Source organism: Anabrus simplex, chromosome 1 (genome assembly GCF_040414725.1).
Source record: "Anabrus simplex isolate iqAnaSimp1 chromosome 1, ASM4041472v1, whole genome shotgun sequence".
Lineage (NCBI taxonomy): Eukaryota > Metazoa > Arthropoda > Insecta > Orthoptera > Tettigoniidae > Anabrus > Anabrus simplex.
The window spans coordinates 119,977,799-120,049,887 of record NC_090265.1 but is presented as its reverse complement, the minus strand read 5'-3'; positions in this window follow the sequence as shown (position 1 = coordinate 120,049,887).

The window sequence follows — 72,089 nt, the reverse complement described above, 5'->3', positions numbered from 1 at the left end:
AAACTTGTGCGATGTGCCACAAGTTTGTGAGTGGAAACAGTGGAAAATTGACTTTCCTACCCTACCTCAAAAGTGCCTGAAATAATGCTTTAAATAAGAAGCTGGATACTTGTCTATCAACTCCAGTTTTTGTAAAAAAACACCACATATTGAATTTCGTTTTTAGCCCATTTTCTCAGATTTCGCGAATATCAAAACTTCATGTGTGAAACACATTAAAACTTTTAATATGATGTCGATTTGAAAAGAAACTTTTGTCTACATTATCCTAGAAAACATTCCTGTGTAACCTTCATGTGCTTTTCTAATTTCCGAGAAAAATGTTAGATTTTTGTAATGATATGTCAATAATAAATTTATATCTTATATATTATAACCTTCCAATGTATGTCAGGATGAGATTGGTGAACACATTGGAAGTTTATATTGAGAAATAATGTCAATGAAATCTTATGTTCGGTTATCACACCTCCAGGTGAATTTGAGTTCAGTTGACTTGTCAAATTATATGAACGGCATCGCTGAATTGAAGATATCGGCGGATTGATAACAAGCTCTAAACCCCGTGGTGCCTTGGAAATATTGGTAGACAATTAAACATCGTGGAACATAAGGCAGGATTAAATGAATAATACACATTCCTCAAGTAAAGTTACTGAAATGCGCACGAACGGCAGAATATCAATGACAGAATGTTACTGAGGGCCATGAAATGTGCGAATAATAAGTTTATATGAGAGGGCCATACCTTGTACATCTAGTCTCGCACGATTCGACGATCGGAATGAAGAATGAAACTGTCGATTACTAACCTAAATACGAGGCGGCAATTATTAAATAAGTTCCTTTGCCAATACAGCTGATTTATACGAGATCGTTACGCATTATGTGTCAAATGTTTCCAATTGTCAAGAACATATGAGAGCTAGAAGCATAGAAGAATTCTAAAAAGCAAACCGTCTGCGATTATTATGTTGTTGTAGAATTTGTTTTTTTTCTCTGAGGAAGTTGACTCTCAATCTGTATCTTAGAAGGATCGGAAGCGAAAATTCGTGGGGAAAAGATTGTGTTGAAGAGATATATTAGCGTGATATTGGCATATTATAAACACTTATTATATTGTAAAACAAGATATCTTGTTATCGAAAGTGCAAAGGCAAGTGTGTCAATTGAACTGTAAAATTGTATCAAGGTGTATGACCCTGTCCTAATTGATATCTCTGAGTTTCAGGTAACATGGAACCGTCAGTTATTGGTTATACATATGAGATGACTGCACGTATTAACATGAACAACTAAAATAGAGGGACCTCGAAGGATCTGGCCAGGAATGTGATGGACACTAATGGATAATATTTATGGTTGAGAGCTGAACACGGAAGGTGACACCGTCGTGGAGCAACAACCCAGGATGAGTACTTGAATATCGTCTATATATTCCGCCACGTAGTTGCTTATTTTAGATGTAGAGTAGTATTTATTTTTAATGTCGATTTGACATGTATATTTTCAACTTGAAGGCGACCGTTATTTGTTAATCATTGCGTTGTATTAATTATGATCGTTGCGTCTAGTGCGGTGAGTCAATCTACGTTGTGATAATATGCGATGGGTCGTGTAAGATTTCTTTTAATGTTTGCTAGCAAGGTTTTACGGAATGATTTTCGGCATCGATGTTATTGGTACCGTAATGGTGTTATTGTGATGAACGTTAACCTAACTCATGGCTCAAATACCTCGGAGGAGCTTAGTATTTGCGACGTGCGATTCTATGGTCTTCAAATATTATGTGCTTGTGCAGAAATACGGTGTTTGATAATGGAAGTGTGATATTATTGTGGTGATATGGTGTTAATGCGGCAACGTATTTAGTAGTTTTTGACGTAATTGCCTGAATAGATTGTTCCTAGGTATTGTGAATTCGCTGTGCATGACGATTTGTGCGACGTGATAAGGTGTTTGATACGGTAGGATCTTTGAAAATATGTACGTGGATAGTGAGATGTGGATGGTTATAGACGTGTCATTAGGATTGCGTATTTTATGATGATGTAATGTGAAGGTCCTGATGATGGCATTGGCGTTAGGAATTGTGTTGGTCATGCGTGAATTTTGATGTTGTTGTGACGAATGATTTATTTAGGCACGAGGCCGTATTTTAGAATAATGTTATAGGATTTGGCACTCACGAACACTGATAGATGGTCGTCACATTTATCCTATTTAAATACAAGATTGACCAGAGCGCACGGTATTAAAGGGATGTTTAGGATCTTCGCAAAATAATCGGTAACGTAAAGATATTGGGTCATGTCGTAAAGGAAATATGATATCCTATGGTAAGTAAATCATTTCTTTGCTAGTTGGATATTTTGTAGATCATTTGAGTTGACGCCTAGTGCTGATGTAGTTATTTCAGGCCAAACGTCGCAGTGGAATCCGGAGGCGCAGAATCAACGTAGTTAGAGAGGGTTATTGTAGATGCTGCAATGTCTATTGATGTTTTTATCTAGGTGCAGTCTTCGATGAAAGTTCGAAAGGATCGAGTCTGTCTTTAAATGCATGATGTTGATGGATGACATATTATACAATGATCCTGTTTCTTTCAAACATTTCTCTTGCATTTATGATGATTTTATGAATTTAGAATAACGGTGTTTTCAAGTTGCTAGGTAGACAGTTTACCGATAAATAATGCGATGATTCAAATTAGAATGACGGAATATTATGAGATATTTGAGTAGGAATAGTATTCTGAAGTGGACGATTCAATAATTCCCAGTTATTTATTTCGAAATGCGTGATGGATAATAGATCTTTCACTGTAAGCCTTCAGCAGAGGGACACTTTGTCTCTTTTGTTTTTTTTGAAGTTAGGTGTTTATTTCAATTTTAACGTAACATTTTTTTTCCTTTCTATATCCGTTTGTGTTGCTAATAATTTGCTCATTATGTAATTGACATTCGAAGTTATTTTGAGTCATTAAACGGAAAATCCTTCCATAAATGAAATATTTTACAGAATTCACATTTGATGTAGCGTAGGAATACTAGGATAGTTATTTAATTTAGGATAAAATGAAATGATGGTCAATGTATCTTGATGAATATGCCAATATCCTAGATCTCTTGACATTCTGTTGCGGAATATTCACGTAATTTTTAGGCAGGAAATGATTATTACTTTCTACGTATAAACCACACTGATAACAGTCCACTATATAAACCTGTGACCCGACTCGTCGGACTTGCACGTCCCTAGAGTGGAGGCTTCATGGATCTCCGACTGTTTTGCTTTGCCGCGGCGTAACCCAACACTGAGATTCAGAATTGAGATGTGCAAAATGGTCAGAGGGATTGTTGTCAGGGCTCATATAGGGTATAATTTTATTTGTCACCCAACTGTGGGGCTAGAGTTGAATTATTTTATTACCCAACGGCTAGAGTCGAATTATTTATCGCCTGGTAGTGGATTTGAGCTGTATACATCATCGTTTAATGGCTATTGGTGGAATTCAAGATGAAGAGAAGAGAGTAGAGATTATTTCATATTAAAAAAAAGAAAACTCGAGACGACATTGGTAATCAGAGAGAACATTGAATTTATAACGCCGTTGGTGAAGGATGTTTGAAATATTTATTTAATCGTATATTTTATGAATAATATTGGAAGGATTTGGCCGTTAAATAGTACTACGATTTTACTTTATTTTATTTTATGACATTATGGAAGGATATTCCGTAAAACTTCAGCTCTTGTTAATCGGGATAGTGAGTCATTTAACTTGGATAGCACGATATGTTGTTCCGCGTCACTTATTGTTGGATGTCCGTCATATTTCGGGTCAGATCCGGAGAGACCCATACGTTCAATTTATTGAATTTTATTTGTGAGGTTGTTAGGCAAGTATAGGTGTTGTATGAACACTGGCTAAGGACTGTATAGAGAGATTGAGAGTTATATATTCTTAATAAGGAACGATATAGGAAATTAGGATGGCGTCTCTTGCACAAGTAAAGTTATTATTGGAGGAGCTCGCTGGGGAAATGAATAAAATGCAAGAATCGCAAGAAAGTACAGAAAAGAGAATTCAGGAAGCACAAGAAAGTACAGAAAAGAGAATTCAGGAGGCACGAGAAAATACGGAGAAGAAAATCCAAGAATCACAGGATACTACCGAAAAGAGAATTCGAGAATCACAGGAGAATACGGAGAAGAAAATCCAGGAATCACAGGATACTACTAGAGCAGAAATCCACGAATCACAGGGGAAAATGCAAGGAACTTTTGACAGAATCACTGATATGGTGCAAGAAAACATGAAGGTAATGCAAGAAGAGATTGTACCGTTAGGATCGAAAGTCGCTGAAGTACAAGGAGAAGTATTAAATTTAAAAGAAGAAGTGAATGCGGCAATGAATGAGAATAAGAGAAATTTTCAAGAAAAATTCGAAGAATTGATGGTTGATAAGTCGAGCATCCAAGAGTTGCAAGTCCAAGTTGACCATGACCTTAAAGAGCTCAAAGAAGAAGTAGATGTGATGCAGGAGAAGATGAAAGAGTCTGATAATAATTGGGACGGAAAACTCAAGAAAGTAACGGATGAAGTCAATATCACCAATGAGAATATACGGAAGGAGATAGCCCAAGCAAGAGAACAAATCAATGACAGATTCAATTTGATAACGGAAGAATCCGACGAGAATAAAGCTTTGATGAATCAGCAAATAAAAGGATTAAAAGACGATTTGAACGCTATTCAAAAGGACGTACATAACTTGAGGATTGAAAGTGAAACAAATAGAAATTTGGTATCATCTTTGACCGACCGACAGACATAATTGAGGATGGAAGGAAAACCGAAGTAAACAGTCAATTTGAGATACCGCAGCTTAGCGTTGATATTAACGACAACGGGACAGTTCATACAGGAAGCGGAACCCAGATTGTTAACATTATACGTACTTATGAGGATAGGCCTAAGAAATTTAATGGAAACATAGGATCCAGTATGACTCCTCGTGGTTTCCTAAGAGAGATAGAAGAGTACTTTAGGGAAGCGAAGGTATCCACGGAGCGACAGTTAAAGACAGTGGAGAAACACCTAGAAGGTGCACCACTCATTTGGTTTAAGGTTTCCGCTACGTTTTTGAAGATTATGCAGGCTTCAAACAAGCTTTCTTGGACAAATTCTGGGGAGTCGACGTTCAACAAGGAATCAGACTCGAACTGTACTCAAAGAAATATTCTCTATCGGGACCGAGTAGATTTGCAGAGTACTTCACGATGCAATTTCATCGGTTGAAAGAGCTTGATTCTCCACCTACAGAGACAGAAATGGTACGGGCAATAGTCAAACAATTCCCTGCGGATATACAGAGGTTACTGACGGCGGCGAACATTCAATCAGCCGTGCAAGCGGAGTCAATACTTCGACAAATTGACAGCACGACAACGCATACTAATAGCCGCATAGTAGGACACATCGATCCGACGGTAAATGTTGTAACACCAGCAGGAGATGAAGGTGTAGAAAGGAACGAGAGATACAACAGTCATGGTCAAGGAGATAGACCTGTGGCGAATGAAGGCTACAGAAGAATGGAACATAGGGATGAGAAGAGTGATAAGACGCGCCAGAAGTGGACACCGTTTCGAAACGAAGAACGAAGATATCCTAGGTACTACAGAAATACAAGGTGGAATCGGAACAGAGACAAATGGCCGTATCGCAGAAACAGGTATCGAGAAAATTCGAGACAGTCAGATATTCGACAGGACGAGGAGATAAACAAAGAAAGAGAAAGGTACCTTAGCGAATTAAGAAAACAGCAGGAAGGCAAACAATGGGAACGAGCAATATTAAATCAAGATATGAACGCTGATTGCGTGGGCGCGACTAGTCTGTTGTATCAGCAGGAGCAAAGAAAAGGAAGCGCCGAAAAAACGTTAAATCCCACAGCCACACCATTCGACAAGAATAATCAAGGCAATGACGGGGTGAAAAAAAACTTCATTTTGGAATCAGTAATAGATGATAGAATTAGTAAATTAAATCCAAATTATAAGCAACACGAATGGGTTATAGCTGGAATCGAATCGTGGGAATTTGAACCCGAGGAATTGCTGCACGAAGACGGTCAACCTGAAGGAACGAAATTAAAGAGAGGACTACCCGTTATTTATGCCACGATACTGGGTATTCGAGTGTTGTCATTATTGGACACTGGAGCGAGTATTAGTATCATCTCCAAGCTATTATTCTCAGAGTTACAAGACAAAACACACTTACCTGTAATTCCGATAGCCAATATGAAAATCAAGGGCATAATCCCAGACAAGGTTACGAAATGCAAGATACAAACTTATTTGCCAATAGAGATTGGAGGAAATTTAATGGAACACCCATTTGTAGTCATGGATAAAATCCAATACAACTTAATTATTGGATCCGACTTCATCAGGGAAAACAACATAATAATTGATTTAAATAGAGAAGAAATAAGGATCAGATGTGACGGTGAAGGAGAACAGGATATTACAGCTAGAATAGAGAAAAAGGAAACGAGTGAGCTACAGAAAACCATGAACATTTCAATAAATGAAGCTACACATGTTGCCGAGAGAATAATGGGGAGAATAATATAAACTATTTGGCCTTCGTTAGTAGAAAATTGAGGAACCATGAGCTTAAGTACACGACTACTGAACTTGAGATGTCGGCCATTGTTTACGCATTACAACAGTGGAGGAAAATAGTGTATGGGTATCCGGTAGTCATTAGAACGGACCATAAGGCACTAACGTTTGTGTTAAAAACCATATTATCCAGCGAGAGAGTATCACGATGGGCACTTTATGCGCAGCAGTTTAACTTAAGAGTTGAGTTCTGCCCGGGTAAAAATAATGTGTTGGCAGACAGTCTAAGCCGAAATCCAACAGAAGAGCCTCTGGAAGTCAATATGATCGAAGTAACTCAAGAGGATGAGGAAAGTTTGGAGAGCCTAAAACGATTGCCGGAGTTGCAAATTGAGGATTCATCTCTGAAAGAGATTATTGAGTATTGTCAGAGAGGATCAGCTAACGATGGGCCCGAAGATCAAATAAATGATTATGTGCTGGCGAATAACATCTTGTATAAATACATAGATAAAGATCGGAAGAAATTAAGAGTTGTGGTACCACGCAAATTAAGATGTAAGCTCATATGGTACATCCATAGGATGATTGGTCATGGTGGATTAGATAAATTAGCGGCTACAATAGGAGAGACGTTCACATGGACTGGGTTCCGGAGAACCATAGGTAGAATAGTAAAAACCTGTGATATATGTCAGAGGGTGAAGTACAACTCCGTATTATTGTATCAACCACCGATAGCTGTAATACCAGACCGTCCTAGGGAAGTATACGCCATGGACTTGTATGGGAGTTTACCCGTAGGTAAACGTGGAAACCGTTTTGTATTGGTAGTCCTCGATGTGATGTCAAAATTCGTATCACTTCAGCCCATTAGGAAGGCCAACTCTAAGTCCATTATTAGGAGTTTAGAAAGAATAACGATACCAAAAATGGGTAAACCGAAATGCATAATAACGGACCATGGAACGCAGTTTACGTCAAACGAATTTGCGGAAGCTTTAAGGAGGATGAACATCCAACACCGGTTTAGTTCCATAAGACACCCTGAATCTAATGCGGCTGAGAGGGTCATGAAAGAAATTGCGAAATATTGTAGAATTTTCTGCCATGAACGTCATTGGACATGGACTTCATGTTTACCGACAATAGCAGATTGTATAAATTTTACATGGCACGAATCTATCGGCAATATTCCAAGCATTCTTCATATGAATGAACAACCAAGACGCCCATGGAACGAGATCATTGCTAGACCAGTCGAAGAAAGTCCTAGCATCGAAGAGAACATAAGGCAAGCTCAGGCGTGTATGAAAAGGCAGGCCGAAAAACGTCTCAAGAAGCTAAGGCATAAGAAATTTCGAGAACCTTTGGAAGTTGGAACCTATGTTCTCGTAAGAAAACCAGCCGTATCCTGTCCTACGGAAAAATTCTATTCCAAATTTGCACATTTGTACATCGGGCCATTCAAGGTTATTGAAGCGTTGGGCAATAACGCATATAAAATACAGAGTTTGGATTCCAACAACATTTCTATTTTCAATGCTTCGAGTCTTAAGCAGTACAGTTTCCCTGTCGTTAATGAGGAGGAAGTTAATGTCATTGTGGAAGACGAAGGAAACGGAGATGCTTGGGATGTTTTTTTGCTGACCGACGGATCAGATGACGAGTGATGAAGTTCAAACAAGACTGGAAGGCAGGATATTGTATAACAGTATATCAAGACCAGAGTTATTTTCGATCATTTCAGACGTGATAAAAGACGATTTCATTGAAGAAGAGAATTATGATTAGATCTTGCATAAACATGAAATTTCTCCTTTCATACAAAATTTCATTTTTGAGTAAAGGGGGAATATAACCTTCCAATGTATGTCAGGATGAGACTTGTGAACACGTTGGAAGTTTATGTTGAGAAATAATGTCAATGAAATCTTATGTTCGGTTATCACACCTCCAGGTGAATTTGAGTTCAGTTGACTTGTCAAATTATATGAACGGCATCGCTGAATTGAAGATATCGGCGGATTGATAACAAGCTCTAAACCCCGTGGTGCCTTGGAAATATTGGTAGACAATTAAACATCGTGGAACATAAGGCAGGATTAAATGAATAATACACATTCCTCAAGTAAAGTTACTGAAATGCGCACGAACGGCAGAATATCAATGACAGAATGTTACTGAGGGCCATGAAATGTGCGAATAATAAGTTTATATGAGAGGGCCATACCTTGTACATCTAGTCTCGCACGATTCGACGATCGGAATGAAGAATGAAACTGTCGATTACTAACCTAAATACGAGGCGGCAATTATTAAATAAGTTCCTTTGCCAATACAGCTGATTTATACGAGATCGTTACGCATTATGTGTCAAATGTTTCCAATTGTCAAGAACATATGAGAGCTAGAAGCATAGAAGAATTCTAAAAAGCAAACCGTCTGCGATTATTATGTTGTTGTAGAATTTGTTTTTTTTCTCTGAGGAAGTTGACTCTCAATCTGTATCTTAGAAGGATCGGAAGCGAAAATTCGTGGGGAAAAGATTGTGTTGAAGAGATATATTAGCGTGATATTGGCATATTATAAACACTTATTATATTGTAAAACAAGATATCTTGTTATCGAAAGTGCAAAGGCAAGTGTGTCAATTGAACTGTAAAATTGTATCAAGGTGTATGACCCTGTCCTAATTGATATCTCTGAGTTTCAGGTAACATGGAACCGTCAGTTATTGGTTATACATATGAGATGACTGCACGTATTAACATGAACAACTAAAATAGAGGGACCTCGAAGGATCTGGCCAGGAATGTGATGGACACTAATGGATAATATTTATGGTTGAGAGCTGAACACGGAAGGTGACACCGTCGTGGAGCAACAACCCAGGATGAGTACTTGAATATCGTCTATATATTCCGCCACGTAGTTGCTTATTTTAGATGTAGAGTAGTATTTATTTTTAATGTCGATTTGACATGTATATTTTCAACTTGAAGGCGACCGTTATTTGTTAATCATTGCGTTGTATTAATTATGATCGTTGCGCCTAGTGCGGTGAGTCAATCTACGTTGTGATAATATGCGATGGGTCGTGTAAGATTTCTTTTAATGTTTGCTAGCAAGGTTTTACGGAATGATTTTCGGCATCGATGTTATTGGTACCGTAATGGTGTTATTGTGATGAACGTTAACCTAACTCATGGCTCAAATACCTCGGAGGAGCTTAGTATTTGCGACGTGCGATTCTATGGTCTTCAAATATTATGTGCTTGTGCAGAAATACGGTGTTTGATAATGGAAGTGTGATATTATTGTGGTGATATGGTGTTAATGCGGCAACGTATTTAGTAGTTTTTGACGTAATTGCCTGAATAGATTGTTCCTAGGTATTGTGAATTCGCTGTGCATGACGATTTGTGCGACGTGATAAGGTGTTTGATACGGTAGGATCTTTGAAAATATGTACGTGGATAGTGAGATGTGGATGGTTATAGACGTGTCATTAGGATTGCGTATTTTATGATGATGTAATGTGAAGGTCCTGATGATGGCATTGGCGTTAGGAATTGTGTTGGTCATGCGTGAATTTTGATGTTGTTGTGACGAATGATTTATTTAGGCACGAGGCCGTATTTTAGAATAATGTTATAGGATTTGGCACTCACGAACACTGATAGATGGTCGTCACATTTATCCTATTTAAATACAAGATTGACCAGAGCGCACGGTATTAAAGGGATGTTTAGGATCTTCGCAAAATAATCGGTAACGTAAAGATATTGGGTCATGTCGTAAAGGAAATATGATCTCCTATGGTAAGTAAATCATTTCTTTGCTAGTTGGATATTTTGTAGATCATTTGAGTTGACGCCTAGTGCTGATGTAGTTATTTCAGGCCAAACGTCGCAGTGGAATCCGGAGGCGCAGAATCAACGTAGTTAGAGAGGGTTATTGTAGATGCTGCAATGTCTATTGATGTTTTTATCTAGGTGCAGTCTTCGATGAAAGTTCGAAAGGATCGAGTCTGTCTTTAAATGCATGATGTTGATGGATGACATATTATACAATGATCCTGTTTCTTTCAAACATTTCTCTTGCATTTATGATGATTTTATGAATTTAGAATAACGGTGTTTTCAAGTTGCTAGGTAGACAGTTTACCGATAAATAATGCGATGATTCAAATTAGAATGACGGAATATTATGAGATATTTGAGTAGGAATAGTATTCTGAAGTGGACGATTCAATAATTCCCAGTTATTTATTTCGAAATGCGTGATGGATAATAGATCTTTCACTGTAAGCCTTCAGCAGAGGGACACTTTGTCTCTTTTGTTTTTTTTTTGAAGTTAGGTGTTTATTTCAATTTTAACGTAACATTTTTTTTTCCTTTCTATATCCGTTTGTGTTGCTAATAATTTGCTCATTATGTAATTGACATTCGAAGTTATTTTGAGTCATTAAACGGAAAATCCTTCCATAAATGAAATATTTTACAGAATTCACATTTGATGTAGCGTAGGAATACTAGGATAGTTATTTAATTTAGGATAAAATGAAATGATGGTCAATGTATCTTGATGAATATGCCAATATCCTAGATCTCTTGACATTCTGTTGCGGAATATTCACGTAATTTTTAGGCAGGAAATGATTATTACTTTCTACGTATAAACCACACTGATAACAGTCCACTATATAAACCTGTGACCCGACTCGTCGGACTTGCACGTCCCTAGAGTGGAGGCTTCATGGATCTCCGACTGTTTTGCTTTGCCGCGGCGTAACCCAACACTGAGATTCAGAATTGAGATGTGCAAAATAGTCACAGGGATTGCTGTCAGGGCTCAATATGTATTATAAATATATGGACATTTTCATATTATAAAAAAGTTAATAGATAAGCTAAAAGATTGTTTTATAAAATAGATGTTAGATAAAGCAAAGCAAATAATAATTTGTGGGTCATAGTGACTCACCGCAACCACATTAAGATGCACCAAAAGTGCGACCTTTGCCGGGTTAAAAGAATTGCGAATGGTGCATATACTGTGACTACTCCTACCACTACTCTAACACCCTTATCTCCTTCACACAATATACATTACATTTGTTTGAGCGCCAGTTGCTTATAGAAAACAACAAAATTCGGAGAGCATGCCTCTTATCTCAATTATCTCACGGCGTGAGGTGATAAACTCACACATCTAGCAATATACAGGAATATGGATCAGGACAATGGTACATTACGATTGCATTTCCGCAATTGAGGATTGTACTTGGAAATAGAATCACTTATTTTAATTAAAATAAAACTGAGTTTATGACTATAATTTATGTCACAATGAACAAGCATTGCCGTATTTTAATTTGACACAAAAGTATACTTTGTGAGATTTGCTGTTACAGAAGCAGAAAATTAAATCTAAATAAAAAAAGCTATTGGCATGAACTTGAAGTGAAATGTGATATCGCCGCTGATTACATTCTTCTTCATGTTATTAAAGAATAACATGTCGGATTCTGTAATTACCTGATGGCTGCACACACCACTGTTGAACCTGAAATTCCTGGAAAAACCACTGAGTTGAAGTCAGAAGTAGTCTGCTGTAATTTTATCTTCTTATGTAACCTGGAGTTGACCTACATTTCATTCCCGAGTGTAGTGAGCTCCAGTGAAACACATTGTGAAGTCCATCCTCACAAGTGAATGATGTTTCACTATCAGCATAGTACCAGACTCTACTCAGATCCAACCACCACTCGTAGACCTCTTCGATGATTCTAAGACCTCCTGAAAAACACCTCTTAGCACTGCTTCCTTCACTTCTTAGTTCTCACTACCACTCTTAAATCACTCACCATCACTCTTCCTTTCTTTCACCACTGTAGCATCGACTTTTATAACCTCGTGATGACCACTCATCTCCCTACTCTCTGGTCATCCCTTCCACCTCAACATACGGTAGCTGGCGAATACAGACACTCGGTCGAAATCACGTGCCCACGCACTGATGTCATCAGTCATGTGTCGTATTAGCTTGCCCACGCGGACTACCGATGACTACCCTGCATGTGTCAGCGGAAAATCTACTTGCTCAACAGTCTCGGTTAAACATAGCCACGATTGCAAAATAATACGCCAGCTCATCTGGCCAGAGTTACAAGCCACAGCATGACTGTTTGAAACCAACAAATCTCACTTATTAATATACAGAATAATTACAAACAAAATTCACTTAACCCATGATTAAATAAAATAATATGCGTGATACCTAATTATTACAGTCTAAATGATGAAAAACAGAATATAAAATGTAATGAATCGGGTTAATAATAATAATAATAATAATAATAATAATAATAATAATAATAATAATAATAATAATAATAATAATAATAATAATAATAATAATAATAATAATAATAATAATACTTAATGGAATCTGTAACCCTGTTGTACGGTTACAGTACATGTTGGATTTAGTTCTTCCATGTCATATCCAGTATAATTTACATCTCTCTTTCCTTCTTTCTTTCTTTCTTTCTTTCTTTTTTAATCCGCTTACCCTCCGGGGTTGGTTTTTCTCTTGGACTTAGCGACGAATCCTACCTCCACATCCTCAAGGACAGTGTGTTGGAGCTTGAGATTTAGGATTGGGGGTACAACTGGGGACGAGAACCAGTACCTAGCCCAGGCGGCCTTACCTGCTATGCTGAACAGGGGCTTTGTCCAGGGATGGAAATATTGGAAGGGATAGATAATGAAGAGAGATGCTGTGGCCTTAAGTTAGGTACTGCACCGTATCCTGTCTTAAATTTCGGCCTAGCTCAGGGTAGAATCGCGTAGTACGTCCGGATGTGGGCAATAAACTCTAATTACTAAAATATACCACAGTATATGGACCAGTATACGTACATATAAATCTAGTGAATGAGAACGTAGGTAATCGGGTAAAATGGATTTATTAAACTAAAAACATGAACTAAATCATACTAAATAATAATATATGTAGAACAAAGCGAATAACCAACCATTTGTTAATCAAAGAAAAGTGACACGCACATTTACACGAATTAACATTATTAACAACACGTTTAAAACAAAAGCGGCTAACGAACCCGAGGAAATAGAAAAGCATTTTTACATGGAACATGTCTGAATTAAATTATTTGTTATGTTTCTTGCCTCGTTAAGTCATTAGTTCTTTGCCCGAAGGGTCGATGTATAACCGTTCATGAGATGCGATAGTAATATCTGATACAAAAATGCTGTTTTCTTCAATTTTCAGGATTTATTGATTATGTATTTAGATACATATAATTTGATTTTGTCTGCTTAATAGCTGTTTAACATATGTATTGTGTATAACATGATCTGGTATTTTAAATATTAGTACTCTAGTATTAAGGATTGTACATATCATACTTTTATCTTCCCATTTCTGTTCATGTCTATTTTACTGTTTATGTATTGGATTTTATCAGACAAATTGTATATTTTGTATAAAATACAACCCTAACATACCTTATGGAAAATAGGATTCACAGCACTTTGGAGATTAATTAATAAATAATAATATCCGACACACTAGTAATAATTGGCCTAATTTACATATGTGCATTCCGATCACTCGGACACAGATATATAAAACAATTGTTCAGGACTGCGTCTAAATTACCCATCCAATTTGAACATAGATTCTAATCATATTGGTCCGTACCCATGAACATGGATAAGGTCAGAACCTTTCTTCCCAAAAATGAGCCATCGGGCTAAGTGTCCCCGTTAATCAACAAAAGACAACATCACAACACAGAAATAAATACACTGGACACAACAATAAAACACAAGATAATTATTTCAACTACAACTGCAAAATTAAACACACACACAAGGTACACACTGACGTTGATAGACGTATCGGGTCTAGATCCCCACATATCCAGGCTCGGAATATTGCATGCCTCACACATCGACACAGCATATCATCATAATTTGACACGACATGGAAGATCAGCTGGTTAGCAACGTAACATCAAAATAACTTGGCTTTGTGGTCTGGCATATCACGCAGGTAACGGGATCACTAGTAATTCACTTTCACTTCTCTGTATGTCCTCAGCCTACAGCTGACTCAAGGATATTTACTAACTGGGTAAGGACAGTTAACACATCGGGGCCTGGCTGACATTCTCAGTGCTTCAGAATGGCCCGCAATTCTCACTGACAAATATAGCTCACAGCCTTATATACTATCGCATAAAACAATCTGGCTTATCAACTTATCAATGTAAATTATAGCTCCAAATGTAACACCATTGCTTCCATCACCTCTCTCTTGGCATCTCAGGGCCGTAAATATCTATCGGTAATTTTCTAGCTTCACATACGAAGGATCCTCGGTTCGGTGACCGCTACATTCATGAATTTGCCTGCCACCACATTCAAAAACCATGCTCTAGTTGGAGGAAATATAACTGAAGACTTTGCAGTAGTACATGGTCTAAGGCAAGGGGACGTAATGTCAACACTATTGTTCAACATAGCCCTGGAAAATGTCAAGATTCAAGCAGTAATTAGTAACCCAGGAGGAACCCTGCTCAACCGTTTGAGCCAGAATCTAGCCTATGCAGCCTATCTGATGGCACGACGATTATAAGAATTAGAGGAAGGCCTGGGAAGGTTGGAAAGAGCAGCTATAGAAATAGATCTTCAGGTGAATCAGGAGAAGACAAAGTATATGTTCCTATCTCGGTCTACGGAAATGGCAGGAGAAACCACAATACACCTGAATGTGAAAAACTATGGAAAATATAGGAGTTTCAGGTATGTGGGATCACTAGTTACTTGAGACAATGATATAAGAGAGGAGATAAAAGCAAGAATAGCAGCAGACAACCGAAGCTACTTTTCATTAGTCAAAGTTTTTAGAACAAGAACACTTAGTAGGAATTTGAAGATTAAAGTGTGTAGAACCGTAGTTAAACCAGTGGTGACTTATGGATCAGAGATATGGACTCTTACTGGCACAGATGAAGAACTCCTCCGGAGATGGGAACGAAAGATATTAAGGAAAATATGTGGACCCGTATATGATAATGGGGTATGGAGGATAAGGGGGAATGAGGAAATAAAGATATTATATGGGGAACCAGATATTGTGACGGACATCAAGGGGAGTAGACTGCGATGGCTAGGATATGTGGAACGGATGCCTGAAGAGAGAGCTGTTAAGAAAGTATATCAGGGTAAACCAGGCGGGAGACGACTGAAAGGAAGACCAAGAAAGAGATGGCTGGATGATATGGAGGAAGACCTCAGGAAGATGGGTGTAGGAAGATGGAGAAGCAAGGCAACCGACCGAGAGGAGTGGGCTACGATAGTTCGAGAGAACAAGGCCCTCCACGGGCTGTAGCGTCCAGGAGTAAGTAAGTAAGTAACTTCGACGTTGTAAGGTCTCCCGTTGCGTCTCCTTACAGCTGAAGAAACATTCTAACATATGCTGTCTCTAGTCTAATCCGCTCTAATATTACGACGCTGATGGTGTACAGCCAATTAGGTATTTATGAATAATCTGCCCAAACAACTCTATCTAAAATGAGCACACAAAATATTAAAATACTAATGACTATAACATACACCTATATCTAACCTATTCTCACCCTTATTCCCATCTAATTTATATACAACTCTCAGCTCGGGAACTAGGCATGCATACAGACCTGAACCTATATAACTTTACTTAAAATGAGCAGAACAAATCCCACTCTGGCTTATATTTAAATATTAATTTACTTGTTTAAGTCTAACTATTGCATATAGATATCACTTCACATCCTTATAGAGCAAAATACTTAACTTGGCACCAACTTGGCCTTCAGCGACGAATCACATAACCGCTATGTCATGCCTGCCTAGCCCATAACGACGGTACACAGCACAGTGATGAAGATCCTCTCCTCGACTCGGGGATACCTCATGGTTTCTGACTCCTTGATGTCGGTCTTACTGGAACTGTTGAGTTACGTCTGAAACATCTACTTCAGCACTAAGCGTGCTCGTACACAAGATTACAATCTTAGTATTGGCTATTATTTGTCTATACCTCCATGCAGGTATGAGTACAATCTGTGCGGCACTAAATTAGGGAAACTGGCCGGTTGCAATCAGTCTTTGACAGCGGTTATATTTTCGACGACTCGCACACGTTAATAACACAATTCGCGTACGCGTTAAATAATACTTATAGTTTTTGATCGTCACTAGCTCTTGCGAGCTAAATCACGGCGTTGTACTTTAGTTTAACAGAAAATTCACAAAGAAATATGTCTTGTTGGTTCGCGAAATACGACACGTCGCATTTGGTGTTCCAAAGCAGAAGTTTCCTTTCTTACCGCAGAATGTATAGCCTCTAAAGGACGCTAGCTTCGGGGTCCCTTCTCCTTTTTAAGAGCCAGCCAGGTGTCAACGGCCACTCCCGTCAATACGCATATATTTCAGTTTAGCACAAGTATCCGCTTCTGCTACTCGATAATTCTAATCTTAATTATGTGTGGTGTCAGATCTGTGGAATTCAGCTTAATGGCAGATTAATGGATTGAAATTAAGATGATTCCAGCACAAGAGAAGATAAATTTGTCAACCTGTTACAATTGTTCTGTATACCCCCTCGTTTAAATCGCACCCCCTCCAGGTTAGCTGCGCTTGGGTACGCCGATAAATCACGGCGCATGTCCAACTAGAGGACTCCGGTCCTTCCGGAGCGATACGGGGTTCTCACAGCCTATGGCACGGCCATCCAGGGTTCCTTCTTTCACTCCCCGCGACTATATGGCGCATTAAATAAAATCATGCCACAGTGTTATAATAAATAAACTGAAGCATATTACTACTATATGGTTTAGTACCATCCCGGTATTTGCCTCAAGAAGAAGTGACTAACCATGGAAGACCACTTCGAGGATGGCTGAGGTGGGAAACGAACCCCATCCTCCTCTTCTCAGTTGACCTTCCGAGGCTGAATGGACCACGTTCCAGCCCTCGTACCATTTTCCAAATTTCTTGGCGGAGCCTGGAATCGAACCCGAGTCTTCGGGGATGTCAGCTAATCACAATAACCACTACACCATATGATATCTTCCTACTGAATGTTTTCAAGCTGATACGCCCGTTAATCTCATTATTGCCATTTTTGTGAATAATGAATGAGGTTAAATTTTACTCTTTATTTGTTTGCGATAACAGTCGAGTAGACCGACAACTATTCGGGCTGTTGTGTGACGGCTGTAGGGCCTATTACAAAATCCATCTCCTATTCGAAAGTTACTACATTTTAATTGCATACGAACTAACTGGTTGAACAGATGTAATAAAATATTACCACGTCCCTTTTGAAGCTAGTTTTCTTTCTCTTAGAAAGCATCTCTAATATTGTTAAAGAATAAAGGGCGCACAAAAATATTTGAAGCAAAATTGTCTTATTGATGAGACAGTTCCCTCAGAAAAAGATCCCTTGTTGAATTCTGTACTTAGTCTATCGCAAAAACGTCTATGTTTTACTTTTATATAGGGCGGTAAGAGGCCTTCAAGTTGTGGATGTTGACTGATATAATATAAAGCTGTTTATAATGCTCAAGGTATCTTGGTTTTACCTGTTAAGGCACAAAAATGTACACTATTGCGTTCCTCCAATACAATAATTTATGACTGTCCGACTCTTTAGCTGAATGGTTAGCGTTGAAGTCTTCGTTCCAGAGTTCGATTCCAGTCCGGGTCGGTGACTTGAATTGCGTCTCATTAATTCTCCAGGCTCGGGGACGGGATTTTGTTCTTTTCCCAACACTCCCTCTTTATATTCAGACAACTCACCGCGCTGCCAGTCACCAGAGTAATACACGATAGTGATTACATCCATCTACGTAGGGTTGTCGTCGGGAAGAGTATCCGGTCGTACAACCGGGACAAATATTCGTGTGCGACACAGTCAGCACTCACGACACACAGGTATAGGAAAAGGGATGGAGGAATAATTTATAATTAAGTCTTCAATATCACTCATGTATGGAATGTCATAATAATAATTACTGCTCAATATTTAGTCAGAGGAGAAAATGTAAGAAGTCCTAAATCTCGAAGTTCATGAATGGAAATTTAATTTTGAAGTCCATCACGTATTGACAAACCGAAATTCCCTTTTCTCAATATCATTCTAACGTTATTTTTTGAGACCCAGGACTTCTTCACTTGTTTCTTGACAGAACTAGAAGAGTAGAGGCGGGCCAAGACATGAATATGAAAAACAGATTGGAGATTTAAATCAGGAAGAATGATTTTATGTCATTTTATCACCCACAGAGTCAGACATTTAGAATTTAGCACGACTCTTTGATGAAAGTTGGTTTTCGCGAAATAATAATTCAACACCCTCATAGTTTGTCACACTTGCTAGTGGCTGATTACTTGCGATTAGCCTCAAATTGTGGAATCAAAAATATTCTATATCACTAGGATGAAAATGAAATGTCGTATGGCTTTTAGTGCCGGGATATCCCAGGACGGGTTCGGCTCGCCAGGAGCAGGTCTTTCTATTTGACGCCAGTAGGTGACCTGCGCGTCGTGATGAGGATGAAATGATGATGAACACAACACATACAACCAGCCCCGTGGCACTGGAATTAACCAATTAAGGTTAAAATCTTCGACCCGGCCGGGAATCGAACCCGGGACCCTCTGAACCGAAGGCCAGTATGCTGACCGTTCAGCCAACAAGTCGGACATCACTAGGATAATACCCATCCTCATCGAAGGGTCTGCCTTAAACGGGCTGCACCAGGCTATTAATAGCCACACAAAATTATTTACTAGAAGATTGCTCCTTCACGTAAAGAATCCTCTGGGATGGGCTTTTTCAAACTTCATTTCACAAAATTATATCTCAAATTGTCTGAGAACTACTTCAAAAAGGAGCTTTCACTGTATTAGCACAAATCCACTTCAGGCAAGCAACTCAATGTTGAAAACATCCTAGGGATATGAGCTAAGAATTTTTGGTAAATAAAATATAATGAAGGATGAGAATATATTCTTTACTGTTCCTAAAAATTACAATCTATTTCTTAATTGCCTTTATCCGGTCGATTAGATTAGCAGTTTGCCTTTTTTCTACCACTACGAGCACTAATGTGAAGCCCTTATAACTACATTCGGTGCGAACACTTTTCAAATAATCAAAACTGCCTGAGTGTATTGCTAGTTGCTTTACGTCGCACCGACACAGATAGGTCTTATGGCGACGATGGGATGGGAAAGGCCTAGGAGTTGGGAGGAAGCGGCCGTGGCCTTAATTAAGGTACAACCCCAGCATTTGCCTGGTGTGAAAATGGGAAACCACGGAAAACCATCTTCAGGGCTGCCGACATTGGGGCTCGAACCCACGATCTCCCGGATGCAAGCTTACAGCCGCGCGCCTCTACGCGCACGGCCAACTCGCCCGGTCTGAGTGTATTGAACCAAGGAACATATTACAGAAAGAATTATGTAAATAAGTTAATTCGGCTGGGATTTGAATAAAAAAGAAAACGAGTAAGAAACAAGCTATTTTAGGCTGTTTTTCTGGAACTGCATTTAGACCGGAGCCGGCCCCGTGGTGTAGGGGTAGCGTGCCTGCCTCTTACCCGCAGGCCCCGGGTTCGATTCCCGGCCAGGGCAGGGACTTTTACCTGGACCTGAGGGCTGGTTCGAGGTCCACTCAGCCTACGTGATTAGAATTGAGGAGCTATCTGACGGTGAGATAGCGGCCCCGGTCTCGAAGGCCAAGAATAACGGCCGAGAGGATTCGTCGTGCTGACCACACGACACCTCGTAATCGGCAGGCATTCGGGCTGAGCAGCGGTCGCGTGGTAGGCCAAGGCCCTTCAAGGGCTGTAGTGCCATGGGGGGGGGTTAGGCCGGAAGTGAATATCGATTTTTATTAAAAAAAATTGATAGAGCTATCCAGGTCTCGCAATTTAAAACCTTCCCGGGCCCTTTAACCCTTCAACTTTCGGCACAATTGAGGAAAATGATTAATATTAAGTTTTTCGTAGCATCGGGACTTCTACTTTGTCTACTAAGAAATGATATAGATGTTGATTCCCATAGGAAACCTGAAATATTTGTCCCGAATGAGTAATAAGATAATGGTAATGATACAAAGTCTCTCATAGTGCATTGGCACAGCCGGTGGCTCCAATTCGCCTACGGCCGGGCTGAGTGGCTCAGACGGTTAAGGCGCTGACCTTCTAGCCCAAACTTGGCAGGTTCGATCCTGGCTCAGTCCGGTGGTTTTTGAAGGTGCTCAAATACGACAGCCTCGTGTCGGTAGATTTACTGGCACGTAAAAGAACTCCTGCAGGACTAAATTCCGGCACCTCGGCGTCTCCGAAGACCGTAAAAGTAGTTAGTGGGACGTAAAGCAAATAACATTATTATTATTAATTAGCCTACGCAGTGGCCTCCACGGTATGCACTAACCATGCGTCTTGGTGGATGTGCTATTTACCAACTGATGAGCCCAACTTAGCACACTGGGGCGAAACGCTGGCAACCAGGAATGAGTTAGCTAGAAAATTTATAAGGTTCAATAACGGACCATTTATATTGGTATGCTAAGAAATAGTTTCAACATTCAGCGTGTTATTCATAGCCTGGCATTCCTCGTTCACTTGTATTCCATCACTCAGCTGATAAAGATGCATTCAGAATAGTAGGAGATGAATGACGTGGAGTATAAAATTTCACCTAATGATACCGAGTCTCCTTAACACAATTTCGTATGACGAGGCTTTTTCCAATTGGTGCCTGAAATTACTAGCATAAAAGTACAAAGAGTAATCACGTCTATGAGATTTGGTCAGACCGTAAATAGATTTGTCATAATACTCATTGTGTAAATGATATCCAGCTGTAAGTTAAATGGATTTCAGAGAATTGAACTTCATTAACTGTAGATTGTCGATATTGAGTGTGAGTAATTAAATGATAATATCCCTAAAACGATTCATTAAGTGAGCATCCACGAGTTTCCCTGAATGTCATCTATGTGATTCAGACAGTATTATGTTGGTTCCTACGTTCGAAGGCAGATACAGTCCATCATCAAATGGTGTTGAAAGTCTTGACGTTACTGGTGATCAGTGGCGGCTTGTGATTATTCTAGTTATAGTGCCGGAACATTCAAAATACGCAAACAAATCTTTCAAAGTTGCAAATACAGGCAATGCATAGCCTGTTTACTTATGTTATAAGTTACATGTCACACATGATTTAACTCTGCTACTGTACCGTTCTTTTAATGAAGAAGCAATTGAAACGAATTTATAGATTAAGAAACTAATGTAAGGTCACGTGCATTTTTCTTAACATTCCCGTTTTAAGACATTTACTGAACAAATTAGCAACCTCTCTGGGAAAAATACCAAAACAAATGTAGGACCCTCACCAAAAGTGTGCGTTCCAAAGCCTCGAACGACTCCTTCAAAAGAACTAATAAGGGCGGTGTGGAAAGTAACACGTGCTTATCTCACATACGGAAAATACAGTCATAGCTATCGATAACATATGTGCGCACACAAGCACTTGATCACAGTCTCAGTAGCCGCAAACTAAAATATAAAAAATGCCTCACCTTCAACTTCACACATTAATACATAAAATTGTAACGGATGTCTGTTGCACCCTTTATGATTACATACAAAAATAATTTAACATTTCTATTCATACACAAATGAAATAAACCATGGTAAAGTGAGCATTTTTGATAGTTTGTGACTGCGTTCTGATAGGTAAAAGAAACTGGACACAAAATTACGTTAATGAACCAGATAAAAAGTCATTGCCGAAATTCCAGGTTGTTGCATAAGAGATAGATTTATTTCTGTCGTTTACACAAGTTTAGAAAAAGTCGCTAGGTGTCTATATTTTTATTTTATTTTTAAAATTTGCTTTACGCAGCACCGGCACAGATAGGTGTTATGACGACAATGAGATAGGAAAGGGTTAGAAGTAGGACGGAAGTGACCGTGGCCTTAATTAAGGTACAGCCCCAGCATTTGCCTGGTGTGAAAATAGGAAACCACCGAAAACCATCTTCAGGGCTGCCGACAGTGGGGTTTGAACTGGTGTCTACATTAACACGAGAGACCGAAGAATACTAGTCGTCAGATACGGTGACAAAATTGCTTTGTTGGTAACGCTGGGTGTTGTGCTTGCGATGTGCTTTACTGTGGCGTTCCTACTGGTTGAAGTATAAAGTAGATTTGACATGTGCCTGTACATGCTGTGCTCTGCCAGATGAAATTGAAGCGTTGTGTCACGTGGCCACTGGCACACACTCAGTCCTTAACAACGCAAGCAAAATCAAAGCCAAATTGAGTCAAAGTCTTTTGTACAGTGTAGTATGTTCGGAAGCGGTGCCCGTGAGACCTGGCGCACGTAGTCCGACAAGCGCCACTAGAGCGCATGTCGGCTTGTGCGTTCGTTCAAATGAAGGCAGAATAAGATATGCGTTGATGTTCTGGAAATGTACGATTTTGAAATTTCAGTTTAAACTGTATTTAGGTAGGAAGAGAAACTCATATTCGTTATTACATTAGTGGCAACAGCATTACCTCACGAGCCACCCCTACTGTTGGTAAATACTGGGCATATGAAGAATAAGGTGATTTCCGGCGGTTGCGGAGGGAGCTTCGGCTAGTACGACAGATCCGCATTCGGATCGACCAACCGAGCAGACGAGGGGTGGAAGCTGCTACACCGTGGCTCTACGCCTCTACATTGGAAAGGCGGAGAGGGGCCAGTCCCCACCGTCGGCTGTCGTGAGAATGGTTTTCCGTGGTTTTCCATTCCCCTGTACTAAGGGGAATGCCGGGACAGTTTCTAGTATAGGCCACAGCCGGCAACCTTCTCACCATCTCCATATATCTCCTTCACCGCAACAAATCTCCTGGCCTGAGATACGGCGTCGCCGTCTAAGAGGCCCACCTCCCCCTTCAGGGGAGAATGAAGATATTTTAGCAGTAGTAGTAGCAGTTGATTTCCTCAGAAAACCAGCGTCAAAGTGATCCCAGAACAAAGCAAGGTAATCGACGTAAGGAGTGGCTGCCTTATTCCGTTTAAAGTCCATATTCATTAACAATTTGATTTTTATTCCCTGACGAACAAAACAGAAAATATAAAATACATCGCCATGAGCTTCAATGACGAAACATTTTTCGATGATAAACTGGTCATTTCCAACGTCCTAAAGAACATCTCCACTTTATGTAGCCCAGTTCAACAGCAACTTGAGCGAAAGTTGTTCATAAAAGAATTAATGTATATGGGTAACTTTAGCCTGCCCTCGCTAGTGTACACATCTTCCCGAATTCAAAAACAAATTTCTCGACGATTTAGATAACATAAAAAAATCGTTGATCTGTCTCAAGGGTATTTTATATACTCCAAATAAATTTTGAGGTCTTGGAGTAATGGCCGACTGGGAGGCATACATTCAGCACACTTCGAGGTATGCAACTTTGAAGGTGGTAAATAATTGGAAATACCCACTATATTATAACAGAGAAAACTAGAGGTTAAGAAAGAGGTGCAGGTTAGAAAGAAATTGAGTTAGGAATGGTTGTGGAAGTAAGGAGAGGTTAAAAGAAATTAATAGAAAATTCCTAAAAGGATTACAATTGCGAATATAATAGAAGATCATATGAAAATTGAGTAAAAATTAGGTACTTTAAAGCAGAAGCAGGTCGTAGGAAGGATATTCCAGCGATCGTTCATGAACAAGGGCAGTGTACGATGTATATGAGGACTTAGAGAAGGAAGAAGTACCCGGTCAGCAGTACGTAATGAGAGCTGGATATAAGGATAATGTACCGAGGAGTAGTCGCGTGGTTCGGGGCACGAAGCTGTCAGCTTGAATTCGGGAAACAAAGTACTGCGGATACCATCGATGCTGTGTACAAGATAATGAGTGATTCTTGTATTAAAATATCCACTCCTTTTGAATAAGATCTGGTTTGGGATGGAAGTGTGTCAATTATTGGAATCAGTAATTTGAAGAGTGAATGCATGATGGATTACAGTAGCAGTTATTCCTGTCCGAACGATGCGCAGTACAGTTTTATTTTCTCTACGCAGTATGCGACACACCATCCTCCAAAGTAAAGATCTTTCCGTACCTCCTATACTGTCGGTAAAAGAATGTCGTGAACTCGACTTTACTGGTTGTAAAATTTAATCTGCAATTATTTGTTGTTCTATAACGAGCATGTTGAAGGCCTATGTTCTTCTCTGATTTCCTTCGATGATGCTGTCATTGACTTCAGTTGGAATGCATTCACATGTTGGCGTTGGTAAACAAAATATTTCATATCTGTAAACATGTTGTTTAAAATGGATTTGATTTATTAAAGATGTATTTATCCTGGCAAGATAAAGGCCAGGTGGCCTTCTCTTACATCTAACCAGTTTAATGCACTGTTCACAAAATTGGTCTAGACTATACAGTTATATACAGTACATATCTACATTAAAATTACGTATTGACTGAAATTATTAAGAGAACATTTATATAAAATATAAATGGATATAAATATTGTGTCTTACCTGATAAAATTATAATATTAATAATATCAAATTAATCATTTAATAAGTACTTAATAACCACCTTCACTAACTTGTTTACACCTAACTAAACTGAAAATTTAGAAAAAAGAAGAAAAGAATAAAAAGAAAGTTATGAGAGTTACGATTTTAACAGTATGAAATAGTAGTTATACAAATATACATACACGATTGTACAATAGAAATGATGACAATTAATAAGCTATACAAAATAATAAATAAGTTGTGGAGGTCAAATGGACTGTATCGCGATTGATCTGTCTAAAGCATTTGATAGGGTGGATCATGGGAGACTACCGGCAAATATGAGTGCAATTGGACTAAACAAAAGAGTTACTGAATGGGTTGCTATATTTCTAGAAAATAGATCTCAGAGAATTAGGGTAGGCGAAGCTTTATCCGACCCTGTAATAATTAAGAGGGGAATTCCTCAAGACACTATTATTGGACCTTTATGTTTCCTTATATATATATAAATGATTTGAGTAAAGGAGTGGAATCAGAGGTAAGGCTTTTTGCGGATGATGTTATTCTCTATAGAGTAATAAATAAGTTACAAGATTGTGAGCAACTGCAAAATGACCTCGATAATGTTGTGAGATGGACAGTAGGCAATGGTAATAGGTAAACGGGGTTAAAAGTCAGGTTGTGAGTTTCACAAATAGGAACAGTCCTCTCCGTTTTAATTACTGCGTTGATGGGGTGAAAGTTCCTTTTGGGGATCATTGTAAGTATCTGGGTGTTAATATAAGGAATGATCTTCATTGGGGTAATCACATAAGTGGGATTGTAAATAAAGGATACAGACCTCTGCACATGGTTATGAGGGTGTTTAGGGTTTTTTGTAAGGATGTAAAGGAGAGGGCTTATAATTCTCTGATAAGACCCCAACTAGAGTATGGTTCCAGTGTATGGGACCCTCACCAGGATTACTTGATTCAAGAACTGGAAAAACCAAAGAAAAGCAGCTCGATTTCTTCTGGGTGATTTCCGACAAAAGAGTAGCGTTACAATAATGTTGCAAAATTCGGGCTGGGAAGAACTGGGAGAAAGGAGACGACTGCTCGACTGAATGGTGTGTTCCGAGCTGTCAGCGGAGAAATGGCGTGGAATGACATTATTAGACGAATAAGTTTGAGTGGCGTTCATAAAAGTAGGAAAGATCACAATATGAAGATAACGTTCGAATACAAGACGAAAAATTGAGGAAAATATTCATTTTGTAGGAAGGGGAATTAGGGATTGGAATAACTTACCAAGGGAGACGTTCAATAAATTTCCAATTTCATTGAAATCGTTTAAGAATAGGCTAGGAAAACAATAGATAGGGAATCTGCCACCTGGACGACTGCCCTAAATGCAGATCAGTAGTGATTGATTGATTGATTGATTGATTGATTGATTGATTGATTGATTGATTGATTGATTGATTGATTGATTGATTGATTGATTGATTGATTGATTGATTGATTGATTGATTGATTAAAACTAATCAAACTAAAATTAACAAAAAATAACAAAATAAAATACACCTATTTTAATCAAAATTGTACATGAATTTAACAAGAGTCAGCGCGGTGCATTAGGAGGGTATAAAAGCGATATACTTTGATTAGTACGGTTAGTGTTTATAAATACTTTAATTACTACGGTTAGTGATTAGAAATACTCCAATTAGTACGGTTAGTGATTAGAAATTCATTTACACAAGAACCTACAAACAGCTGCTTTGAAATCATTTCCATATTTAATAGCCCTGATATTTTCAGGAATGTTGTTCCATTCACGAGATGCGAAAACAGTGAAGGAGTTGGTAAACATAGTAGTTATGTGAATCGGCATTGTAAGAAGGGTGGTGTTATGTGCTCGGGTATTTTTGTCGTGGTGTGAGGAGAGATAATTGAAGGAATTTCTCAAGTAGGTGAGTTGTGAAGAGATTAGTATTTTATGAAGAATGCCAAAGGAGTGTAAGTACTTCGTACACTTAAGCGTAACCAAGATAAGCTACAAGGCGATACATGGTCGAAATACCTTGGATTGCATACGTAGCGTACACATGCGTTCTGTCCTCGTAGTAGTCGGTTTTGTTGGATCACACCTGTATCCCTATACGCAACATCGCAGTAATCGAACTGAAGCAAAACAAGTGTTTCGCCCATTGCTATTTTTATTTCATCTGGAAATATATTAACCGGTTTAGAGAGTGAAGAGAAGAAAATATTTTCATATATTAGAAATACGAGCAGTCGAGGACAAATTTTTATCCAGGGTGATGGCAAAGCTTTCACTGTGGAAGCAAGTGGTGTTCTATTTCAACAAATTACAATGGGCTGGGGGGGGAGGGAGATCTATTCGGTTAATCTTGTGTAGGAGCTTGGAATAGCCTAGAAATATTGCTTGAGACTTAGTATCGTTAATGTTTAGACCGCACATTGAAGACCATGGAAAGGTCTTCGTTTAGATGATCTACAGCCAAGTGGAAGGTCATCCGGAGCCACATACATGTAAATCTGCAGGTCATCGGCATAAAGATTACGTCAGCTCTACTTCAAACTGTGATAGTTATCGTTGACATATAAGGAAAACAGAAGGAGACACAGCACATATCCCTGTGGTACACTACTCTTCAGAGTACGCCATAACAATGTATTCAGACCATCAGAAATACATAGTCATCGTTCGTGAAGGTAAGAAGAATATATCCACGAGAAGGCACTGTCTAAAAAGTGAAGGGAATATCACTTAATCAGCAAAATGTGAAGTCCACCGTATCGAATGCTTTTCAACAGTAAAAGAATGGCTGTCTGTCTTACGTCCATTGTCTTATGCATGTCGTCGGTAACCTTTAACGTAGCACTGGAAGCACTTTGTACGGGTTTGAAGCCTGACTGTAGAGGATCTCCGAAGCATGAAATTGGCATTCTGTTTCTCTCCGTTGTGCATTGTTGTGGATAGTTACATTGTTGAGTGACGAGTGGGAGCCTTTCCCAGTCCTACAATTCCTGTATTCTTTATAGTGTGCTGATTTGTGTCACTCTAAGTAAATAAGAGAAGTAAACGTGGTGTTGTGAAGCTTTTCTTCTCCTTGTTGGTTTAGCTCTGTGTCTGTGTGTCACCGTTGTTTAAGTGCTTGTGTAGATTATAGAGATGGATTTTATCCCGCCGGTAGGTGGGGTATCCCCAGTTGATGAATCCGTTGATGTTGACTTTTCCAGTTGTTCTTCTGCGCCTCCGTGCTAGGTTTCCCTTCTCTTAATGTGGCTAACTCACGCAAAAGTAAAATCAATCACCTACCTGACACTGAAGCTTAAACGTTCAGCGAATTAATAAACTCAGGCAATGCCACTGCCATCCCTGCCTCCCCTTCCACCACGGCCTCCTTGATGGAAGGGAAAATTGAAACTAAATAAATTTACTAAACCTAACCATAAATCTCTCTCAATTCAAAATAAATTTCAGGGGTTGGTGTCTCTCCCCACCAACGGGGATATTGAATTCTGAGGCTTTCAATCCGACCCAGTCAGAATCTCAGAAAGAAGCTGTGGTCCAGCCCACTAGTGTTGCTCAACTCTCAGGGGGTGTTCCCAGACTGAACTCTCACAGACTGGGACCAGCTCCGCACCCGCTGGTGACGGGAGCGAGGAAGTGGAGGAAAAGGAAGTTGCCCTGGTTATAAAAATCTCAATTCCCCACCTGCCTTGTCGTCGCTGACAAGACTGACAATCGGCAACATTACAAATACACTGGCAGAAAGAAATATCCAAACACCAAACAGGGGTTGTGCAAGATTAACGAACGTTGGCAGGCGTGTTTATACATTTAAAAGATGACGTTGATTCAAATTTCCCGCAAATCGCATTAGCGTGGCGCTAGCAGCGGCTCCGTGACTTTGCACATCAGGTTTGCTTTCGATACGGGCTGTACTGTGCGAGAGCGTTAATTAGCTGTGAGATTGCACTGAGTGACTGTGAGTGGGTCAAGAACGCCTTTACGACGATGAAGAGGTCAGTATCAACAGCTCACTGCGGTTGAACGAGGCCGTATAATAGGGCTATGTGAAGGATGATTTTCCTTCCGCGTTATTGCGGAATGACTTGGCAGAAATATCTCCACTTTGTATGAGTGCTGGCAGCAGTGTTCACGAGAAAGTACGCTCGCAAGAAGACCGGGTTCCGGACGTCCCCGTGGCACCACTGAGTGGGAGGACCACCGTATTCGGCGTATCGCTGTGGCTCAGCGGACTGCGTTGGCACCACAGTGACGCAAAGAACTGTTCGAAATCAGTTACTTGAACGACAGATCCGAGCCAGACGCCCTGCGGCGTGCATTCTACTTACGCCAAACCACCGCCGTCTGCGACTTCAGTGGTGTCAAGCGAGAAATCACTGGAGGATGGAGTGGAGGTGCGTTGTGTTTTCCGGTGAAAGCCGGTTCTGGCTAGGTGCCAGTGATGGCCGTGTGTTGATTAGAAGGAGGCCAGGTGAGCGCCTGCATTCCACCTGTCTGCGGCGTTGACACACTGGACCTACACCTGGAGTTCTGGTCTGGGGAGCAATTTCCTATGACAGCAGGACCACCCTCGTGGTTGTCCCACGCACCCTGACTGCAGATGTGTACGTCCGTCTGGTGATTCGACTTGTTGTCCTGTTAGCACACCCGAGGATATTTTCCAACACGATAATGCATGCCCCCAAGCCGCTGTTGTAACCCGACTTGCTCTACAGAATGTCCACATGTTGCCTTAGCCTGCTCGATCTCCCTTTCAGCCGGTTTATGTTCCAGCAACCATCAGAGAGGATTTTCAAAAATGATTATGATGTAGAATGTGTAAGATGTCATTTAACTATCTTTTCGAGTATTACAATTTATAGAGTTCACACATTTTTGTAAAAGTGGTACTTTCGACCAAGTGCAACAGGCATGGAACTCCATCCCACAAGCTGACATCCGGCATCTTTACGATACAATGCATGAACGTTTGCATGTCTGCATTCAACAGTCAGGCGATTACACCGGTTTTTAATGGACCAGCATGTCACATTTGCGACGGCTTTTCTCGTGCGGATATTAGCCTGTAGTCTTGTACCTTTAATCAATTAAATATGTTACCTCGAAAAATATATTGCCAAAATTTTCGTATTCTGCATTCCTTATTTCATGGTGTTTGCATTTGTTTCTGCCAGTGTACCGGTTCCTAAAGTCAGGTGATGAACATGACTACAACCTAATGAAACAATGCTTTGAGGAATCTAATGCGAATGTTTACACGCACCAACTACGCGGCAACATGCCCCTCAAAATTATCAATATAAATATTGTCTCTACGGTGGGAGTTGACTGAGCTAAGGAAGATCTCACGGCGCTGGTGTACGAACCCCAAGACCTCCACCAGTTCACTCGTCGTGATGCCATGACGAAGAAATTAATCCGCTCAGCGTCATTGTTGATTTAGGACTTACTGGAATTATGAATATCCACACTATAGGGTAGAGGGAGGTGTGTTCGTGATACAGGTAAATTCGTGATCAATCTTTGAATATCATATGTCCGCTAGAGCGCGATGAATACTAATCAATTAGCGAGAGAACAGTTGAGAACTCAGGGAATTAATATTGAAGTTGAAATGCTTAGTCTACAATAGGGAAGCTCACGATACTTACTCAAAGATTTATCATAATCTTACCTGTCATGACGTCCGGCTCGTTGGCTGAATGGTCAGCATACTGACCTTGGGGTTCAGAGTGTCCCGGGTTCGATTCCCGGCCGGATCGGGGATTTTAACCTCGATTGGTTAATTCCAATGGCCCGGGGGCTGGGTGTTTATGCTGTTTCCAACATCCCTGCAACTCACACACCACACATAACACTATCCTCCACCACAATAACACACAGTTACCTACAAATGGCAGATGCCGCCCACCCTCATCGGAGGGTCTGCCTTACAAGGGTAGAAATAGCCACACGAAATTAAACCTGTTACGGCACCTCGACGTCTCCGAAAACCGCAAAATTAATTCATGGGAAAAACCCATAACATAAATTTTAACTAATTAAACATCAAAGACGCGTTCGTTAGTGAATTTCCTAACAACTGATTTGACTATTTAATCAGAATATCCCCAGTCTTTTGTAGGGTTAAAATCTAAAAAAAATATACCAGTAAGGAATATAACACCCCTTAAGTATAGTGTCTTATTACTTTTTACTAATTACGCCATCAGACATATATTCTGTTTTATGCTGACACCTGAATCTCACTTCAGTTTTCGGTTTCATATTTCTTGCTAGACTGTTTGAACACATACTACACGTAACAAGCTTTATTCTCTCTCCCTTCCAACCGCCTTATGCTCCAGTAACCATCAAAGAGATCGCACTTGATTGTAAAGGGCCCCCACCAAGGTATTTTCAGAAATGATTATGAACTAGAATATGTACTGTAAGGTGTCATTTCACTATCTTTTCCAGTATTAACAGCACCGGTATATAGAGTTCACATACTGTGTTTTTGTAAATATTGTACCTTCACATCTGAAAGTGTAGGGAAATTAGATGGAGTAGGCTATATAAGAGTAGACTGTGAAGATATAGGATCATCATGTATTTGCGCCGACACATCCCCAGAGTCTCTGCTTGCTTATTCTCAAGATAAGGTGAAGACCACGGTTCAGGTCTCTGCGGCATTCGATAATCCACAGCGACGTGTCTCCCGGCCCAATCCCCAATAACTCATCAGTATGCTGTGTCTATCACATCAAAGGGCAGGTCGAGACCAGAATATCGGCCCGAGGACAGGCAAGATGTTCCTGTACTGCACAGAGCATGATCCCCAGGCATGGTGCAGACTCTCTCAATTCACCCGACGCTAAACACATTTACACTCGGAGGGAGAATCACTAACCTAGTTGCTAACGTAAAGTGAGCCTACCCACGGGAGTACGTCCACCAGTCCCTAAACAGTTCCTGGACACCTAGTTCTAAGTACAGTACGATTAACTGACGAAATAAGTAACTTTAGGCCTACAAAAGAATACATCTATCGTTTCTTTTAGTGAATGCAAGAAGTGAAGAAGACTATCACTGCAGATGTTTACCAAATTATGGTCTTTGAAATTAATTAAAGCCTAACACTTTCCAGCCCAAATTTTATACTTCTCTTGAAAAGGAAAAATAAAAACACTTTCCAATTTTTTCTTTATATTCCCGGTGTGAGATTTTCTTGTTATTCCATGTGGACCCTGAGGGAATAGGTGACCAAAATATAATACAAAATATACGACAATTATTATAGGCCTACTGTATGTATGTATATTCTGACCGTACCCCAATAAGATAGAATATATATACAGTACATAAACAACTTGAGGTTTCGGTTACTTTACTGCTCGTACCACACCTAAATATTGCACAATTTCAATACAACTACAAAAAGAACTATGGGTCAACACCGCAATACTCAGAGTTCTTGGCTTCCTTACTGTTCATCTTCATACCATACCGGATAAGAAACATTTTCTGTTACCGTGAATATTCCCTTGGCTACCTTTTGTCTTCAACACCGAAACATTCTCGTAAATGCCCAAAATTGTCAGAGATATCAGAGTGCATAAGAAATTCTAGAATACCCTTCTTTGAAATTCCAGCCATCTAGGATAAAACAACAAAACTTTTAAATATTCACCCTCCGCGATAGTACCTTCCATTTCAAGAACATGACCCTAAATGCTATGTATATCACACTGTAAAATATTACTACTAAAACGTCTCCATTCCTCCCCTAAAGGGTGAGGCGGGCCTCTTAGACGGTGACGCTGTCCCTCAGGCCGGGAGATTTGTTACGGCGAAGGGAATGCGGTCGTGGCCTATACTAGGAAATGTCCCGTCATTCGCCTTAGTGTAAGATAATGAAAAATCACGGAAAACCATTCACAGGACAGCCGATGTTTGGGGCCAAACGTGAGGTCCAGCCCAGTCCCTTCTTCTGAATGCAGAGGCGTAGAGCCACGGCAGTGCCGTGGCCACCTCTCATCTGCTCGGTTGGCCGGTCAGAGTGCAGAGCTGTTGGACCACGGATCAGCCATGGCCACTTGTGGAACGAGACCCACTCTGCATGGCAACCAATTCACTGAATAACAAAATATGTTTAAATGCTAAATTTGTTTTCATACTGTTAGGCTTATATTAATCTACTAGCAAATGTACCCGTGCATCGCTACAGTATTCTACATTGTATTCGAACATCGAAGTAAATACTGTACGTGCAGTAAATAAGAATGCTTCTAAATTACATGTCTCTTAGCGTTATCCGAGAAACAGCATGGGGAGGTGCCCATACAATGTTTCCAATGCAGAGTGTTTTTTACGGATTTGTTATGATAACGGCAGGCTCACTTACCCACTGCCATTCACAATCGAGTTGGGAAGTTTATATTATAAGTGCAGGCCCCATTGCCTATTGCGCGGTGACAATCGATGTGGGGAGTTTTCGTTACAATGGCAGGCCCCCTTTCCTACTTCCAGACAGATTACAGTTGAGGTGTTTTTATTATAATGGCAAGCAAATTCCCTACTACCAGCCAACATTGAGTTGTGCAGTTATCATTATAATGACAGGCAATTTTTCCTTCTGCCAGCCAGCTTACTGCCAGTCACACAGATTTGGTGAGTTTGTATTAAAATAGCAGGCCACTATGCCTAATGCTAGTCACATTATAGATGGGTACATTTGTTTATAATGGCGCGCACCCCGGCCTACAGCCAAATACAATCGGGTAGGGGAGTTTTGAACAAAATTGCATGCTCCCTTGCCTTCTGCAAGTCAAATTGAGAAGTGAATTATTCATTACAATAGTAGACCCTCCTTAATAATACGTTACAAGGAGTTCGAGATGGACCCCATTCCTACTGCCAGTCAAAGTAGATGTGGGGAGTACTGGTTACAATAGCAGACACACCCTTTCTCGATCGCTACAAATCGACATCAATGAATATACATAGATCGACATACGAAAGTATATGCAAGTTTACAATATTGCAGACTTTCATTTACACATTAACTGCTGCTAAACGGTACGTCATATCGACAAAGGATTGTACCATAAGACGCAGTATTTAGCGGCCTAAATGGCTGGTTCTATGATATTTTCTCGCATCTCATCTATTCATGGGTCAGATTGAGTTAGAAACGTTGAATAGGGTGAAATATGTGTAAGATTATCCTACATTGCTTTACTTTTCGGATAATTATGTGACATAGCATTTTAATCACATATGGGTACTGGGTGGGCCTATCTTCGTGTAGAGTTTGATGATTCTATCTTTCCTGTAAGTGATTGAAAGTATGAATTATGCATGTAAAAAGTCCAAACTTACTTAAAGTCGAGAAATAAAGACGAATCTGACGTATAAGGGATACAGATACGACAAAAATCCATAAGACCAACGTTGAAGATCACTCCAAATTGACGGAGATTGCACCATTCGTTATGTGATAGGACTTCCCGTTTATGCCACAAAATACCTCGAAACGAAGGTCTGCACCATCATTAAAATTGCCTCCATATTTCGATATTCTTCTGGAATAAAAAGTGAAAAATTTAAATATATTTCAAATTTTCCGTCCGTTACAGGCTAAGACGTATAATTTTGCAAATTTCAATTTTCTTTCTCGTCTGGCAGATTACGCCGCAATCTGGATTTTGGGTGATGGGGGTAAATATTAGGACTTTCAGGAAATTGCACCAAAATATGCAGATGGTCATTATTAGCCGTCAAGCGGGTAGATGTACACAGTCGTTACGATTTTATTAATATAGATAGATAAGGAATCTGCTCCACGTACAACACCTTTTGGGCTTTGTCCGCTGGACTTAACCTGCAAAACCGACCATTCAGCCTGTCATTCTCCTCAGCCCATTCTTCGCGCCTCGCATGAGTTTGCCGTAATCTTTTGTTTGGTGATGAGAGTATTTATGGTTCATATATACTTCACTTATTATATATTACTTCTTTTAGTTGAAATATCTTTTGTGCTATATATTGAGCCCAATTGGCTCATATCATTGTCTTTAAAATATTAGAAATTAAAAAAATGGCATATGAGGGAATAGCCGCAGTTACTTTATAGGCCGGATGTGTGGCGCCATTTCGCTTGCCCAGGTTTAAAGATAGTTCCACGTGTCAAGGTCATCTTATGATGAAATGGAAAGCATTGGAATATTCCATGAGGTGTGATGACCAAAGTCACCAGATTTAAGTTGGCAACATTTTCAGGCAGCGAATCGCAGCAGAGCAGGTTTTGGAATGATGGGGGTAAATTAAAGATGGGTGCCGCATAAATGACTTCTAAAAATGTTTAAATCCACCAGGGGATAAGGTGAAAACAAGATTAAACCATTTTGAGAACAATAATTAAAGACGGCGTATTTGCAACAATTTATTGGAATAAATAATCGCAGGCATATGTGACGGGATGTTACATCATTGTTAATGGGGTTCCCCGAGCTCCATATCCAGAATCCGGCGTGCATGGAGAGGACGCGAGCCGCTAAGAACAGGCACTCTGCTACGGAAATTTGAACGTGTCGGACGTACGTGTATGTGGTTCACGAGAACCCTAATCTAGAGCATTTCCTATCAAATAACTAGCTGTCGAAGATACTACGGGTCCGATAGACTTTGCATTTAACTCAATAATGACCGAAATTTTTGTAAATTCAAGAAGGTGAATTTTTACAACATTAACTGAAAAATTAGGATCGGAGCGAGATCAAACAAGGACGCATCGCAGTGCCACGTGTAAACTCGCGGAAAGCAGAGACAAAGTGTATATTACAATTGTGAAGAAGTGTATGTGCTAGAATAATTTAACTTTATCTGTGTTTTTTATATGTATTTTAGTGTAGTAGGAAGCGATGAGCGTGTGATTTCATGAAAGCAACAAGAGTGAAGACCATGGGTGTGGAGAATGGTATGGGTTCAGGTTTTGAGGCCGTTAGCATGATGGCTTAAGTACATCATGGGGCCGACCTGAAACCATGAGGCCGTGGAGCTGAGTATGGAGCGTCGCCGAGTCGATAAGTACCCTGATTCATTATCTAGCATGTGCATGATTAGCTGTTAACTGTAAATAAGTTAATGCATGATTATTCGTTTATTTTCCTTTTTAAGTACTGTAGCAAGGATAGTTAGGTTTTTTTTTTAGGTTTTATTTTATGCTGATGCCTAGGGGGGTGTACATATTGTGATATTAGCGTGTGTTAAAATATGGTCTTCGCGAGTGTGGAAATAATGTGTGTAATTAATGATTTTCCATTACGGGTGTGAAACATGGTTTTTTTTTTTCAGTGCGTGATCTGCTAGCAAATATTAGCGTGTGCGTGTGTGAATATTTAATGACGTAGGAGGCATCAGTAAGGATTAGTTAGAGGGAATAGATAGATTAACCTGGCATGTCGCATGAAAAGTTCGTCAAGAAAATTTTCACTGACCCAAGTTTCGAACCCGGACTGTCTGGCACATTACAGTGGGATTTTGGAAAATATATGTCATCAGTAAGTAACGTGCACCGTTAATCAATGAGAAATTTTGTGCTGAAGGGAATAATTGTCATCCTAAAAATGTCCGAGAAGTAGTTAGCTAGTGTTGAAATAGGGACCTCTAAGACACAAAATGCCGACCGCAAGAGTCGAACCAATGATTGTGTAGCGCCATATATATATGTAAATACCGGCATAATGATATACGTGTTCCTGATAATGGAGTGAGAAATGTAGAATAATACGTGAAATATGAAATGAATAAAATATATTGAGAGTATTATATAATTAGTAACTGTTCGCACAGGCGCATGATATTGTGGAGGAACATATGGCTTCATTTAGAGTAGAGAGAGAGAGAATTTAAGTGGGTGCGAACATGTTAGAATGCCGTGTCAATGAAATGAGTCGGGCGTGCGATAAGGCTACAGACCAGGACGGCGCGTTGTGTATTAGAGAGGCTATGGCAGCTGTAGTAAGGTCTTATAAGTAACAAAATATCGCATTCATCCGTAAGAAAAATTCTGTTTGTGGAACTCAGGACAGCACAATTAGATTAAATAATGATAGCTAGACTTCGTGACAGATCATTGCGGCAAGCATAATGATAGGTCACTGTAATGATGCCATGTTGAGGGTCGGAGTTCGATGCCCGGCCGAGCCAGTGTATAATGATTTCCCCTGTGACTATATGATTGAAATTATGTTGTGTTTGTTTATGTTATATGTTCTTCAATATGTGGGCAATGCAAATTTTGATTTTGCAGTTGCAATATTTTTTTTTGATGTTGAATTCAGTTCATGTGGTTGTTTATACTTGCGGCAATGAGGTTCATCCCATTGTCTGTAGAATCAGTGTAGGTTAAGATGTATTTAATATTATAGTATAGGGTTTCTTGCTACAGGGTAGGCATATGTTTTGTATATGATAAAACAGCTAATTAAGCATATGTGAGATATTTATCATTTTAATGAATCGGTAAATTAATTTAATTTATTTATGTCAGGGTTACTTTTCGATTTCGTGCGTGCGTTCCATATTATCAGCATTATATGAGGGAGGATGGTATTGAGAAAGAATAAGTTAAATAGTTTCGGACTCAAATCATAATAGGGACTATTTTTTTATATAAAATTTGTGATGAATAATTTTATGATATATAAAATTTTGGATTGAATTACCAAATCTAACAAACTTAATTGGATAAACTTATGATTTTCAAGGTAACAATTATACCGACATTGATAACTGCGAATTTGTAAATCATAATGAATTTAATGGATTTAATTAATTAAAAGATGAGTTGTGAATTACACGGCGGATGTTGCTTAATGAATTTACACAGCCTCATACATTTCATTTCGAAGAGTGTATTTAAATAAATAATTTGGTATTTAGTAAATGGTAACTACAAGGTTTATAATATGGTGAGGAAATAACTTAAAGGTATGGAGAGCAAATATGAATTTGTTATTCAAAGAATGAACGGAAGAAGTTTTGGTTGTATTAACATTTTAAAAAGGTACTTTGACAAATTAACGAAGGTCATGATGATAGATTATTATAATATTTTATTATTGAAAATTTTGAAATATGGTGGTACCAAGATATGTGTGGAATGGAATTGGATTAAAATTTTTGAACTACTGAAGTAGAGTTGATGAATAAGATGAAAGGGAATTGTAATAAGATGAAGTAATGTGTTTAGAAGGATTTGAAATCTATGAGTCATGAGGTTGATATTTTATAGTCGAGGGTGATAGAGGTTGTGAACAATATTTGGTCCGAAGAGTTTATTGTTTGTATAGAAGTATATTGCTTTGCCAAAGTTTAGCTTTTTCAATAAATTTTGCATTCGTAAATGTTCTCATTCGGATTTTTATTTAATTACTTTATTTCTTCTCTTTTATCCTTCCCGCTTGATTAATTTAAGGTTAGTTTATAATATCTGAAGATATCTCTGAGGGTAGTACCCAGTCAGCGACCCTGGGATGTCTCGAGCCGGCGCCACATTTCAAAGGCAGGAAGGGTAGAGGGTTGAGTTGTCGCCCGTGACGTGGGGCACGATTGTGTGTTTACCCATTAAGTGGAACCAAGTTGATCATGGTGATGATAGAAATTTTGGAAAAATTTTTGGAAAATCCTAAATTTCGGGTTTCACGATTTTTGTTAGATATTTTATGAGTGACATGTAAATGTAGATTATTTTGCGAAACTGAATGAGAACAGATCGTGAGTACCATTGTTATGGACATAGGCTCATGGCAGTCACTTAATAGAAATGCCCAAAAGAATAGAGGGATTGTGTTAAATCCAATCGAGGTTAAAAATGTCTGGTTTATTCTTCAAATAAATTCAGCCAGGGGCAATAGTTTAAGAAATTGTAGATTTTCGTGGAAGGATGAGATGACCTCGGTCTCAAGTTGTGGAAAATGGCAGTAACAAATGTTATGGTGTCAGTTTACGACGATATGGGCCATTGTTTCGGTCATATCCGCCGTAATGCTGAGGGCATGTGTTTGTATACTGGCATGTACTGTATGTGAAGTACTTAATAATTCGAAAGCCCAATGGTAGTATCGCGATATTCGGTGGTTCAATGTTAAATTTCTTTGGGGCTGTGTTAATTATTTGTTAGCGAATTTATTTCGGGTTTTGTTTTCTTTGTATAAAACTTTGGCAAAATGTAGATGAAATAGGGACAGCTTTTAGATGGCAAAGTTTGGCCAAATTTTTGATTGATATTATCCACGTAACGTAAAGTAAAGAAGCTGGAATTAAATTATATAATAGTAATTATGGAAATTTGAACTTATTCTTTCTCATATCCACGGCACATGGTTAGAGGGAAGGCCCGTTTTCTCAGAAAGATAATATGGTAGATGTGGAGGTGATGAAGGGTCTTATGACCGAACTCATGAATGAATTGAGGGAGGACATGAATGAACAATTTAGGGAAGCGAAGGAGAGCACCAATGAACAATTTAGGGAAGTTAAGGAGAGTGCAAATGAACAATTTCAAGGTGTTAACCAACAATTTCAAGGTGTCAATGAACAATTTAAAGAAGTTAAGGAGAGTGCAAATGAACAATTTCAAGGTGTTAATGAACAATTTAAAGAAGTTAAGGAGAGTGCAAATGAACAATTTAAAGAAGTTAGGGACCAGATGGTCAGTATCAAAGATCAGCTATCGACAGAGATAACTATAGTTAAAGAGGGCTGCGATAGGAATGCTCAAAGATTAGAGAAGCAGATAGAAGAGGTCCGAATGGAAGCAGTTACCCGCAGTGACAAGGTGGAAGAAAAGATAGATCAGGTCGCTTTAACAGTATCGCAAGTAGATGCCAGGTTGTCGGAGAAACTGAGTCAAGTCGAAATAAACGTCGAGGGTCAACAGAAAGCTGTAAATTCGATCAAGGATAAGATGGTTGATATTGAGGAAGCGATCGTATTGACAGACGCCAAAGTCACCAAGCTACAAATAGAAACACATGAATCGTTTGTCAAGACTGCCGAGGGATTCAATGACCGGTTGTTGCAATTGAGAGATAATGTCCATGGAGAAGTTAAGAAGGTAGAAGACCAACTGAAAGAAGAGATGGCTGAAAATAGGAAGGAACTCTTGGAGGAAATAAATGGAGTGCAAGCGGATCTTCGAGCTGAAGGTTGTGAAGTAACGAAGCAAATTAGTGAATGGGCTCATAAATGCCATAAGACGGAAGTGAAGGTAGACATACATGAAGAATTAATGAAAGAAATGAAAGAGGAGATCGGACAAATCAAGGGACTTAAGGAAGATGTCGAGATATTGAAATTACAGGAGACTAAGGGAGAACTGCTCATGCGATCGATGATAAATAAACAAAATGTCTTAGAGCAAGCAGGAAGCCATTCTAGTAGTGTAGGATTGGGAAATGGAGTAGATCAGACCCGTTTACCTGAAACTACCAACCAACCATTTGAAGAACGAACTTCAACGCCACAGATTATGGGACCAATTCCATATTTTGAATTGATGAGATTATCAGAGGGAAAGCCAAGGAAATTTACTGGCGGGCCCGAGATAACACCAAAAAGTTTCCTTAGAGAGATGACAGAATATATTCAGGACAATAGAATTCATCCGGATAGACAGTTGAGGATTGTAGAGCGATTTCTAGATGGACAACCATTGATCTGGTTTAAAGCATTCAAATATTGTTTTGATGACTACGAAGGTTTCAAGCGTGCCTTTTTACAAAAATACTGGGGTCAGGAGGTTCAACAAGGACTCAGACTTGAACTGTATTCACGAAAATACCAGAGCACAGTACCCACGAGATACGCAGACTTTTTCAGTGGGCAACTTTTGAAGCTTAGGGAGTTAGACTGTCCGCCTCCAGAAGAAGAGTTAATCGCATCAATCGAAAGACAGTTACCTGTGGATGTGCAAAGGACATTGATAGCTGCGAACGTGAAAACAGCTGTAGAGGCCGAAGTATTGTTGAGGCAATTAGATCAAACATCGAACTTGTATCATCCTAGGAATCGGAATATTGAAGCAGTCCATACTATTGACTTGACCAAGGAAGAGAATTCATCAGAGAAGAAGACCCAGGGAACCAACACGTACAACAATAAGAACGATGATAATCAGAACAGAGAGTATCGAGGAGGATACCAGGGAAGAAATTGGAAAGCTCAATCCTTTGGAAGAGGACGAGTCAACGATAGAAGTTATGAGTCAAATTATAATCAGAATTATGGAGGAAACAGAAGACAAGGGTACCGATATAGATATGGAAGGTTTGGAGAGATGAGAAGACCATATCCACCATATAATAGATCAGGTGATGCAAGAGGTCGACCAAGAAGAGAAGAAAATGACAGAATGGATCTTCAAGAACGCAGGAATGAGTCTAGAAGATATGTTGAGGAGTTGGCCACGAAAGGAGTATCGTCAGACCAGTGGAAGAGTGCGATTCAACAAGGGAATCAGGACAGAAGTCATGGAGCTGAGAGTAGGGAATATCAGGCTCATAGACGTAGAGAGGAATCTGGTGGATTAAATATAAATGCCCCGAGGTTTTCAATGGAGGGAAGTGGAGCTAAAAAAAAAGCCGAAATGTAGTATTCCAAGATAGTGCAACCGCAGGACGTCGCCATCAGGATAATCATGGATGGGCAATTGCAACCATTGATTCTTGGATAGCTAGACCAGAAGATCTTGTAGAGGATAAAGATAGATTTGTGAATAATGAAATAAAGAAGTTACCTGTCATTTATGTCAGAGTTGGGAGTCTGAGGGTCAGGTGTTTGGTGGATACTGGGGCCAGTGTCAGCGTGGTATCACAAGTTTTAATCGATGAATTACAGAGGAAATGTCAAATACCAATTATACCAGTAGCGTCAGTTAAAATTCGAGGCATAATACCAGACAAAGTTACAACATGTAAAAGTCAAGCTTATGTAGATGTAGAAGTTGGAAGTAATATCATGTCTCACCCATTCATTATAATGAACCGAATGGAATTCAACATGATTATAGGGGCTGACTTTCTCCGAGAATTTAAGGCAGTTATTGATATGGAAAAGGATGTAATAAGCTTCAATCTCAGTGATGATCAGTCAAAAATTCAGTTAAACCAACTACCAAACGTGGAGGGAGAAGAAAGAATTTGGTTGGCAGAACAATCGGTGGAAGATATAGTTAGAAACATACATCAAAATCAGGATGCTATTCTAGAAGAATTTGAGGAAATGATTTTCGCATTGGAAAGGGAGACTGAGTTACCAGATTTCGGGGACAAAGTCAAAAATAAAGTATCAGAAGCCATGATAGGAGAAGAAGATAAGTCAAAATTAAAGGGGATTTTAGGCCACCATAAAACAGTATTCGGATCCAAACCGGGGAAGATTCCAAATTATAAATATGAGCTGAAAGTAAATAGTTGGGAACCGTTTAAACAAAGACCTTATCCAGTAGCAGAGAAGTTTTACCCTAAAGTTAAAGAAGTAATCAAGGAAATGGAGGATAACGGTTTAATATCTAAAAAACCTACACCATTTTTGAATCCTTTGGTGATTGTTGAAAAACCTAATGGAAGCATCCGTGTTTGCTTGGACGCAAGGGCCATAAATCAACGACTTGTGCCTGAATACGATAAGGCCCCTCCTATCAAGGAATTGCTGAGAAAATTCCGAGGCAAACATTACTTTACGACTATCGACTTAACGTCATCGTATCACCATATTGAGTTGGATGAAGCTACTAAGGTTTTGACAGGATTCCTGTTCGACCAACAGACGTATATCTTTAACCGATTACCTTTTGGTTTGAAGACAGCTGGTTCTGCTTTGATCCGAGCCCTAGATAAGAATTTAACGCAGGAAGTCAAAGATTCTACGGTCAGATACGTAGATGATATCATGATTGCAACGGAGACTTTGGAAGAGCATTTTGATGTATTGCACAAACTTTTGGAAAATTTAAATCGTGCAAATTTTAAAGTAAATCTTGAAAGGTCCCACTTTTGTCAAAGAAGTATTATGTTTTTAGGTCATATTGTGGACGGTAATGGCGTCAAACCTAGTCCTGTAAAGATCAGATCAATACAAAATTTCCCCAGACCCATGAGAATCAAACATGTTCGTCAGTTCTTGGGAATGTGTAACTTTTTCTCAGACCATTGTCCTTTGTATACGGAAGTTGTTGCACCTCTTCAGGATTTGTTAAAGAAGGATAAGAAATGGAAATGGGATGAAAATTGTGAAAATGCATTTTTGAAGACGAAGGAATTATTAGCTAATAGTGTGAAGTTGGGGTACCCAGATTTCGGAAAACCATTTATAGTTCAGACAGATGCTTCAGCTGTGGGAATTGGAGCAGTCTTATATCAAGAGTCGGAAAGCAAAGATCACCAAGTAAATTATTTGGCCTTTATGAGTCGGAAATTGCGGTCTCACGAAATTAAGTACACTACGACGGAGTTGGAGATGCTTGCCATTGTTACAGCATTGGGACATTGGAGGAAGTATATTTATGGCTATCCTATTATCATTCGGACGGATCATAAAGCCTTAACCTTCCTTTTCAAGACAACTATGTCAAGCGAGAGGGTTAGCCGATGGGGCTTATTTGTTCAGCAGTATGATGTTACCCTTGAACATTGTGCTGGCAAGTTAAATGTGATTGCAGATGCGTTGAGTAGAAATCCTGAATCTGGAAAAGCAGAAGTAAATTTGATTGAAATTACACAAGAGGATAATCAGTTTTTGGAAAAACTTAGGAACATTTCGGAAGCACAAGAGTTGTGGGATGAGACCAAGAAATTGAGGGATTATTTTCAGAAGAAATTGCAGTCGGGAATAGTTGAATATAGAGAAGCAGAAAAACAAGCTATAAATTACAGTTTCTTTAATGGCATACTTCACAAATTCATTGATGAAGAGCACACGAAATTGAGAATTGTTGTACCACCACAGTTGAGATGTGAATTGATCTGGCTTACACATCATTCGATAGGACATGCTGGGATTGATAAGGTGACGGCGACCATTAAGGAAAACTTTATTTGGCCAAATTTGAAAGACATGGTGCGGAAAGTCATAATGACATGTGATATATGTCAGCGAATTAAACCTTGTCCATTTTTAATGAGACAAATTCCTAGGCCAGTGCTACCCTCTAAGCCTAAAGAGTTGTTTGCAATGGATTTCTACGGCCCTTTGCCACGTGCAAGTAGAGGATTAAAATACATTCTGGTATGCGTTGATGTGTTCACAAAATTTGTGACATTATGCCCTATCCAAAGAGCAACTACGAAAGCCGTTATTAATCAAATAAAGAACAAAATTATACCTCAGATGGGAAAGCCGGAATTTGTACTAACGGATCATGGGACTCAGTTTACGTCCGAAATTTTTAAAAGGGATACTCAGAATTTGGGAATAGGACATGTGCTCAGTTCAATTAGAAATCCCCAGTCAAATCCTGCTGAGAGAATTATGAGAGAGATTGGGAAGTTTTGTAGAATTTATTGTCGGAATGAACATTGGAAATGGATCAGAGTATTGCCAATCATAACTGAGAGTATTAATTCAACGATACATGAATCTACTGGCCAGATACCCGCTGTCGTATACCATAATGAGTATCCAAAAAGACCATGGGAAGGTATAATCCCGTTACCAAGTGATCCAAGACCTTCACACGAGCTTTGCGTCCAGAATACATCTCAGCATCTCAAGGAACAAGCTGAACGACGTTTACGAAGAATGCGTAATAAGAGGTTCCACCGAAGTTTACGTGTGGGAGAATTGGTGCTCGTGAAGAAACCTGCAGTCTCAAATCCTAGTTCAAAATTTTATCATAAATTTGCTGAACTTTATATTGGGCCATATGAAGTCATACAGGACTATGAGAATAATTCTTATAAAGTCAAAAACTTAGAGACAGGAGTTGAAAGCACTTATAATGCTGGAAATTTGAAATTATATTATCCCACAAGGAGAAATATTGACCAGGAAACAATGGTTGACGAAGACGATCTTGAAGGACATCCTGAAGAAGATGAAGGAGGAGAAGAAGATGGTGGAGAAGACGATGAGATGGAAGATGAAGAAGAAGAAGATGTTATGTTAACCTACGATACTACATACGAGATGCCCAGAGGAGAAATGGATGAAAACGAAAGTTCTGGCGGAGAATGTGCCTGTGAAGAATTAATTGAATTAAGAGGAATGATGGAGAAGGTGGTTACTAAGTTAACAATGAATAATACTCGTCTTAAGGAAGAAAATTTGAGTCTAAAATCTGGATTTGTTAAGTAAATAATGGAAAGACAATGATATATTTGGAAGATGTGTGGTTGGAAAAATCCCTTGTCAGTAATTTTTCCAAAAAGAAAGTGGGGGAAAGATGAGCCCAATTGGCTCATATCATTGTCTTTAAAAATATTAGAAATTAAAAAAATGGCATATGAGGGAATAGCCGCAGTTACTTTATAGGCCGGATGTGTGGCGCCATTTCGCTTGCCCAGGTTTAAAGATAGTTCCACGTGTCAAGGTCATCTTATGATGAAATGGAAAGCATTGGAATATTCCATGAGGTGTGATGACCAAAGTCACCAGATTTAAGTTGGCAACATTTTCAGGCAGCGAATCGCAGCAGAGCAGGTTTTGGAATGATGGGGGTAAATTAAAGATGGGTGCCGCATAAATGACTTCTAAAAATGTTTAAATCCACCAGGGGATAAGGTGAAAACAAGATTAAACCATTTTGAGAACAATAATTAAAGACGGCGTATTTGCAACAATTTATTGGAATAAATAATCGCAGGCATATGTGACGGGATGTTACATCATTGTTAATGGGGTTCCCCGAGCTCCATATCCAGAATCCGGCGTGCATGGAGAGGACGCGAGCCGCTAAGAACAGGCACTCTGCTACGGAAATTTGAACGTGTCGGACGTACGTGTATGTGGTTCACGAGAACCCTAATCTAGAGCATTTCCTATCAAATAACTAGCTGTCGAAGATACTACGGGTCCGATAGACTTTGCATTTAACTCAATAATGACCGAAATTTTTGTAAATTCAAGAAGGTGAATTTTTACAACATTAACTGAAAAATTAGGATCGGAGCGAGATCAAACAAGGACGCATCGCAGTGCCACGTGTAAACTCGCGGAAAGCAGAGACAAAGTGTATATTACAATTGTGAAGAAGTGTATGTGCTAGAATAATTTAACTTTATCTGTGTTTTTTATATGTATTTTAGTGTAGTAGGAAGCGATGAGCGTGTGATTTCATGAAAGCAACAAGAGTGAAGACCATGGGTGTGGAGAATGGTATGGGTTCAGGTTTTGAGGCCGTTAGCATGATGGCTTAAGTACATCATGGGGCCGACCTGAAACCATGAGGCCGTGGAGCTGAGTATGGAGCGTCGCCGAGTCGATAAGTACCCTGATTCATTATCTAGCATGTGCATGATTAGCTGTTAACTGTAAATAAGTTAATGCATGATTATTCGTTTATTTTCCTTTTTAAGTACTGTAGCAAGGATAGTTAGGTTTTTTTTTTAGGTTTTATTTTATGCTGATGCCTAGGGGGGTGTACATATTGTGATATTAGCGTGTGTTAAAATATGGTCTTCGCGAGTGTGGAAATAATGTGTGTAATTAATGATTTTCCATTACGGGTGTGAAACATGGTTTTTTTGTTTCAGTGCGTGATCTGCTAGCAAATATTAGCGTGTGCGTGTGTGAATATTTAATGACGTAGGAGGCATCAGTAAGGATTAGTTAGAGGGAATAGATAGATTAACCTGGCATGTCGCATGAAAAGTTCGTCAAGAAAATTTTCACTGACCCAAGTTTCGAACCCGGACTGTCTGGCACATTACAGTGGGATTTTGGAAAATATATGTCATCAGTAAGTAACGTGCACCGTTAATCAATGAGAAATTTTGTGCTGAAGGGAATAATTGTCATCCTAAAAATGTCCGAGAAGTAGTTAGCTAGTGTTGAAATAGGGACCTCTAAGACACAAAATGCCGACTGCAAGAGTCGAACCAATGATTGTGTAGCGCCATATATATATGTAAATACCGGCATAATGATATACGTGTTCCTGATAATGGAGTGAGAAATGTAGAATAATACGTGAAATATGAAATGAATAAAATATATTGAGAGTATTATATAATTAGTAACTGTTCGCACAGGCGCATGATATTGTGGAGGAACATATGGCTTCATTTAGAGTAGAGAGAGAGAGAATTTAAGTGGGTGCGAACATGTTAGAATGCCGTGTCAATGAAATGAGTCGGGCGTGCGATAAGGCTACAGACCAGGACGGCGCGTTGTGTATTAGAGAGGCTATGGCAGCTGTAGTAAGGTCTTATAAGTAACAAAATATCGCATTCATCCGTAAGAAAAATTCTGTTTGTGGAACTCAGGACAGCACAATTAGATTAAATAATGATAGCTAGACTTCGTGACAGATCATTGCGGCAAGCATAATGATAGGTCACTGTAATGATGCCATGTTGAGGGTCGGAGTTCGATGCCCGGCCGAGCCAGTGTATAATGATTTCCCCTGTGACTATATGATTGAAATTATGTTGTGTTTGTTTATGTTATATGTTCTTCAATATGTGGGCAATGCAAATTTTGATTTTGCAGTTGCAATATTTTTTTTTGATGTTGAATTCAGTTCATGTGGTTGTTTATACTTGCGGCAATGAGGTTCATCCCATTGTCTGTAGAATCAGTGTAGGTTAAGATGTATTTAATATTATAGTATAGGGTTTCTTGCTACAGGGTAGGCATATGTTTTGTATATGATAAAACAGCTAATTAAGCATATGTGAGATATTTATCATTTTAATGAATCGGTAAATTAATTTAATTTATTTATGTCAGGGTTACTTTTCGATTTCGTGCGTGCGTTCCATATTATCAGCATTATATGAGGGAGGATGGTATTGAGAAAGAATAAGTTAAATAGTTTCGGACTCAAATCATAATAGGGACTATTTTTTTATATAAAATTTGTGATGAATAATTTTATGATATATAAAATTTTGGATTGAATTACCAAATCTAACAAACTTAATTGGATAAACTTATGATTTTCAAGGTAACAATTATACCGACATTGATAACTGCGAATTTGTAAATCATAATGAATTTAATGGATTTAATTAATTAAAAGATGAGTTGTGAATTACACGGCGGATGTTGCTTAATGAATTTACACAGCCTCATACATTTCATTTCGAAGAGTGTATTTAAATAAATAATTTGGTATTTAGTAAATGGTAACTACAAGGTTTATAATATGGTGAGGAAATAACTTAAAGGTATGGAGAGCAAATATGAATTTGTTATTCAAAGAATGAACGGAAGAAGTTTTGGTTGTATTAACATTTTAAAAAGGTACTTTGACAAATTAACGAAGGTCATGATGATAGATTATTATAATATTTTATTATTGAAAATTTTGAAATATGGTGGTACCAAGATATGTGTGGAATGGAATTGGATTAAAATTTTTGAACTACTGAAGTAGAGTTGATGAATAAGATGAAAGGGAATTGTAATAAGATGAAGTAATGTGTTTAGAAGGATTTGAAATCTATGAGTCATGAGGTTGATATTTTATAGTCGAGGGTGATAGAGGTTGTGAACAATATTTGGTCCGAAGAGTTTATTGTTTGTATAGAAGTATATTGCTTTGCCAAAGTTTAGCTTTTTCAATAAATTTTGCATTCGTAAATGTTCTCATTCGGATTTTTATTTAATTACTTTATTTCTTCTCTTTTATCCTTCCCGCTTGATTAATTTAAGGTTAGTTTATAATATCTGAAGATATCTCTGAGGGTAGTACCCAGTCAGCGACCCTGGGATGTCTCGAGCCGGCGCCACATTTCAAAGGCAGGAAGGGTAGAGGGTTGAATATATTAGGAACAACTAACGGTATGTACTAATGCTAGCCCCTTAGTCCCGTTTATTGATACGGTCTCTGGGATGAGGTGAGATAAAGTTGATGGCATCTTTCTATTGGCCGGATGGTCTTCCTGACGCCAACCTCAATTGAAGAGCTAATGAAGGCCTTTTATCTTTTAATTATTTGATTTACGTCGCGCTGGGATTCCAAAGGTTTAGGAGTAGGAAGGAAGCTCCCATGGCCTTAATAAGGTACAGCCCCAGCTTTTGGCTGGTGTTAAAATTGGGAACCACGGAAAACCATCTTCCGGACTGCCGACGGTGGTGTTCGAACGCACTATCTCCCGAATGCAAGCTGCAATGAGGACTAAATGAATGATGGTGAATGAAGTTGGGTAAGTATGTGGCAGGAATTAGCTGTGACCCACGGTTAGGAACTGTTTCGGCATTTGCCTGGAAGTAAAAATTTGAAACTACAGAAAACCATTCTCAGAACATCCGAATCCACTCGTCTACCGAATGCATAGCTTGGTCACTGCACTCGGTAAAGGCATATATTAATAATGAATACAATAAATGAATTCTCTCTTCGCAGCAGCTGGTCTTCTGTGTTTGTCAGGAGATAAGATTCTAATCATAAACTCATTTATTTATTCATTCGTTCATTATGTGCTGTAATACATCAACCTCGTGTCGGGATATTTAATGGCACGTAAACGAACTCCTGGTGGCCAAATCTCAGTTCCTCGGCGGCTTCGAAAACCATAAAGTTAGTGAGTACGTAAAGCCAATTACATTATTATTATTATTATTATTATTATTATTATTATTATTATTATTATTATTATTATTATTATTATTATTATTATTATTGTTTTAGTATTATTATCCTTTCTTCATTATGCCCAACTAAGGAGCGCGAATGAACTAATTTACCTGATGTCATTGCCTCTTTCTCCTCCCAAAATCTCTTCATCTCCTCGCTGTGGCTTTTCTTGCCATGTTCTGACCAGATTTTGTTGGTGTTAGTACTTAGATGATGATGTTTAAAGCGGTGATTGTCGACTCATTTTCTGAACTTAGATGTGTCTAACCCAATGTCATCTTTGATGCCTATTTCCTGAAGATCTTTTCCAACTTCGCGCAGCCAATTGTTTTTTACTTTCATTGATAGGGAAAGGTTCAGATTTATTTTGGTCTATCTCTGATTACTCATTCTGAGAATATGTCCCTAAAATTTCAAACGACTTTTCCTAAATGTGTCTGAGATTTTCTCTGAGTGTTGCAACAGGTCATGCGATTTCCTTATCATCCAAATTCCCCCTGTGCAGGCTAGTCCAAAAAATTTCATTTTCTTTTCCACGCTTTTCAACATTTTTTAAAATCAATGATCTGCTTCCAACGATCGGTGTTTCAAATGCATACAGTGATTCAGTCTTGACTATAATGTCTTAATTTTGCATTTCGGGATATAGATTTTTTATTATATCTGCTCCAAGTGATTCTCTATGTTCTTTACATACCTTTTCTTTGTTTGCTACACGATTGAGTCCTGAAGGTTGGATGACTTCTCCCAGATAATTGAATTTAGAAATTTGGGAAATTCTGCCATATTGGGTTTTCATTGGTTGTCCATCTAGGTAGGTACCGAAGAGATCCTTCCATGTAGTGAGTTTTCTGATATAAAATCTGGAGTTATTACATTATTATTATTATAGTAATGTTGGCTTCTCCGAAAGGTCTAGGAGTGGGATGGAAGTGCCCATGGCCTTAATAAGGGACAGCTGCAGCTTTTTCCTGGTGTGAAAATGGGGAACCATGGAAAACCCTCTTGAGGGCTGCCGACGGTGGTGTTTGAACGCACTTTCTTCCGAACGCAATCTGCAATGAAGACTAAGTGAATGATGGTGATATGAACTACATTACAGATATATTGCACCAAAACAAGGCGTGTTAAAACAATGTTCAAGTGGAAACATAAAGAGAACGCTGTTATAATAGTAAGTTTCCCTCATGTACTAATCCTAAGTGAGTGTGTTGTGACATCATGATGCAAAAGCATGTTGACAGTTCTCCTCCAGGGTTCCCTATCCTGAGCATGGTGAACCGCATCTTGCGCGCTCTCCGGTCAGGCTCTTGAGATGATCTTCAACGGTACACATCCTCTGGATCTTCAGCCGTAGAATTATCGTTCGATGATCAGTTTGACCATTGCCTCTTGTCTCCTGAAAATGCACCCAAAATATTTCAAAAGTTTTTGGCTCAATAGGCTCGACTGTCTGTTTTTCACGTCGACTTGTCCCAGGATTGACTCGCTGATAGGCCTAAGTAGTTGTAAACCAAAACAAATTTTCAAACATACATACATACATAGATACATTATCATTATAGACTGTTATGCCTTTCAGCGTTCAGGCTGCAAGCCTCTTTGAAATTACTAAACGCCGCCAAAATCCTCTATTTGCAACTAGTGGCGAGGCTTCATTTTGTTCTATACCTCTTTTTAAATCCTTAGAAACTGAGTCTAACCATCGTCGTCTTGGTCTACCTCTTCTTCCCTTACCCTCCATAACAGAGTCATTATTCTCCTAGGTAAACTATCCTCCTCCATTCGCCTCACATGACCCCACCACCGAAGCCGGTTTATGCGTACAGCTTCATCCATCAAGTTCATTTCTAAATTAGCTTTTATCTCCTCATTTCGAGTACACTCCTGCCATTGTTCCCACCTGTTTGTACCAGCAATCATTCTTGCTACTTTCAGGTCTGTTACTTCTAACTTATGAATCAGATATCCCAAGTCCAACCAGCTTTCGCTCCCGTAGAGCAAAGTTGGTCTAGAAACAGACCGATGTAAAGATAGTTTCGTCCGGGAGCTGACTTCCTTCTTACAGAATACTGTTGATCGCAACTGCGAGCTCACTGCATTAGCTTTACGACACCTTGATTCAATCTCACTTACTATATTACCATCCTGGGAGAATACTCAACCTAAATACTTGAAATTATCTACCTGTTATAGCTTTGTATCACCAATCTGACATTCAGTTCTGTTGAATTTCTTACCTACTGACATCAATTTAGTCTTCGAGAGGCTAATTTTCATACAATACTCATTGCACCTATTTTCAAGTTCCAAGATATTAAACTGCAGGCTTTCGACACAATCTGCCATTAATACCAAGTCGTCAGCATAGGCCAGACTGCTTACTACATTTTCACCTAATTGAATCCCTCCCTGCCATTTTATACCTTTCAGCAGATGATTCATGTAAACTACGAACAGAAAAGGTCAAAGATTGCCTTGTCTAACCCCTGTAAGTACCCTGAACCAAGAACTCATTCTACCATCAATTCTCACTGAAGCCCAATTGTCAACATAAATGCTTTTGATTGATTTTAATAATCTACCTTTAATTCCATAATCCCCCAGTATAGCGAACATCTTTTCCCTCTGTACCCTGTCATATGCTTTCTCTAGATCTGCGAAACATAAACACAACTGCCTATTCCTCTCGTAGCATTTTTCAAATTACCTGGCGCATACTGTAAATCTGATCCTGACAGCCTCTCTGTGGTCTGAAACCACACTGGTTTTCATCCAACTTCCTCTCAACGACTGATCGCACCCTCCCTTCCAAGATGCCAGTGAATACCTTGCCTGGTACACTAATCAATGAGATACCTCGATAGTTATTGCAATCCTTCCTGTTCCCTTGCTTATAGATAGGTGCAATTACTGTTTTTGTCCAATCTGACGGTACCTCACCCAACACTCCATGCTAATCTTACTACTCCATGGAGCCATTTCATCCCTGCCTTCCCACTATACTTCACCATTTCAGGTCATCTATTCCTGCTGCATTATGACAATGGACTTTATTTACCATCCTTTCCACTTCCTCAAGCGTAATTTCACCAACATCATTTTCCTCCTCCCCATGAGCTTGGCTGTTCGCAACACCACGAGGATGACTTCCTTTTACAATGAGAAGATGTTCAAAATATTCCCTCCACCTCTCCAGTGATTCACTGGGATCTATTATGAATTCACCTGAATTACTCAAAACACTGTTCATTTCCTTTTTCCCTCCCTTCCTAAGATTCTTTATTACTGTCCAGAAAGGTTTCCCTGCTGCTTGACCTAGCCTTTCCAGGTTATTACCAAAATCTTCCCATGACTTCTTTTTGGATTCAACAACTATTTGTTTCGCTCTGTTTCTTTCATCTTCATACAAATCCCTGTCTGCCTCGGCCCTTGTTTGGAGCCATTTCTGATAAGCCTTCTTTTTACGTTTACAAGCTGATCTCACTTCATCATTCCACCAAGATGTTCGCCTCTTCCCATCTTTACACACAGTCGTTCCTAGGTATGCCCTTGCTGTTTCTACTACACCATCCCTGCATGCCACCCATTCTCTTTCTATATCCTGAGCCTGCTTACTGTCCACTGTTCGAAACTTCTCACAAATCATATCCATGTACTTCTGTGTAGTTTCCTCATCCTGGAGATTTTCTACCCTTATTCGTTTGTAGACAGATTTCACTTTCTCTGCCCTGGGCCTAGAGATACTTAGTTCACTACAGATCAGATAGTGGTCTGTATCATCGAAAAATCCCCGAAAAACTCGTACATTCCTAACAGAATTCCTGAATTCGAAGTCAGTTAAGATATACCCCTAGCCTCCCATATGTCGCGGTGAATAGCCTTATGCTTGAAGAATGTATTCGTAACTGCTGAACCCATACTAGCACAGAAGTCCAGCAAACTATTCCCATTCCCACTAGCTTCCACATCTTCCCCACATTTACCAATCACCCTTTCGTATCCTTCAGTTCTATTCCCAACTCTCGCATTGAAATCGCCCATTAGCACTATTCTATCCTTGCTGTTGACCCTGACAACGATGTCACTCAATGCTTCATGAAACTTGTCAACTTCATCCTCATCTGCACCCTCACATGGTGAATACACGGAGACAATTCTTGTCCCAATTCCTCCAACTGCCAAATCTATCCACATCATTCACTCATTTACGTGCCTAACAGAAACTATGTTGCGTGCAATGGTATTCCTGACGAAGAGCCCTACCCCAGACTCTGCCCTTCCCTTTCTAACACCCGTCAAGTACACTTTATAATCTCCTATTTCTTCCTCGTTATCTCCCCTTACCCGAATATCACTTACTCCTAGCACATCCAAATGCATCCTCTTTGCTGACTCAGCCAGTTCTACTTTCTTTCTTCCATAAGCCCCATTAACATTGATAGCTCCCCATCGAATTCCATTTCGTTCGCCAAGTTGTTTCCAAGGAGTCCCTCGCCTGTCAAATGGGAGTGGGACTCCATTACTCCCATAGGTCCGAGGGTTGCTTAAAATGTTCTGAGCTCGGTAAATTTATGAAGCAGGATGCTACCCTACTTGCACATAGTCCAAGTTAGGATCTCTCTTCTAACGGGTTATGGACCACTGGTGAATTGTATAGTCCTAGCCACCTGAGCATAAGGAGGGCCATGACTCAGAATATGTCCGAGATGCCCACTCCCATTCCATAGCAACTGGTATCCCGACTCTCAGGACAACTTACTAGGCCACTCAGCCGTTGCCCATGCTTCACGAACTAGGACGTGACTACAGTAACCCACACTATGAACCATAACAAATTTTCAAAACAATTTAATTAGTCTGATTATTATAGGGTTAAGATGAAGTGCAAAATTCCTCCTTCTATCTCATATTCTTAACAGCCACCGTTATTAATTTAGAAAGAACGACGAGCTGAAAGAGTTGAATTCTTCTTTGCATCAATTTCTTTTCTGCTACGTTAACTCTGTCCTTTTCTTGATTGAAAGATATAATTGGTAATCTTAATACAATTGTTAACTCGCTTCGTGGGCATTAGCAAGACGCCCTCAGGTAATGTTTAATTAAAGATGCATATCACCCCCTCCGTGCTTCTTGACGAGGGTTAAAGCAATTGACGAGCGCCTAGCACAGTTGCCTGAAGGTTAAATCATTAAACCGCGTAAATTGCATGTAATCCAACGTGACATGTCGGAAAGTCCTGAGGCGATAACTGAGACATCTGCCGGTTAAGATTGGCAACATAGATGGCAAACCATGGCCAAGCAGATCTACGCTGTGCTCCTTGTACGAGCTAGCTAGAATAATGCGTCAAATTGGCCGTAGTGCTGTGATATTCGATTCATTTTACTGAATCGATTCATTTGATTCCGTTCATGTTACTGAATCAATACAGTGATCTGATTTCACGGCATATTACAGTCACAGTTCCTATTACATCTGTAATGCCGGGGCTGTACCATAATTAAGGCCACGGCCGCTTCCTTCCAATTCCTAGGCCTTTCCTATCCCATCGTCGCCATAAGACCTACCTGTGTCGGTGCGACGTAAAGCCCCTAGCAAAAAAAAAATGTTTGCCTAGTCTTTTCTTAAATGATTTCAAGGAACTTAGAAATTTCACTGTATTCATAGTTGCCTGATTCAACATCTTTTTCAGTTAAATTATTGCGTCAGTCGGCTCGCTTACTGTCCACGTACACCGGTGATCTCATCATTCGATGCAATGATGAGACATACGAACTGAGAGAATGCATGACTCATAGTCGTATGGTACGCTAGAAAACTGAGTTGAATTAATTGTCGAATGTCAACATGTCACCTATGTTATAATTATGTTTTGATTACCTTTATAACACTGCAAATAAATCCAAGTAATTATTTTCAAATGAGCTGAGAACAAGAGTCCTTTACAGCGTATGATTCTTTCAGTGAGCCATGGTTATGTATTTTTCGCTCGCAGCGCAAGCTCGGTTCGCTGAGAATGCACGTTGTTCCGATAATTAATGAGCCACCGGTATATGTATTGTGTATGCCTTCGCTGGCGAGATGTAGTGTTTAAAGTACACTATGTCTTCTGGTATGGGCTATATGAAATTTGTTACTCTCATTGACTTGTCTCAGTCTCATCCTTGGCTTTCACAATATGAAAGTGACTGAGGTATGAGTGATGTTAGTAGTACCATTCCTTATGCAGCCAGTTCCTGTTATGAATGGTGTGAAAATATCGCTCATAGGATCGGTTGATGCATGCATTTAAGTGGGATTGGCAGAATGATATGTAATAGCAACTTCTGGCTCCGTGAGGAAAGCAACGGGAAACTACCTCACTCCTCATTTCCCTAGTACGCCTCTTCAGTGACACCTAGGCTATTTATGACGGCCGTTGGTGGAGCTGTGGAGGATCAAACTAGCCTTTGGGCAGAATATCCATCATACACATGTATTGTGTTTCACTGATCCGTGAGTGCGGCACTCAACACTGTCTGCTGCGAGTCAGCTGAATCGTATGCCGTGAGCTAGCCGTTGCAGCGATTCGATTCATCCGGACAGTTGAATGAATCGATACACTGCTTCTAATCATACACTCAGTAGCCAACACTAGTTGGCCGTGGTCAAACATCGAGGTACTCCGCTCCGCACGACTTCACAGGAAGTCTGGTGAAGTAGGTTGTTCTTGAAGTTACAGATTCTGAGACATCTATCGTCTGAATGGTTTGTTGTGGCCATTGATATCACCTTACCGGTGGTTGCAGTTTAGTTTTTACGCAACTCCTGGGACTGCATTTCTTCACTTAAGAATGGAAGCCTCGTATCTGCATTTTCCTGAAATATTGCTTCATTATTTCGTTTTAGTTATCCCTTAGAATTACATAAAAATTTCCAACACCACCATCTTGTATCTCGTATTTTACGATACTTGTCTTCTGATAGCTCGTAAGTGTAAAATCATAGTACCGAGCTCGATAGCTGCAGTCGCTTAAGTGCGGCTAGTATTCAATATTCGGGAGATAGTGGGTTTGAACCCCACTGTCGGCGGCCCTAAAAAAGGTTTTCCGTGGTTTCCCATTTTCATACCAGGAAAATGCTGGGGCTGTACTTTAATGAAGACCACGGATGCTTCCATCCCACTCCTAGACCTTTCCTGTCCTATCGTCGCCATGAAACCTTCTGTGTCGATGCGACGTACTGCACCCTTGCAGAGCTCCTTCGGTGTTGACTGGATGTCAATGTTGCCTCGGCTGCCCTAAAAAAAAAAATACTTACCGAAGGTGTGTGAGATCCTCTTCTCAGGCGCGATCAGTCCCCGTCGTCGAATAGGGATGCATAGGGATAGTGCATTTGGAAAACTACTCACTATAATAATTTATGACACAGACTGATTTCAAATTTTAAATCTATATAAAATGTTTTATTGATAAAATCAAAAAGAAAGAAAAGTGAAGATAATGGTTATAAAATGTAAAATAAAATTTTGTTAATATTATATCATTACCTTATGAGACTGTACAAACTAAAATCCTCATAATAACACACATGACCACCTCACTTGTTGATTTAAAAAAAATATTAATTATTAATTATTAATTTTTATATCAAATTAATAATTGCCAGATTTGTTCACCCAATTTCTTGATATCAGTGTAACTGTACACATTTACTAGGATTGTAGCGTTTATATAACAGGTGGATCAATGAATAACAGTAATAATAATAATAATAAGAATATTTAATAATAATTATAATAATATCGATGTGAATAAAATTTAATGTGGCTAATCCAAGTTATTCGTCGAAATACTATTTGCCATCAGTCAAAATAATCATAATAGATACTTCTAAGATATTGAAATAAATAAAATGTTGATACTAATTAATTAATAAAATTATTTTGGTATCACTGAAATGCATTGTAAACTATTTAAAAAAATTCAGAAATGTCTCCACAATGCATCATAAATGCGTGTATAAAGTTTGGAAAACCAACCTGAAAATGAAATACAATAATAATAATAATAATAATAATAATAATAATAATAATAATAATAATAATAATAATAACTGAAATAATACGACGATTTTGCGTAAATCATAGTCCAGAAATATTATTAATAACTCCTCAAATATGTAAAATACGTTTACAAACAAACATACAAGAAGTTACTATAAAAAATATTAATTAATTTTTACTAATTAAATTGCAATCAAATTTATTAATTTATTAATTACCTAACTGACCACTGTAAACCAATTATCTTATGACTCAAATCTTCCAATATAGTGATATCAAATGAATTAGCAATGCATTGAGATGATAATAATAATATTGCAATAATAATAATAATAATAATAATAATAATAATCATCATCATCATCATCATAATAATAATAATAATAATATCATTTAATGAATATTATTTCTATATTGAATATCATTAAATAAATCCTTAAGAATTAATATTTGCATACCAAATCCAATTCTGTTGATAACCAAATCGTAGATAAATTGAATAAAAAAATATAAAATGTTAATATTAGATTAGCTAATAAATCCACAATTGACTGACACAAGTGATTAATATTATACTCATCAGGACTCCCTAATAGCCTGTGAATTGCACTGGTAAAATGTTAAATAATAAGAACCAGTATTAATAATAATAATAGTAATATTTTTAACCTGACCTGGAATTACGGTACTATTGATCTACCATCCTGATAAACCATAAGTGTTTGTGTCTGTTACCTTAGAACATTCATTTACCATAATTAATACCATTGGAATATAAACTTTATTAACAGTGCTTATTGAGTTTTCTTCATCTATAAAACAATACTTGCCAGGATAAATTATAATTCAATGAAATACCTGATTCACTGTGTAAAGGCGTGAACATAAAATTTTCATAATAGGTTTAACCAATATTAATGATAATAATAACATTTCTCTGAATAAACTGTTACTGACTTCCCATGTGGAATTTATAATTTTAAATACCCTCTTCCCAGGTACACTAAACAATAATTTTTTTTAACCTGAGAATTCAGTAACCTTTAACTCACATAATGGACCTTGGTTGTTGCTGTATAAGAATCTAAAACTTTGCTTTTCATATATGCGAGTGTCCCTTTCTTAGATACCTTAAATTAATCTGGAGAAAACAAACTCTCCTACTTAAAATAAATATACTCTAAATTATTCTACTTTATACACCAAGCGAGATAACACAGCCAGAAACCATAACCTAATACCTAAATTTGCGCTAATATATACATAAATGTACATTATCATATGCTCATACCACATTATTGGCTTATTTCAGCGTCCAAGTATATTTTAATTCGCTGAAACCTGACCACAACCCAGTACAAATATTACTGTGGTCCCCTCACAATAGAATACACTGACAATGTACAGACAATAAAGAATGTACCTATAAAATGGCTAATAAGAGGCAAAAAATATATTTATAATAATAATAATAATAATCATTTGTTGAAATCAACGAAAGTAGTTCCTACTAGCGAGCATTCACAACATCTCAGTTGGGTGTTCAATGTTACCAACATAATATTGAAATGGCACTCAAATGCGTACGATAACTTTTCTCTTAGTAAACGATATTGTGTCACAGTTGAAATATTATAAGTATCATTTGGTCCTTCTAAATCATACATCGTCTTTGACTGGCTTATTTTTCCACTACATTTTTCATTTACGGAGTCATTTCCATTTTCATTCTGCATAAATTCTATTACATCTCAGCTATCACGCTGGCTACCTTCATTTCCAGTCATATTAGAGAATATGTTCACCATACTCTTTATTCTATATATTTTTCTACAGCCAATAACATCATGCATTACTATATGCTCACAACTATGGACCTTCAAACCTCTCAAACATTTATTACCGTCACTCAATATCGTTCTTATTGCTCAACAACACTTCGATTTACCTGAACAAATTCTCTTATTACCACTGTCCACCCAACTGTCTAATTATGGTACTTGCCATAGCAACAACAAAAATATATATATGGATGTATCTGTGTTACTGTCGTCCAACCAGAATTTTCGACAGTAATTATCATATATATATGTGGTTTCATCGTTAATTCACTTCATCACTCATCTACCACGGTGTCTATGTTTACGTCAAACAAACAAAATATCTGCATAAATAAAGTACTGATAATACTAATAATAATAATAATAATAATAATAATAATAATAATAATAATAATAATAATAATAATAGCGCAAGTATACGCAAACTGCTCATTATAATTGCCTCAAAAAAAATAAATATAATTTAGTCGATACTGACAGATCAAATTATACCTCCAAACTATATCACACACGATTAATAATAATAATAATAATAATAATAATAATAATAATATTTACATTGTTCATGAACTGAATTATCCTAATTATCTGGCTGTGTACCCGGGTTTTCTAGTTATACCACCGTCACTCGCATACCTATTTACATCAAGATATCATTATCAAAGAAAAGCTTTAGATTCTATTTGAAATATGAGATTTGTACTCACATTGCTGACATTTCGGGATCACCAGGACTTGAGGCAGCCATGTTGTTTTACAGATTCATGACAAACATATTAATACCATTGATCATTCCTGCTGTATCCGACATTGGCTTATATACTAATTTCCACCCGTGTTAACACTTTACACACGTTTCTTTCCTGCTCATAATATTAAATATGACAACTTGTTATAACACTCAACATTAAACACTATAATATATATACAACACACGCAGTACTCAGATATCTTGTAACTTAAGCCTGATTTCACGTACTATGCTCTAGCTCACATTTGCTTCTAATGTAGCGAAGTCTTTCGTGGGATCTGCACCCCTTTGTATACACCAAGCAGCTGGGGAAGCGTCTACCCTCACTTGACTTAAATATCTATAGATAGTGAAAGTACCTTCTCCGCTCAACGTTTCAAACACAACTAACAGCTCAGAGTAGCAGGCAAAATATTATCCACTCAACTACGACTTACAATACATGTTAGAATGTATAAGTTCTTCTGCGGGCTACATATTCAAACTGTGTCATTATTTAACGCAACTACTGCATAATTCAAAGTTTCATTTCAACCCTGCGTAGATTGACCACTTATAAAATCTGTTAATCTGTTAATCCACTCACTAATGTGGTTTCAAACACTTTATCAACTCAACTTATTTTTATAAAACTTGACTCCATCTCCAATATAGTAGTAAATACACATAACTCAATACAATTGTACTTGAGTACGGAGCAAAATTAAAACACGTCTGAACGCAAGTAGACTCTGGGTGATGACTGGATGATTGGCGCACTTATCAGCGTAGGAACACTAATTGTTGATCCCTAAAATCCCAATTAAAATAGTGCTGGGTAGCTCCAAAATAAAGTTACTAAAAAAATGAAATGTCTACACACAAATGTTTCATAATTGCATGTTATTACCATGGTGCATCGTGATTACTGAACTGTTCATAATTTCTCTCACAATATAGTAGGCGTCAGTTGGACTATATCTCGTCCCGCGCTGCTGAACCACTCTCCGCGCTGGCAAGGGATTCCCACTGCTGTTGCCATCGAACACCTGGGTACACAAATCTTCAATCCGTTACCAACAAACCAGTAAGTTGGTCAAGAATTATTACAATAATTATTGAAGTCTCCTCTTGACATAATCTTCATTAATTACTGACCGGGATTAATTATAAGCCACATATCATTTTGTCACGCTAATTTTAAAAAATATTTGAATGCAGTGATCTGATTGGAGCACACACTCCGATGTTCATCTGTATGGACGGGTCCATTCCAAATTAAGGGAATTCAGGTGCTAGGACCACGATTCTCTATCTCACTCACACACTTCAGTACTTTTCCACTCCTGCTACGTAGTTTCGAAAGATGACGCAATAACAGGTGTTCCAGAGATATCAATTTATTTTTAGCAGAGAAAGAAGCGTGGGTTTCTATCAAGGCTTCGTTCTCACGCACTGGCTACTAGAAATTTCTAATGCTGTCCTTTGTTTCAAACTGCCGGACTATTACTATTAGTTATTAAATACAATTATTAAAATTTAACCAATCAGACTCATCTGATGGGTGCAGTACAGCAACTTATAAAAAAAAACATGGAACATCTTTTCTGTACGAATATGATTATTATCAAGTGTCATTCATAATTTTGAATTGGCACATCATTTCTCAGTTTTCAACCAGGGGAGAGTTCTTTTGCTCTCCTGTAAAATAAGTTTTTTGTTACATACGAGGTGTCCATTCTTAAGCGACGTTTTTCTGCGTTGGTTTTGTCATATTCAGGACTTGGTCTTTCAGTACCGTTCGCCTATAAGCACTAATGCATTGAAGTTATTTATAGCGCTGTACACAAGTAGGTGTAAAAATGAAAATTGGCATGAATTAACGTGATACTTTGAAGCAACGTTGAAACTTAAAACTGACATCAGGGAACCTGATAACCCCAAGATTCACAGAATATCCTGAGAAGGTCGTGCTGGCGGGTTTCAAAATTAGGGCTCTGAAGTAAAACAGTAGAACTACACAAGCATAAGCATTATTTCACCCAGTCAGTACATTGCTAGCACAAGTCGGTGAACCAGATCCTGGAAACAGCAAAGGTTGCAAATTGGCGAAGTTACGGAATTCGTGATCACGTTAGAAGGTCCATAGACAAACGTATGGAACCTGTGAATATTCACAGGATAATTTTATCCGTGGGCGAAGAGAAATTGATGTCCGTCCAAAAACTGCAGATGTGGTGCGTGAATGTTGAGAAGTCCGAAGGACTGTGGAAGGTTGAGGCTGATCATCAACATCAGATGGATGCATAAATGCAACGCTGAGTCAGTTAGAGATGTACAAACAACAAGATGTCGCTTTGTATCATCAAAGGAAGGAAATTTCCTTTTTACGTTATGAAAATGATTCAATAACTTTGATGATAACCTCGGAAAAGAATAATATGGTAATAGAGCATGGGCCTTCATTTTGTCCTTTACTCCTTCAAAGTATTGTTTTGGATCCTCATATAACACCACCAACGGTTGTGCGATTATATGGATATCGCAAAAACCGATGAAGGTGTTACAATGAAGTAAAGGAGTGAGGTAGTTTGCCATTGTTTTCCTCATTAGGCAGAAAGCGCTATTTCAGCACCATGCCCTAGCACATTTCGTAACATCCACGAGCTCAAGTCGTGCTGTCGCAGTCTATAAATGAGACTGGGACTTTGTTCCGGCTTGTTCCAACAGGCGGATGAAAAGTACTGCATCCATGAAGAAATAGTAACAGGCATTACAAATTATTATGGAAACTTAATTTTTGACTTACCCTCGTAGATCCCTAGGAAAGAAATAATGTGCATCTTACTGAATGTACTTTGGTCGTTAATTTAAAGAACGTGATCGACATGGTTCACTTGTTTAATAACACAATAATTATATAACATTGTCCATCTATTCTTCAGATTCTTTCTTAAAACTCAAAACGATTTGCACATATAGGGACAAGCATGGCTTCTCTTAATACGCTGTGTAATTTAAATCAGAAGTAAGTCGATGAATCCCAAATGTCCTAATGCTTATTCTGTCGACCTGTTTCAAACTGTTGTCAGATTTATAATTAAAATTGAATTCATTACTTTCGTTTAATACAATTTTCTCTACTAATGGAGAAAAGGAGGCTTACTGTATTTAATCATCTTCCACATATAATCCTAAAAGATTATAATTCCCTCCTATTTAGAATGTAATCCTGAGTGGATAATATTTCTCTGTTTTTATTTACGGATTTGGAAATAATATTAATTTTCATTCGTATTAACACATGACCTTTATGGTCATCGAGAGAAATTATATTTACTTTTTAACTTATATTTATAGAGCTGAAGGTCATTAATTTTTTTGATTAGAAAATTTTTAAATGCATAAAGAAAAGGGACTAAAGTGTTATCTTACTCTGAAATTCATAACTAAAAGTAACCATTAGTAGTTTTAAGTTGCACACCAGGCAAATGCTAGGGCTGTACCTTAATTAAGGCCACGGGCGCTTCCTTCTAACTCCTAGGCCTTTCCTTTCCCATCGTCGCCATAAAACCTATCTGTGTCGCCGCGACGTAAAGCCGGTAGCAAACAAAAGGTTTAAGTCGCAATTGCAATATTTAAAAATCAAAATAAATTACTTGAGATGTTTTCATGGAAGTTAGAAAATGTTTGAGAATACAGATATCCAGTTTTGGTCCATCAGAAGTTAATATTCGTGATAAGTTTTAATAATATTCTTGTTTGCTTTACGTCCCACTAACTACTTTTATAGTTTTCTGAGACGCTGACATGCCAGAATTTAGTCCCGCAGGAGTTCTATTAAGTGCCAATAAATCTACCGACACGAGGCTGACGTATTTGAGGACCTTCATATACCACCGGACCGAGCCAGGATCGAACCTTCCAAGTTGGGGTCAGAACGCCAGTGCTTCAAACGCCTAAGCCACTCAGCCTGAGGATTTTTTTGAAGGGTAACTTAAGTTCAATTAGGCAACCTTCTCATCTTAGTACTCAAGAGAAAAAGAAGAAAATCCGACACTTCGAAAACTGAGGGTAGCGGGAAAAGATATGCTGTGATAATTAAATACACCGTAAGCCTCGTAATTCTAATACCTTCAACGTCAAAAGAGAGAGAAAAAAAGAGTTTACTAAGGAAGGACAGTTAGGAGAAATGAAAACGAAAAGGCTAGGACTGTGAAATGGAAGTTTGCCAGACTCAGCTACAACGCGCGGTCACCGACCAATGCACCCAACTTGAGAGCCCCTGAGGTTTCCCCTTTTAGACACCTCTTACGACAGATAGGTGACACCACTGATGTATCCTACCGCCCCCACCTGCAGAACGAAGCACGATACTCCCGTCTCCTTCTATCTTCGTAAGTTGTCAATAGTTAATGTCCATACATGTCAGGCGGTACACAAACGGGTTCAGAGACGAAAACCGGATATGCATAACTCCCTTTGAAGTCAGGATATTCATCTTCAAGGAGATTCTTTTGTTTGAACTGCTCTACAGAATATATTTTTGTAGAATCTGCCATCACTGATCATTTTACGGCCATAAATTTACATTAAGTTACATCCTTCTAGAATGTTTCATTATTTGATACAATCTCCCTCACCTGATTTTGTGCGATGATATCCCATTCCCTTTTGTTTGATATGTCTTGTTCCTCAGGTTTATTACGTGTTCCTTTTCTGGTCTGTGCTATGAAATTCAATAGTACAAAGAGCCTCTCTGAGTTCGGTAGTCCTCTATTTCACCGAGCTCGATAGCTGCAGTCGCTTCAGTGCAGCCAGTATCCTGTAACAGGGAGATAGTGGGTTTGAACCCCACTCCGTGATTTCCCATTTTCACACCAGGCAAATGCTGGGGCTGTACATTAATTAAGGGCACGGCCGCTTCCTTCCCATTCCTGGGCCTTTCCTATCCCATCGGCGCCATAAGACCTATTCTGTGTCGGTGCGACGTAAAGCAAATAGCAAGGAAAAAAAGAGGTCTTCTGTTTCCAAGATAGCGGGCTGCGTCAGTGAGATTTTAGGCTGTTTAACAACTCCTAAACGGTTGAGTATGTGAAACAACTTCTGAAGGTAAAAATTAAGGACTGTTAGCAGTCAGAACGAACAAAGCCCGACTCTTTGGCTGAATGGTCAGCGTTGAGGCATTCGGTTCAGAGGGTTGGGTTCGAATCTCGGCCGGGTCTGGGATGTTAACCGTGTCTGATTAAATCTTCTGGCTCGGAGACTGGGTGTTTATGTTTGTCCCAGCACTTTCCTCTTCATATTCAGACAACATACTACACTACCAACCACTACAGAAACATGCAATAGTGATTACATTCCTCCATATAGAGTTGGCGTCTGGAAGGGCATCCGACCGTAAAACAGGGCCATATCCACATGTACGACACAGTTCGCATCCACGAGCCCACAAGTGTGGAAAAGCGGTAGAAGAAAAAGTCAGAACGAACAAAAAAGTAATATGTTACTAAATCCTTTCCAGATTCACAATAGTACATATGAGAAAAATTATAAACATTTCATACCTTGTTCTGACTTTCTGGTCAGCTTATTTGTTTTGACCTTGGTTCGATTTTAGGCTCCATTGAGTTTGATGATCTACAACGAACGAACGTAATTTGGAAGAAATATTGGTTGATATAGTTCTACTGCACCCATAGTATGTGGAAGGGTACAGTGCCACTCTATGTTATTCTAGTAACGTCCTTCCGTATTATCTCACCTGTAATGAAGATGAATACTGGAATTGTGCTTAATGTGTTTTGTTTTTGTTGTTGTTTCCGTTCATTCAGGATATATTATTTGTAAATAGGGAGTAACGGAATTGAAAATAGCGAGAATGACTGCTGGCACAAACAAATAAAAGCTATGATTTTGACATTTATGTCACAAAATCCTGAAACAAGTCTGGCTGAATGGTCAGCGTAGTGCTATGGAGATCAGAGGGACCCGGATTCGATTCCCGAGCGGATATGAGATTTTAACCTTAAATGGTTAATTCTATTCTCCCAGGGAATGGCTGCTTACACTATCCTCCACTACAATAACATGTAGTATCCTACACACAGCAGGTGACACTCACCCTCGCCGGAGGGTCTACCTTACAAGGGCTGCACCAGGCTAGGAATAACGACATGAAATCATTTTCTTGAAACAAAAGTTCAGGAGGCTATAGAAATGAACAACCGGTCTGGCTCATCGCTGAATGGTCAGCTTTGAGAACTTTCAAAGGCCGTTCAGAGGGTCCCGGGTTCGATTCACGGCCGGATCGGGTATTTTAATCGCCTCTGATTATTTCTTCTGGCCCGGGAACTGGGGGTTTGTGTTTGTCCCAACACTTTCCTCTTCATATTCAGGCAACACACTGCATTACTAACCACCAGAGAAACACGCGATAGTGATTACATACCTCCATATGGGTTGGCGTCAAGAAGGGCATCTGGCAATAAAACAGGGCAAAATCCACATTTGCGACACCTTTCGCACCCGCGACTCCACTGATGTGGGAAAAGCGGTAGAAAAAGATAGAAATAACCGCCCAAAGAACCTGAATTTAGAGGAAGACCGCAAAATCATATTTCTTGGATTGGTATTACAACAGAAATTATCAATATGAAGATCAGACCATGAAAGCGCAGGACCTCTCGTTACAGAAAAGCATCAGAAATTCCCATCTGAGCGCCTTATAAGAGATATGTTTTACAGATATCCACGAGGTTTGCGAGCCTGGGGGTGGAGAGACTATGTAAGGCGAGGCACTTTCACAGTTGAATTTGGTTGCCCGGCGTGACTGGTCGGATAATGTAGTACATCAGTCACCTTGATATAGAAAACTGCAGTGTATTCGAAACCTCGGTAATCTGTACAAACGGTACATCAAACAACAGCACAGTTCAACGCACAAAATTAACTTAATTTTAAATGAAAAGTTCTTGGAAGCTTTACATCAAAGAGGTAAGAATCATGGCAGAAGAGCACTTCCTTTGATAATATAAAGGTAATTTAGGGCATATCTTGTTGGATGACGTTGTAAAAACCGGTTTCTCTGGTAGGGTCATATGAGGTGAATGGAGAATAATGAACTTGGTCATCCAGGGTAAGGACAACGGAAAGAGACCAACGCGTCGAGTGTTAGACACAGATTTTAACAATTTCAAGGCTGAAATGTAAGATGTGAGGAAATCAGAGAGACAACGGAATAAAATAGTTGCAAACTGAGTTAATTTACAGTGGTTCATGCAGATTCCATGTTAAGTGGGAGGTACTATGGCTATGACCATGAGATATTTGTCACTTAGAACTATAAACGTACCCACTTGGTTCCTTTCTTGATCAGCAATCATTTGATTTGTATTCCTGTAAGTAACAAATAAATCCCCTTTTTGATTTCCTAAAAACTGAAATGTCTAATTCGTACGTAGAGACAATTCAATTTAGATATAAACTAAGGAAAAAGACTTTGGACAAGGTAGCGTAGTACCACCACCAATCACCTGCAACATTCACACAAATAATCAGTAGGTAGCTCAGGATGGGAAGGACGTGCTGTTTGGTTACGATATGTACACTGATAATCAGCTGAATTCACAAAGAACGTTAAGATAAGGCTCAGAATCTCATGACATTGAAGCTTCAAGTTTTACATCGAGTGAAAGATTATAAAATTTGTTGTTGATTGTCAAGTAAGAGTGCAGTGGTTTGTGTTTAGTGTTTTGTGATTTATAATCAGGTTCCTAATTCTCTATGATGACTTTCATCATATCCTTTGTAGTATTCATTTGAGACAAAGGTTCGTTAGGCGTCCTGACTTTAAAAACGTGTGTCTTACTATCAGCACAGAATTCTTTAAGTTCTATGTATATTAAAGATGAAATACGGGTGGTGACAGGGTGAGGGACTCTCCCATTGGGTTTTCGAGACAACGTCGCCCAGCGCAAGTCTGAAGAGGAATGAAGAACATTAGATAATCAATTTAACAGATTTTACAAGTGGCCGAAGTTAACACGGTAAGAGACAAATGGCACCGTAGCATCAATTATCACGCCAATAAATACATGAATAAAACATAGTTAATAAATAAATTACATAAGTACATAAATAAGTAAATAAATAGTCCGCCTCTGTTGTGTAGTGGTTAGTGTGATTAGCTGCCCACTGAGAACAGTTTCGGGGTGCAGAAAACGCCTTGCACCGACAAAGTCGGTGCCTCCACTAACAGATGAAAACTAGAATTGGAAGGACTCCCATAAAAAGTATCAAATATCCCATCGTCCGCCTCTGTGGTTTAGTGGTTAGTGTGATTAGCTGCCACCCCCGGAAGCCCGGGTTCGATTCCCGGCTCTGCCAAGAAATTTGAAAATTGGTGCGAGGGCAGGAACGGGGTCCAATCAGCCTCGGGAGGTCAACTGAGTAGAGGTGGGTTCGATTCCCACCTCAGCCAACCTGGTAGTGGTTTTCCTAGGTTTCCCACTTCTCCTCCAGGCAAATGCCGGGGTGGTACCTAACTTAAGGCCACGGCCGTTTCCTTTGTCTATTCCTTCCAATCTTCCTCCCCCCCAAACCCCCCCAAGTCCCCTGTTCAGCATAGCAGGTGAGGCCACCTGGGCGAGGTACTGGTCATACTCCCGAGTTGTATCCCCCGACCCAGAATCTGAAGCTCCAGGACACTGCACTCGAAGCGGTAGAGGTGGGATCCCTCGCTGAGTCCGAAGGAAAAACCGACCCTGGAGGGTAAACAGATAAAGAAGAGGAATAAATAAATAAATAAATAAATACTTTTACGATTTTTGGAGACGTCGAGGTGCCGGAATTTAGTCCCGCAGAAGTTCTTTTATGTGCCAGTAAATTTATCAACACGAGGCTGACGTATTGGACCACCTTCAAATACCACCAGGATCGAACCTGCCAAGATAGAGTCAGAAGACCAGCGCCTCAGCCATCTGAGCCACTCAGACTGGCTACTAATAAAATAAATAAATAAATAAATAAATAAATAAATTAAATAAATAAATAAATACGAGCCGATTTATTGATTTTCTCTATCTTCACGGCTGCTATGCACAATAATTTACACTGACTGACAGAGCAAATGCAACACCAAGAAGGAGTGGTCAGAACTTTATGCCAATTGCAGGGTAGACTGACGTCACTGAGGTATGCTCATGATGTGAAATGCGCCGCTGTGCTTCGCACGTAGCGAACGATAAATGGGACACGGCGTTGGCGAATGGCCCACTTCGTACCGTGATTTCTCAGCCGACAGTCATTGTAGAACGTGTTGTCGTGTGCCACAGGACACGTGTATAGCTAAGAATGCCAGGCCGCCGTCAACGGAGGCATTTCCAGCAGACAGACGACTTTACGAGGGGTATGGTGATCGGGCTGAGAAGGGCAGGTTGGTCGCTTCGTCAAATCGCAGCCGATACCCATACGGATGTGTCCACGGTGCAGCGCCTGTGGCGAAGATGGTTGGCGCAGGGACATGTGGCACGTGCGAGGGGTCCAGGCGCAGCCCGAGTGACGTCAGCACGCGAGGATCGGCGCATCCGCCGCCAAGCGGTGGCAGCCCCGCACGCCACGTCAACCGCCATTCTTCAGCATGTGCAAGACACCCTGGCTGTTCCAATATCGACCAGAACAATTTCCCGTCGATTGGTTGAAGGAGGCCTGCACTCCCGGCGTCCGCTCAGAAGACTACCATTGACTCCACAGCATAGACGTGCACGCCTGGCATGCTGCCGAGCTAGAGCGACTTGGATGAGGGAATGGCGGAACGTCGTGTTCTCCGATGAGTCACGCTTCTGTTCTGTCAGTGATAGTCACCGCAGACGAGTGTGGCGTCGGCGTGGAGAAAGGTCAAATCCGGCAGTAACTGTGGAGCGCCCTACCGCTAGACAACGCGGCATCATGGTTTGGGGCGTTATTGCGTATGATTCCACGTCACCTCTAGTGCGTATTCAAGGCACGTTAAATGCCCACCGCTACGTGCAGCATGTGCTGCGGCCGGTGGCACTCCCGTACCTTCAGGGGCTACCCAATGCTCTGTTTCAGCAGGATAATGCCCGCCCACACACTGCTTGCATCTCCCAACAGGCTCTACGAGGTGTACAGATGCTTCCGTGGCCAGCGTACTCTCCGGATCTCTCACCAATCGAACACGTGTGGGATCTCATTGCACGCCGTTTGCAAACTCTGCCCCAGCCTCGTACGGACGACCAACTGTGGCAAATGGTTGACAGAGAATGGAGAGCCATCCCTCAGGACACCATCCGCACTCTTATTGACTCTGTACCTCGACGTGTTTCTGCGTGCATCGCCGCTCGCGGTGGTCCTACATCCTACTGAGTCGATGCCGTGCGCATTGTGTAACCTGCATATCGGTTTGAAATAAACATCAATTATTCTTCCGTGCCGACTCTGTTTTTTTCCCAACTTTTATCCCTTTCGAACCACTCCTCCTTGGTGTTGCATTTGCTCTGTCAGTCAGTGTACATTATTTATTGAGAATTAACCTACCTGTCTGGTCACCTAACATCACAGATGGCTAATTCCTTATTCTGAGTATGTAAGCTTGCCTGTTTAGTCTCGTTTTGATACGGGGTAGGGGATGTGGTGATATGAATTTGTATTGCGTGTTTTATGACCAGATGCTCTTCCTGACGCAAACCTCAGTTGAGGAACTACAGAAGTTGAAATGAATGATGGTGAATGAAAATGGCTAAGAACATGGAAGAAATCGGTGGCGGCCTATGAATAGGAACTGCCCCGACATTTACTTGGAAGTGAAAATCAGAAACCACAGAAAGCTGTTCTCAAGATAGCCGACGGTCGAGTTCGGACCCAGTCGTCTCCCGGATTCACAGCTTGACTTCGTAGCCGTAGAGCGTTAACACGCGCAACCGCTTCCTAGTGGTATTGGTGGTGGTGATTATTGTTTTAAGAGAAAGTACAACTAGGCAACCATCCTCTATATAAGACTAATCAGAGCGAAAACATTGAAGGGATCCGACACTTAAAACATACAGATATCGGCCAAAGAAAGACAAGGGCCAGGTAGGGCGTGAATTTTTTTACATCTTTACGTCGCACCGACACAGATAGGTAGTATGGGGACAATGGGATAGGAAAGGGCTAGGAGTGGGAAGGAAGCGACCGTGATCTTAATTAAGTTACAGTCCATGCATTTGCCTGGTGTGGAAATGGGAAACCATGGAAAACCATCAGGGCTGGCGATAGTGGGGTTCGAGCCCACTCTCTCCCAGATGCAAGCTTACAGCTGCGCGACCCTAATATTACGGCGAACTCGCTCGGCAGGGCGTGAAAAATG